Here is a 72,089-nt window from a genome sequence, read left to right as displayed (position 1 = left end):
GTGGGTTTGAAAAGAGAGGAATGGATGTATTAGAAAACATCTTTTTATCCTGAGTCTTAAGTTTATCGGAATATTAAATGTTTCCTAATGTTTATACTTATTTATTGTAGTTCCCAAATAACTCTGCATGGTATTCAGATATGTGGCATGAGTGTGTTACTTGCACTTTAAATTAAAATTATGAAAACAATCACACACTTTACAGTCTGTTGTGACAGGAGGGGACATGGGACAGAGGTACCGTCCTGAATGGAGAGCATTGTTGTTAACAGAAGGAACTATAAAGTTGGATGGATTAGAGGACACAGCCATCCATGATACTATAGTCCCATGTGCCACTAGGTGGCAGAGCTCCTGGGCCAGTGCACTCCTGCATACACCCGCTGGGTGTGTTGTGAGTTGTAGTCCCATTGGACAGTCCAGCTGGGCTCCATGGGTGCCACCAGGGGGAGCTGTAGGGGAGAGCTATCCTTATGTTGAGGTCGCTTCCACCTGCCCTGCAAGTACTACCAACATGCACTTCTGTTATAGTGGGGTTTTGCCACATAAAATTTATTAATGCAGGTCCCTGCCAAGCAGATGGCCCAAAAATTGTGCTGACTACACTGGTTGTGACCACTAGGGGGCATAACAGCACCCCAGACACAACTACTGCAGTACAATCACAGATTGAAATAAAATGATTTTTATGTTATAGGAGTACCTACAACAGGCTCCTTCACACTTCACGCCTTCCTTTGTTTCTCCACATCTCCCAGCGAGTGTTGTACTCCGACTCCCTGACTGAAGTGAAGCGGCCCTTTTCAAACCAAACCCGGGAGCACTAATGGTGGCACAGCACTACACGATGGTAGTACTTCTTGGGTCCAATGTGACTACAATTCCCAACACACCCTGCGGATGTATGCATAGGTTAACTGGCCCAGCAGCCCTTCTACTTAGTGTATCAGGGGACCATAGTATCATGGATGGCTTACTTCTCTAATCCATCCAGTTTATACTGTTTATGGAATACCGCTCATCTCGACTAGAAGCTCAGTTCGATGCTCCCTCTTGTTACACAAGTTATTAAGAATTGCTAAAGTGAGTGAGTGAGGTTAGGAGCGGGCGTTGATACAGCGCATTGCTGCACCCACCACATGACAAACCAACTTAGGATCCCAGATTAGGACCCGAGTGCAGCCATGCAACAGGTGGCACCTCAGCACCACACGAGTTCAGATGGAATGGAACCAGTGGGAGGTTTTTTATGGTGGCTGGAGTGCCAATTCTGCCACCAACACCCAGGTTATTCCCTGCAGATTGGAGGGCTGACATGCAGGGCTGGATGCTGATTAACATCATACCCAGGACGGAGCGACTGCAGGCTAAGGGCCCAACAAAGCAGAGTCACTTTTGGTGTTTATGGGATTCGAACCGGCAGCCTTCTGATTGCCAAAACATAATGTAAAACAAAAAGTGAAGCATTTTTAGTTATATATTATTTAATAATAATAATACATTTTATTTATTTGTAAGCACCTTTCTAAACACTCAAGGACACCGAACAATAGATAAAACACAGATTATAAACAAAAGTAAAATACAAACGTTAAAATCAGATGGAGCAATTATAATCAAAGAGAAAAAGCCGTCTTAAACAAATGAGTTTGAAGTTTAGATTTGAAAAGTGAAAATGATTCAATATTTCAAAGCTCAGATACTGGTGACTGCAGTAGGTTGGCACCCTGCCCGAGATTGGTTCCTGCCTTGTGCCCTGTGTTGGCTGGGATTGGCTCCAGCAGACCCCCGTGACCCTGTGTTTGGATTCAGCGGGTTGGAAAATGGATGGATGGATGGATAGTGGTGAGTTCCAGAGTAACTGAATGCTCTGCTCCCCATAGTGGTAAGAAGGACGAAGGGGACAGTCAAGTGGATGGAGGAAGAGGATGTAAGGGTACGGGAGGGACTGGCAACATGGAGGAGGTCAGACAGATATGGAGGGGCGAGGTGGTGGAGAGCCTTAAAAGTTAGTAGGAGAATTTTGAATTGAATTCAGAACTGAACTGGAAGCCAATGAAGCTGCTGCAAGACGGGAGTGATGTGGTGAATAGAGGGGGTTCTAGTAAGATAGATAGATAGGTGAAAGACACTATATAATAGATAGATAGATTAAATAGATAGATAGATGAAAGGCACTATAAGAGAGAGAGAGATAGATAGATGAAAGGCACAATAAGATAGATAGATAGATAGATAGATGAAAGGCACAATAAGATAGATAGATAGATAGATGTGAAAGGTGCTATATAATAGATAGATAGATACTTTATTAATCCCAAGGGGAAATTCATGAGAATAACTTGTTGCCAGCTGACAGATAATCGCCCTTGCAGTAATTATCCAATAGGAGGCTCCTACCTATTTGCTTAGTTAAATCCAGGTGTCGACTTTTCTTTTTGGCCAGGCAGTGTACTTCACCAGCTCCCCACAGCCGGACAACGGATTATTTTATTAAAACAGCCACTTTTTTTTTTTTGAGTTGCGGTCCTGCTATACCACAGTATATACAGTATATAGGGTGGTCCAGATCTAATTATGCAATTTTCATTATGCTATAACTTATATTAAGTTTATTACATAGAGATTTCACAGCTGCTGCCCTGCACATAGAGATTTCACTTAAAATTCTTTTTGTTGCTGACAAATGGCAGCACCTGCCCTGCATTCCAAAATGGCGGGCAGACGGTTGTCAGTCGAACAGTTGCATAATGTATAAGTGTAAGGTAAATGAATGTGTAAATCTGTGTGTCTAATTTACTGTTTAAAGCAGTAATCACACTGATATTCCCATTGACCGTGTATCACTGCACACTGCGACTGCCATACTGCATACGGATGACACAGAAAGCTTCAGACTTCAAGATTAGCCATGCCATCTGTAAAGCTCAAGGTTTGTACTGATTAACGTTATAAAGGGTTAAATGGTGTTCACTATATAAATGTTTATCTTCATCCTACCACTGCAACTGCTTACTTCTTAGCTACCAGGGAACGTCTTAGTAATTAAACCAAAATCAAACAGAATAAATGAGCACGTTTACTGAGTATCAGCTTCTCTTTTGGTAGTGGGTGTAATGCTACAGACTTTTGCGTGAAAATCACCGTGTGTGCTAACATGAGCTTTTTTTCCTCTTTCAGCCATATTCCATTAACGGGATAATCACACCGCAAAGCAATGTGGACTTTGATTACAGCCTGCGACAAAGGTAATAATAATAATAATAATAATTCATTACGCTGCTCTCCTTTCCTCCATTTTGCTGCATACCAGAAGCTTGAATTGTTAGTCTGGACTTCAGTGTGGGATTTCTCTTAAAATAAAACAGCCTACCTGCACTGTGCCACAAAAACAAATTCAGTTTAGTTTCTACATACCAGGGCATAATAACACATTAGAACATTTCCTAAAAAGAAAAAAGGAACATCTTGGCAGTTACAGACTGTACAACTCGACATATCAGGATCTTTAATTCCCATTGAGTTTGTGTCCCTGAATAAAATCAGTTTGGGTTGTGCCGGGTCCCAAAGTCCTGCTTTCAGTCTTTTTACTGGACACTTGGTTTCCCATATTTACTATGATCTGTGCTTTTTTCTGTTAAATGTTCTTGCCGAAAAATGAAAATAACAAATTTTTCTAGTTTCCTTATACAGTAGAACCTCTGGTCATGAACGTTTCTGAACACGTACAAATCGGGTTACGATCAAACAGTTTGCCAAAATTTTGCATCTGTTCACAACCACACACTCTGGTGGTGAACAAAAACACTGGTGGCCAGTTTCCCTACGCGCGTGCGTACGCGCCAATGATTTCCCATTCTCTGTTTCCCATTTTCTTTTGTTTGCGTATACTGGGCCTAACAAAGCAGCTGATGTTGCAAAAGGAGTTACAGCGTTAACCAAGCAGAGGCCTCGAGTGCTGGAAGAGGTGGAAAAACTTACTAGTGTGGCTGAACGAGAAGCACCTTGCAGGGGAGAATAGCATAAGTGAGCCGATTGTATGCAAGAAAGACAGGAAGATTCATGGCGATTTGCTGAAAAAAAAATTCTTTGAGTGGTGAAGGTGAGGAATTTAAAGCCAGTAGAGGACGGTGGGAAACGTTTCACAAGAGAAGTTTCATTTTTTTTCCCTGTGCTTAAAACTCATAAAGAAAGTGTTTACAGCGAGCGGTTCGTAAGGGTCTGGCACCAACTCTTACAATGTTAGTTTTCTCTGTTATTCAGTGTTTTTACATTTAGTTTACTATTACACTATGCATTCTATGGTATAATTAACAATTTTTATGCTTAATATATACAGTAATCCCTCGCTACTTCGCGGTTCACTTTTCGCGGATTCACGACTTCGCGGATTTTATATGTAAGCATATCTAAATATATAACGCGGATTTTTCGCTGCTTCGCGGGTTTCTGCGGACAATGCGTCTTTTTACTTCTGGTATTTGCTTCCTCAGTTGGTTTGCCCAGTTGATTTCATACAAGAGATGCTATTGGCGGATGGCTGAGAAGCTACCCAATCAGAGCACACAGTTAAGTTCCTGTGTGCTGCTGATTGGCTCAGCGACGGAGTGCTGCATTAACCAGGAAGTCTCATCTCACTCATTCAACATTAACATGCTCCTGCTACTGCATTCAGGGGATTATCACCTTCAATCGTCATCATTTTTACTGCGCAGCATATTCATCACGTCATATATAGCTACGTGTACTTCGCTATACAGTAAGTGTAAACTTATCTACCGATTTCATATTGCTTAGCAGTTGTCCCTGTTATTAATAGAGTAAAGGGTGGGTTGTAAACAACACAGGGAGGGTTTAAAAACGTCCAAATACACGTTAAATAATTAAATAAATATGGTGTCCCTACTTCGCGGAAATTCAGTTATCGCGGTCGGCCTTGGAACCTATCTCCCGCGATAAGTGAGGGATTACTGTATATATATATTTACATACAGTTCCTACGGTCTGGAACAGATTAATTGTATTTACATACAATCTTATGGGAAATTACGTTCGGGTCGCGTCCAAAGTTTTGGAATGAATTCCGGTCGTGACCAGAGGTACCACTGTAATGTAACTACAGTTAACATAAGCTGTCATTGTCTCATTTGGTTTACACGTATTAATGGCAGCTCCTCAGGTGTCACCTCATTGCTGGCGTAGGTCTGGGAGCGTAATGAGGGCCTTTTTAAAGCTCCTCTGACTTTCTTGTGACGTGCACTTGTCACACAGCCTCTTATCACATCATAACACACACATCTTAAGCAAAACTTGTATTTACTGAGGGAAATAAAATCCAGTATTTTGAATTCAATGTGTCAGTGCATTCCAGACATTACATGTCTCATTTTGTAGTATGTTTTGAAGCCCCAGCATTCTCCATTGTTCACCTCTAACCATTCTTTTGCTTTCTGTTTTAAAATTTTACATTTGCTAACCATAAATTTGCACATAAACTGTCAGCACAGTTCTGAATTTCCTCTGTCCATACGTCTGTTTTCAGAGCCCACTTATCTAGTTAAGAGGTGCCAATCCCTGCAGCACTCGGTATAAACCTGGAGCCAATTCTGGATGGGGTGCCAGTCTATCACGGGGCACACGCACAATTTCACCCCACATTGGGCCAATCTGTAGTCCTCTAAGCATCTTGGGGATGTGAAAAAGAAGACAGACACATAAACACAGACAGAGTGAGAATGTATAAATTCCACAAAGACAATGCTTGGGTCAGAATTTGAACCCAGGGCCCTAGAGTCATCCAGTTTCATTAACTTTGTTTGTCATTGGCATTTTCAAATTCTCTACATTAATAGTTAGGAAGAATGTTATTCAGCTGATCATTTATATTTCAGTCTGTACACGTTGATACAGAGTAGTCCAAGGCTTTGCTACTTACAGTCCAATAATTATCGCCCACTCTTACTTTATCTTCTACTTCCAGCACATCTGTGAAAAAAGGTCAATTTTGACCCACAATGACCCAATTTGTAAGCTGCACAGTTTTAAAAAATGGATGGCTGGATGTTTGTTTTTTCATTTTGCTTATTTCACATACATGATTTCATCCAAACAGTGGTCTGCTGGAGCCAATCCCAGCCAACACAGGGCACAAGGCAGGAACCAATCCCAGGCAGGGTGCCAACCCACCGCAGGACACACACAAACACACCAAGCACACACTAGGACCAATTTTAGAATCACCAATCCACCGAACCTGCATGTCTTTGGACTGTGGGAGAAAACCCACGCAGACACGTGGAGAACATGAAAACTCCACGCAGGGAGGACCCAGGAAGCGAACCCGGGTCTCCTAATTGCCAGGCAGCAGCGCTACCACTGTGTCACCGTGCCGCCCATACATGATTTCATATGCAAGGATGAGTCTGCAGCATATTAGTACTGTTGGAAATGCTAATTGGGTGGCATGGTGGCACAGTGGGTAGCGCTGGGTTCGCTTCCCAGGTCCTCCCTGCGTGGAGTTTGCATGTTCTCCCCGTGTCTGCATGGGTTTCCTCCCACAGTCCAAAAACATGCAGGTTAGGAGCATTGGTGATTCTAAATTGTCCCTAGTGTGTGCTTGGTGTGTGTGTGTGTGTGTGTGTGTGTGTATGTGTGCCCTGCAGTGGGCTGGCGCCTTGCCCAGGGTTTGTTTCCTGCCTTGCACCCTGTGTTGGCTGGGATTGGCTCCAGCAGACCCCTGTAGTTAGGATATAGCGGGTTGGATAATGGATGGATGGATGGAAACGCTAATAAGAAGAAATCACAAAGGATCTCCTGTAGTACAGGGTGTTGAACACATGCCAAACACAAACCATTACTTTGACTGGTGTGATTTTTATAGATTAAAAGAGTGAACAACTCCAGTTACTATTATCATTTGTTTTGATTAAAATCAACTCAAGCCCAGTAGGAGACCCCCAGAGTAGCTGTAATTGGTACCCTCTGAGCCCACTTTGAATCTGATCAAGTCTGCCAGTCTGCATTTAAATCTTTGTACGCTACCGCCATCTAGTGGCCGAATTGGTTTACTACGTTGTTCTCATCAATGGAGTTAAAGGAGAAGTTTGGTAGGTTTGAAGTTTTTTTAGATTTTTCTTTTTGATTTCCAATACTTTATTAATCCCTGAGGGGAAATTGTCTTTTTGTATGACTTTTGGAGGTCGGAGCACAGTGTCAGCCTTTGTGCAGCACCCCTGGAGCAATTTTCCAGTTAAGGGCCTTGTTGGGTATTATTTTTTTGAATCATAAAGTGTTGTTTTTTAAGGCTTTTGCTTCATTTGGACTACTGTTGTCTTTCCACATTTATAAGTCTCTTAGGCAAAAGCAAGTGTTACCCTTTAAGGCACAGGTGTCGAACTCCGGTCCTGGAGGGCCGCAGTGGCTGCAGGTTTTCATTCTATCCTTCTTCTTCATTAGTTTTTGCTGCTAATTAACTTCTTTTGCCTTAGTTTTAATTAACTTGACTCAAACCCCCTCTCTTTTTCCTTAATTAGCAGCCAAACAATAATGAGACACAAAACAAGCCACCACATGACCAGCTCACCGGTGCCCAGCACATAATATCTGAAAATAACGAAAGGTGAAGGTCTCAATAAGGTTGATCTCTCAGGTCACCAAAACATTTTAACAGAAAATCAACAGTTTTAGAAATGTCTGCCGTGGCAGAATGAGAGCAGCAACAACCTGTGGAATTAAATAACGAGTTTAATTAACAGCAAGAATCAGCTTCTCATTAAGAGAGTGGTTGGAGTGAAAATTGGTTGGAGTTTCAAATCCCAATTTAGCTGGTCATCTGTCAGCTTGTTTCAGATCTCATTTCTGTTTGGCTCTCAATTAATGAAGAAAGGAATAAATTGAGAGGACTGAATCCTTAAAAACAGGGCTATTAAAATGAAGGGAAAAGGAGTTAATTAGCAATGAAAACTGGTCAGTGATAAGGAAAAGAGTGAGAATGAAAACCTGCAGCCACTGCGGCCCTCCAGGCCTGGAGTTCGACACCCCTGCTTTAAGGTGTAATGGTGGGCTCTCCTCACTGTTCGTTTTGGAGTGAAATGGCCACCTGCATTAATGTATTCAGACAGAAAGCCAAAAAGTCATTGACAAGTAATAATAATACATTTTATTTCTGTAGCGCCTTTCCCATATTCAAGGCACTTGATATTCTACTTTGAAAGCAAGAGCCACTTTATAATAACGTTTAGGATTTCTGAACCCCTCTGTTCAGACCTAAAACAGCAGGCAGAATAACCGAAAGATGAGGAGAGCCATCCTTGTCATGTGCAGCTTTAAGTTTTTGCAAACAAGCCAACTAAATGCTCTGTGGTGGACCTTGTGATTCGCAATTTCAAGTAAAGGTGACATTATTTCTTCATTGCCGACATGTGTTTCAATTTCTTTATTTTTCAGCTTGCTGGCTGATTAATTTCCCCTTCCCTGTATGGCAGCACGCAGTCAGAGGAGCTCACTGACGTCGTATTAGGACAGGAAAGTCTAAGTGAATTACACGAATATTTTGGAAACTTGCAATTCAAGACATTTTTTCAATGTTTTAGAAGGATAGTTGCTTATGCCTGCACTTGTTACACTGTCCTAGTTTATTTATAATAATTATATTAAAAAGAGGAGATCATTCCGTTCATCATTCAAGCTTGTCCGCTTAGCTGATACCTAAAATGTTACTATAAGTATGTCCTAGGGCAGGGGTGTCAAACTCCGGTCCTGGAGGGCCGCAATGGCTGCAGGTTTTCATTCTAACCACCTTCTTAATTAGTGACCTGTTTTTGCTGCTGATTAACTTCTTTTGCTTTAGTTTTAATTAACTCGACTCAGACCCCTTAGTTCTTTCTATTTCCTTAAATTAGCTGCCAAACAATAATGAGACACAAAACGAGCAAACAGGTGACCAGCTAACCACATTATCTGAACATAAAGAAAGGTGAGGGTCTCGGTGAGGTTGATCTCTCAGGTCTATAATCAGAAATGGAAAATCAACAGTTTGGGAAATGTCTGCTGTAGTAGAGTGAGAGCAGCAGCAAGCCGAGGAATTAAATAACGGGTTTAATTAACAGCAAGAACTGGCTTCTCATTAAGAGACTGGTTGGAGTTTGAAACCCCAGTTTAGCTGGTCATCTGTTGGCTCGGTTCACGTCTCATTTCTGTTTGGCTGCCATTTAATGAAGAAAAGAATCAACTGAGAGGACTGAATCCTTAAAAACAGGGCTATTAAAATGAAGGGAAAGGGAGTTAATTAGCAGTGAAAACTGATTAGTAAAAGGGGTGAGAATGAAAACCTGTACCCACCGCGGCCCTCCAGGCCTGGAATTTCAACACCTGGGTCCTAGGGGGTCACTAACACACTGAATTGCCATCCTACAAGTGTGCATACTTTATATATCTCAGAAATTGGGGGTGCAGTCAAACAAATAAATTTGCTCAATGTCAGAAAAAGTGTGCCAAGATGGGGCCTGAATTTCTGCCAAGGGGTGCTTTTAGCTTCACCGCCTGCCTGCCAGCTGCTTACTGTAATTCGGCATCGGTGACAAGGCAGCATCTCATTTGCTAGGCTCTGAGGTTATCATTTTTAACCCTAACCTCTTGACCTTGAATCCGACTGTCCGCAGAGCCCTCACATCTCCCTTTTAGTCTTCACAATCCACTCTTGATTTTCGTTCTCTTGCTCAGGCCACTAGATTTCAGCTTCAGTCCCATCAAACCGTACTTTTCTTGCTCCGCACTTTGTAATAAACTCCGCACCGTGCATTCACTCTTTTCTACAGGAACTCAGAATGGGGTCTGAGGGACACCTCCTTATTACAGGCGCTGGCAGAGCAGAATGAGATGTTTTTGGAACAGGTGGTAAGTTTTTTCATTTTGGAATTTGAAAGAAATCTTCACTTTTGCTCACCATAATGAAGTATTTTCATTAATACCCCCCCCACCCCCCATTGCTTCCTTCACAGGTTGACATGCCAGCCAATAACAAATGTCTCCTCTTCCGGAAAGAAAACATGCTATAGGTGCCCCCGTATTCTCAATGTGGGCATCAGTGGCGAACTCTTGTAAAGATGCTGCCCTCTGGGATCGGCTTGGTCATCTCCAGCCACACAATGTCATGGAGAGATGTCTCTGGGTCAAGTGTAAGTGTTTTCTGATTGCAGATCAGAGCCTTACCATTAAAGTACAACAAGTCACATTTGATGTCCTCACTGCCCACTGGCTGATTCCACTGAAGGGTCAGATCAGTCGTCCTCTGGTCAGGCCTGCCAGTGGTGTACTGGTACTGTTACCAGCCAGGCCAAGATAGGCAGATCAGTGTTTAAGTGAAAGTCTTGTTTAAGATCTTATTGTGCCACTTCTATTATTAATAATAAATTCACCAGTGAACCTCTAATTGATGTCAGCTCCCTTATTATTGCAGTGCCAGTTATGTCATTGCCTTCACTTTAGCCGGGGGTTTCTTTCCAGTAACCGCAGGGTGAGCTGCACTGGAGCTAGCATGTTCGGTTTGTAGTTAAATATGGGCACTGCATATAAGATCTTGCCAGTCATCTGCTACCAGGTTGCCATTGCAATTTTGGGAGGTTTTCTGAACTGGGCTTCATATCCAGTCATATGAAAAAGTTTGGGACCCCCTGTCAGCCTGCACAATAATTGACTCTCCTTTCAACACAAAGATAACAGTGCTAGGTCCTTCATTTCCTAGGAACATCTGAGTACTGCGGTGTTTTCTGAACAAAGATTTTAAGTGACGCAGTATTTAGTTGTACTTCTAAAACTTTTATTTTTATATTGTATTGAGGATTTGTTCTGTTCTGTGTGTTGTATTGTATTGACCCCCTTCTCTTGACACCCACTGCATGCCCAACCTACCTGGTAAGGGGTCTCTCTTTGAACTGCCTTTCCTGAGGTGTCTTCCATTTTTTTCCCTACTAGGGTTTTTTGGGAGTTTTCCCTTTGTCTTCTTAGAGAGTCAAGGCTGGGGGGCTGTCAAGAGGCAGGGCCTGTTAAAGTCCATTGCGATACTTCTTGTGTGATTTTTGGGCTACACAAAAATAAATGGTATTGTATTTAGTTGTATGACATTAAATCAAATGTGAAAAACTGGCTGTGCACAAATGTGGGTCCCCTTGTCATTGTGCTGATTTGAATGCCTGTCACTGCTCAATGCTGATTGGTTGATGAGCTCGTTAAGCCTTGAACTTCATAGACAGGTGTGTCCATCATGAGATATAAAGGGATTTTAGGCGGTCAATTACAAGTTGGGCTTCCTTCCCTTTGACTCTCCTCTGAAGAGTGACAGCATGGGATCCTCAAAGCAACTCTCCAAAGATCTGAACACAAAGATTGTTGAGTCTCCTGGTTTAGGGGAAGGCTACAAAAAGCTATCTCAGAGGTTTAAACTGTCAGTTTCAACTGTAAGGAATGGAATCAGGAAATGGAAGGCCACAGGCACAGTTGCTGTTAAACCAGCAGGTCTGGCAGGCCAAGAAAAATACAGGAGTGGCATATGAGCAGGATTGTGAGAATGGTGACAGACAACCCACAGATCACCTCCAAAGACCTACAAGAACATCTGGCTGCAGATGGTGTATCTGTACATCGTTCTACAATTCAGCACATCTGTATGGCAGGGTGATGAGAAAGAAGCCCTCTCTGCACTCACGCCACAAACAGAGTCGCTTGTTGTATGCCAATGCTCATTTAGACAAGCCAGATTCATTTTGGAACAAAGTGCTTTGGACTGATGAGTCACAAATGGAGTTATTTGGTCAGAACAAAAAGCACTTTGCATGGTGGAAGAAGAACACTGCATTCCAAGACAAACACCTGCAACCTACTGTCAAATTTGGTGGAGGTTCCATCATGCTGTGGGGCTGTGTGGCCAGTTCAGGGACTGGGGGCCCTTGTTAAAGTCGAGGGTCAGATAAATTCAACCCAATATCAACAAACTCTTCGGGATAATGTTCAAACATCAGTCACAAAGTTGAAGTTACACAGCAGTTGAATATTCCAACAAGACAATGACCCAAAACACAGTTCGAAATCTACAAAGGCATTCATGCTGAGGGAGAAGTACAATGTTCTGGAATGGCCGTCACAGTCCCCTGACTTGAATATCATCGACAATCTATGGGATGATTTGAAGCAGGCTGTCCATCAAATTGAACTGAACTGGAGAGATTTTGTAAGAAGAATGGCCAACAAGACCTCCATCCAGAATCAGACACTCATCAGAGGCTATAGGAGGACAGCGTCTAGAGGACAAAAGGAGGCTCAACTAAATATTGATGTCATATCTCTGTTGGGGGGGCCCACATTTATGCCCCTGTCTAATTTTGTTATGACACATATTGTATATTTTCTGTTAATCCAATAAACTTCATGTCACTGCTGAAATCCTACTGTGTCCATAAGGCAGGTCAGATATTAGAAGGAAGTTGCTACTTTGAAAGCTCAGCCAATGAGAAACAAAAATCCAAAGAATTACGAGGGGTTCCCAGACTTTTTCATGCGACTGTAGAAGTTCAGGGTTTTGCCACCGTATGCACACTTTAAAGAGATGGTTCAATGAGTGACTAAGTCGATAGTATAACGCTACATAATAATATCTGTATTTAAAAACAAATTTTATTTCTCAGCCTAAGTACATTTGCCACATTTTGTCTGTCGGCAGTAAAGTCATTGGAGTTTCTGGATGGCACAAACTGTAAAGTGACTTTATTAACTACAAAGGCTAGAGAGGTGAGACTGTCTGGGGAAGTCAGTCACGATAGATGTGCCACCTCAGTGCCACTCACACGCTGCCCAAACGACAGTCCATGGGCCGCCTTCACCTTGTAAGTAGATCAAGCGCCGCCAGTTCTGATGAAGTCGTTGGCTTAGCGTTGACATAAAAGAGGACTCGGCTTTTCAAAGGGCCTGTCCTGTTAGGACCTGAATGACCACAAACGCCACGCTGGTATAACTAAAGGCTAAGGGGCCTATGCAGAAACTGGAGATCAAATGTCCAGCAGTCCGCGTCGTCACAGCACACACTCGCGCCCTCCGTCTTGTTAATCCTGAAATCTCTGCAGTAACTCGCACGTCTTCTTTTCCAGAACCTCGTGAATCTTCTTCAGCCGTTTGTCATTGACCGGTCGCACATAGCTGTCCGGCTGAAGTATGGCCATGCCATCCTGGACATCGCCCATCACAATTAAGGGGCTTTCCTCCACTGTTACATTGGGACACGGGCATCTCCAGTCCACTTTGGCCAGAGTTACCTCCAAGTGGCGAGTGTTAAAGAAGGCCAGGCCCATCTTCTCATCACGTAGAATCTCTTCTAGCCGGAAGCGGGCAATGCCCGTGTCCTGATCCTCGATGACTTCTGTCACTCGACCGACAATGGCAAAGTCACTGCGACACAAGCTTGGCACCATCTTGGCCTTTGGCCGGCAGGGCTTGCAGGGCCGACCTTTGGGCAGAGGGCAGTTATCTTCACACTCCTCTTGGCTGCGAAAGTTGTTGCCATTTCCCTGACAGCCCCCATAAACAAAGGCTTGGCACTGCTTCATGAGGGAGTTGTATGCCCAGCGGGCCTCCCAGGATTTGCAGGGTCCCTGAACAGCTGGCAGATTACAGATGTTCATGCCATTGCGATGGCAGGTGGCGTGGCATTCCTCATAGGTCTCAAAGTGATTTCTACTTCCATTGCAGCCCCCAAAAGTAAAAGTCAAACAGCCGGCTCTCTTGGAGTCGTAGTACCAGTCGACATGCTGCTCTCCACAGACGCGTCTGTCCACCTCGGCCATGCAGTCTCCAGGACTGAAAGGGCGCCTCATGTCTCCTGCCAGGCTGTCCTCAAAGCTCTCCTCCTCTTCTGTGCGGCGAATAACAGACAAGGGGAAGTCGGCACGGAGAATGCCAACCACATTGCGCGCCGTGCAGGTGTAGATGCCCGAGTCCCCCGGCTGGGCATTGTAAATGACAAGTTGGCCGATGTTGGTGACCACCTGGTTGCCATACATTTGGTCAGGCCTCATAATCAGGCTCTCTCGGCGGTCCGTTTGCTTCTCCCAGGTAATGTCTGGTTTGGGACTGCCCACCACATCACAGTGGAAGCTGACTGTGCCCCCCAGGTAGACAGACTGGTGGGTGGGATTGTGGTAAAGGGCAGGAGGGAAAGGATCCTCGTGGAAGGTGGTGGGAGTAGGGTTGGTGGTGGTGTCCAAGGGCAGGGGACTGGTGTGGGGCCAGGAGAGGTGATAGCGACAGGTGACCACCGTTAGCGTAACCCCGCGGATGCAGGCCTCGGCGTCCATGTAGCAGCGGTTGAAGTACGTGAGACCATCTGAGGCGCAGGTGAAGCTGGGCTCTTTCTCGCAACGGTCCCGGCACTTGCAGATGGGCTGACCTTCCCAGATGTCACAAGTGGAGCCCTGCTGACTGCACATAAAACTGTGGCAACTTATGGACCCCCAAGAGGCTCCCGTGTTGCCGAGGCTTCCTCCAGCTTTCTGATGATCTGGCTTACCAGGAGGGCTTTCTGAGAAGCGGGCAGCCACACAGCTCTTCAGTCCACACACATTTGTGCAGCACTTCTCCATCCCGGCACAGTCCTGGAGGGGCAGAATGTTAAACTGGTCAGCTTGTTAGAATAAACTCCGCAGCCCACCCCGAGGTTCTTCACCCACAGAGTACGTCTGTCTCTCCCTGTGTTCCCAGAATGTGAGCACCGCAGGGTTAGGGTTAGTGTGGTCAGGGGAGGCAACAGGGGCCTGTCATATGAAAAGTCAAAAAACTAATAATGACAACATGAAATATAAAGGTGTCCGCTGCTCTGTGCTATAAATGTGTTTACTGTATGATGCCAAGAATTCGGATCATTTTTTAGTCCACTTCGCTGACTTCAAATACTGCGGAGAAACGCGAAGTGCGGCAGCGAGGAGTCTCAGCACCTCGGACTGCGCGCTCCCGCACACACTGACGGGGTGATGCGCGTGCCTGTCGCTGTCTCTCTGTATGTCGCCAATAGAAGGTCTGCAGACACGTTTATTACACACCCTGACTTTCCACAGCCTGCCTAATAGCTTTAATGACTGTGTGTGACGTATTTAGTCTCGCGCCGTGAAAAGGCACAGGGTGAGTAAGGCCGTCCTGAAGGGGGCGCTCGTGTCTCCTGTTCTTCTCCGCAGAGGCGCCGATCAGTTAGCGACGTCAGAAAGTCACGTGCGCTGCAGCGGGCCGTTTAGTTTGATTTTTGATTCCTATTGACTGCCAAAATGGAAGATTAAGATTTTTAAAACTAAAGGAAAATAAGGAGGACTTTTACAAGAAAGTGACGGAGATTTTCATGAAGAAGGACAGGCGCATGGACTTCATTTACAAATAAAGGTAAGTACATCAACGGTTTTCAATTTTATAAAAAATTGGATCAGAGTAAGAAAAAATGCAATCCAATATTTAAAAACTAAATGTTGACCTCTGTTCTGGGTTGGCACCCTGCCCACGATTGGTTCCTGCCTTGTGCTCTGCGTTGGCTGTGATTGGCTCCAGCAGACCCCCGTGACCCTGTGTTCGGATTCATCCATCCATTTTCCAACCCGCTGAATCCGAACACAGGGTCACGGGGGTCTGCTGGAGCCAATCACAGCCAACGCAGAGCACAAGGCAGGAACCAATCCCGGGCAGGGTGCCAACCCACCGCAGTGGATGGATGGATGTTGACCTTAAATAAAATATTCTTTTGTTTTTCGTGTTATCCTTTTGTTGAACAGTCTGTATTAAAATTGATTAAAATATCAGAATTAAAAGCTTTTAAAAACAACAAAATATTTCATTTAGGGTCGAAATTGAAATCCCTTTTTTTTTTGTACACCACTCGATACTTTCATTTGCTTTGAATGAGTTTGAATTGTGGAATCGTAACGGCAGACTGAGGGTATCAGTAGGAGTGCCAGGGAAGGTCTACAGGACGGTCGTGAGACCAGCTCTGTTATGGTGACGATGACACAGGGGACAGAGATGGAGGTGGCAGAGTTAAAGATGTGTGACGAAGATTAGAAATGAGGACATTAGAGGGTCAGCTCGGGTGGGACTTTTGGGTAACAAAGCTAGAGAGGTGAGATGGCGTTGGTTTGGACATGTGCAGAGCAGAGATGCTGGGTATACCGGGAGAAGGGTACTAAGGATAGAGCTGACAGGTAAGAGGAGAAGAGGAAGGTCTAAGAGGAGGTTTATGGATGTGCTGAGAGAGGACATGCAGGTGTAACAGAGCAAGATGACGAGGACAGGCAGACATGGAAGAAGATGATCCGCTGTGGCGACCCCTGACCGGAGCAGAAGGAGGAGGGCGCAGCTCAAATCCGCTCTCTCGCCGTTCTTTCTTACCCAGACATGCGCCTCACCTGTGTGTGTAAAGAATGAGATGAGATGTGAAACCTAACCAGCAGTCAGTGTGCCAACTGAATGGTAAATCGGCGACTCCTTGGGGTTCATAGATTTGTAAATGTCACTCTGAAGGAGTCGCCAGCCATGAACCTCACCGCCCGTCACCGGAGCACCGGCTTTCTTACAGTCACATAGGGAGTCAGTGCTGGGGGGGGGGGCACAAACCTGCAGGTGTGTGGGTTACCGTCCAGTGGTGCCGCACAGTCAGATGGAAATGTGAGACTGAAAGGACAATTTTAACTGAACTGCATGTTCATTCGACTAAAACAGAATGAGACTAAAATGTTTCTTTTGAAAAGCGTGTGCGAGCGAGCATCTGGCATAAGGCGGGACCAACACCTGGACTGGGCGCCAGCCACACACACACATCAGGCCCAGTTTAGCCCACCAAACAGGCGGGTCTTTGGGAGCACACGGGGGGAACATGCAAGCTGCAGGTGGGCAGCACCCGGGACTTGAAGCCCATGTGGGATGCCATCTGTTCGAATGACGCTCGCTTGTTGCTTTCATATTGGCAGATCAGCCTTTAACGGGGCCTTCAGATATTACAAGTAACAGAACGCTACTCATATAGCTAAGCCTGGTGGGCAGAGATTTGGGCACACCTGGCCAAACCGCATTTGTTGTTGATATTTGAAGTAAAAATACAGCAAACTAAAACGGTGGCATTTTTGTGAAAATGCTAACGCACAATCTCGATTTATCTGAGGGACTGGGAAACAATGTAAAAATAAATAAATAAACGTTAAGGTGGCACTTGGAAAAATCTGATTATTGCTTTACACCAAAGTTACTGGGATAATCGCTGGCCTTCCCGGGACCCCAAACTGGGCGCCAGTAGGACTGAGCATATAAGGCACAGCCATGGCGTCGGTTCGCTTCTTGTCACTCGATGGCAAACCTCATTTGACGGCCAAAGCCCACGAGTGTGCGCAACTTGACGAAATAACGCGATGCATTTTAAGGGGCGGGGGTGGCACGGTGGCGCAGTGGGTAGCGCTGCTGTCTCGCAGTTAGGAGACTTCGGTTCGCTTCCCGGGTCCTCCCTGCGTGGAGTTTGCATGTTCTCCCCGTGTCTGCGTGGGTTTCCTCCCACAGTCCAAAGACATGCAGGTTACGTACATTGGCGATTCTAAATTGGCCCTAGTGTGTGCTTGGCGTGTGGGTGTGTTTGTGTGTGTCCTGCGGTGGGTTGGCACCCTGCCCGGGATTGGTTCCTGCCTTGTGTCCTGTGTTGGCTGGGATTGGCTCCAGCAGACCCCCGTGACCCTGTGTTCGGATTCAGCGGGTTGGAAAATGGATGGATTTTAAGGGGCGAGAACGGCCGTCTGTAGCAATAAGTAATAATTCACTTTTTTTTTAATCCTGTCACTTTCGTTTTGCATCCAAATATTTTTCTTTGCTTCTGTTTTGGGTCTAGTTTGATTGTAATTATTAGTAAAAGATATATATATAAATTGTTATTATTTTGTTTTAATGGGGAGAAAAAGGTTCAGCGTTGGTTGTCCTGCGCACCCCTGTAGCTGTAGTGTAGTGGAGTCCCGGAGTGATTGTAATGACAGTCCTGTGCCAGCAGGGGGCCGAAGCTGCGCATGTGCAGTGTGTGAAGACGGGCTGGCGTAACACTGCCGTTCACTGCGAGCGCTAAACCGGGGGTTCTCCACCTTTAATCCTCCGGGGGTCTACCAGTGGACCTTGGGAATACGTGAGCCCCCCTAAACCGGCCGTGATATCAACCCTCCTGCACTTTTTGTACTGCAGGACTGACTTGGGTGCTTGTTTTTGAAATTCCTGTTATTATAAAAGCAGATGTTTGCCAGTGCTGTTACACTTTTTAAAGCATAACGCAGTTTATGGTCCTTTTAAAAATCAGCTTGTGTGTTTTTATTAAGTTCGTTATTTTTCACTAGTGTCTGAATTTCTTAACCATAACATACGAGTAGGAATTTCTAACCGAAATTTAAAATCTGTCCCTGCAGATATTTTGATTGCAGCGAAAGCTGCTTGTTCCACTCTCATTACTTTTTAAATTAAGCACAAAATGGTTAAATACAGTATTTCTTAAAATAAAAAAGTCATTTTTAAAATGCAGATTTAGCTCATTACAGAAGCTACTTGATTACCTCAGCATTGAGCGCTGGAGCGTTTCCATCAGCGACAGCCACGGTTAACACGAGTGGAGATGCTGAGGGGCCTTCCACCCACAAACAGCGACCCGCGTGGTGGTGTGTGGTGGCCGCACTCGGACTGTGTCACCTTTCTCGATCTCTCCAGCGATTTTCAGTCCCATAACCTTAGCGAGTCGGCGGCCCGTCCTGTGAACGGCAGTCGTGTAATGTGACGCACCCAGCGACTCATCTCATCGCATCCTAGACATTTCAGCCATGACGGGGACAGCATAAGACATTCGTTCGTTGGTTCACTGCACCTAAAGACAAAGGTGCCGAAGTGCTCCTCCTGAGCTGTGTCGTAGGGGAACCGTGTTTAGTTCCCAAAAGAAACTTTTATTTGCTCAGACCCATATCAGGTTCTGTAAACAAGCACAAATAGATGACAACAGCTGGCAGAGTTTAAAATTTGCGTTTTGTCCACAGATTACTCCAATGAGCCCACGTCGACCCCTCCCTGTATAAACGGCTCTTTGTCAAGCACTGGTTTCACAGTAAAGCCCCGGTACCGAGCCGCTGTGCAGTGAAATCAGCCGAGCTGGCCGTCTGCGGCGAGTGATGATGTAGCGCCCTCTATGGAGCGCACTGCGCATTGCAGCCTATGAAGCCCTCGCGGACGGCTGCCGTTTCTGGGGTGTGAAGGTAGAACTGACACCAACCTGGGAAACAGTCAGACTGAGATGACTGACAGGTGAAGACACCAATAAGAAAAGAGGGAATGACCGACGAGGCCGCGAGGAGGAGAAACTTTGAAACGTCCGACCGAAAAGACCTGCGGAGGCGCAATGAGGGGTGAGCGGGCATGGCGGGGGCACACAGAGCGCCCTGGCAGTATTGGCTGCTGAGTGCAGCTTTAGTGGTCTTGTAACTGGTCGTCGTTACGACGCACATTGACTCGAGATCTCTAGCAGGGGTGCAAAGAAGACGTGGGGGCCAATGGCTTCTCTTAACGCCATTGGGAGGCGAGACCGATGACTTCCAGTCGCCTGGTGGCGTGAAGGACGCGTTTGGCTGACCGGTCACCGAAAACTGTCAGAAGTGCGAGGGAGGGGGTGTAGCGCGGCGCCGCTGGTTAAAGCCCCTCAGACTGGAGCCCCTCGAGGGTCGTCTGTCACCGTCATGCGGCTTGAGGTGGCCGTCCGTTCTGTCCTCTTGCTGTGGAGACTCGTTTACTTGTGTCACTTAATGAGAGGCCAGTGATGTGTTTGTTTGTCTTTTATTAACAATAGTAGTTTAGTTCTGTTTTAGGAATATAATAAATGTTTGAAATGCGCTTGAGTGAAGTAAACGTTTACTGTTTATGACTGCATTACAAATGTCGCCTGTCTGTGCCAATGGCTGTGCTCATCATCTTCTACATTCACGTTCTTATTGGGGTCCGACGATTAAAACGTTTCAGCGCCGACACGGGCTCGTATTGTGGGGGGTGTCCAGTGCCGGTGGTCCCCTCTTTATGTCCTGTGGCTCAAGTGACAGATAAAGAAGGAGCTCTGAATCGTTAAAAGTAAAAGTCAAACCCAATTTGTTTTTCATTTTCAAAGCCGCGTCACGCTGCACCCACCGGCGGGGTCCGATTTCGATTTTTATTAAACGCGGTGCCCCAGCGGTTAGACCTTCTCATTTAAAAACACACTTCTAGAAAACTCATCCTAGCGAGCGACAATCAGACATTGTGCAAATCCAAAGAATCGCAGAGCCCCCCGAGGCCGCCCGCCCCCCAGCACTCACCTGGTCCACCAGGCACTCCCTCTCACAGGTGCTCTGCGCGTCTACCCACAAATTGGAGTTCAGCTGGTTGGGGCAAACCCCCGGGTGCCCGGCCTTGGCACCTGTGAGACTGGCACCCCACGCCACAGGCCCCCGCCTGGGGCAGCAGAGCAGGAGCAGCAGCAGCGCGGGGGCGCCAGCGTGACGCACCAAAGCCCGCCGTGTCATGGCGTGGGGACTCGGACCTTCCGGCACGGTGCTCCGTCAGCGGCGGCTCTTCTCATTCCTCCTGCGGCCGGAGGACAGGGGGCTACGTGGGGGCTTGGGAAGACATGAAGGGAATCGGGAAGGGGGGCGACGAGCGGAATCGCCGAACGCTAAATCGATTAGGGCGAAAAGTGCCGGCAGATTAGAAGGAGCTGACATAGGAGTGGAGAAGGCGAGCTGAGCCGTCGAATGTCAGTCAGCAGAGAAGGAAAGGAAGAGAAAAACGAAAAGAAAACCACGAAAAGGCCGAAATAACAACAAGCCGTCATCTAGAGATCGACAGAGAAATGGAAATACGAAGAGCGATAAAGGAACAGAAAGACATCGAAATAAAAGACAAGCGTCACGATTAGGAAAGTCCGACACGGAGCCAAGTGAGGGGACTTAACAGAAGTGACACAAAGGTGGCCGGAATGTCACAGGAGGGGGCAGAACGGACTTGACGTTAGGGGCGCCAAGTCCGACAGAAGACCCCGCGGCTGAAGAGCACCCTGTGCGGGGGTCCTTAGCGCATGTTGGGTGAGGAACGCATCAATAATTAAAAAAAAAGAATCACAAATAAGAGTCCGAGAAGTTAACGAGGAAAGGAAGAAAACAAGCCGTGCAGTGTGGTGATCGGACGACCACCCTTACTCGTGAAACGGCAGCTGGAGATGTCGGCGCAAATTCAAATAATAAAAATAATAATAATAATAACGGACAGCAAAAACGCGCAGCTCTACCTGAATGTCCGCCGTAAATCAGCAGGCGCTCAAGTCCTCGACAGTCTGAATAAGCAGCAGGAGGACCCCAAACTTCCCCTTTTCTAACGAAATATCCCGAATGTGACGGTGGGTTTCGGACCCCCGCTGTCATACGTGTAGTGACCGCGCGCGTTCGCGGTGGGCCTCCGCACATGAAGCATTCATCCGCCAGCAGACATTCGGGTTTCTTAAATTATAGCGGGCCCGAAACTGCAACGGCGTTGAACAAGAGGGGGGGGGGTCCCACGAACTAAGACCCGAATGGTGCCCGTTTTTTTTCTTCTTCTTCTTCTTAATCCAGCGCTCGCGGTGCCAACAAGCCCCTCGTGCAGGTCCGAGTATCCCACTCCAAGGCGACGCGTCCGGCTCTGGGGCTGAATTTGTATTTATTGGGAGCTGAGCCTGGCGGGCAGAGGCCAAGCCCCCCCCCCCCCCCCCCCCCCCCCCCCCCCCCCCCCCCCCCTTTGACCGCCCCTATTAAACTGCAAAAGCGTCTGAAGATCCGATGGAGAGAGAGAGAGAGAGAGAGAGGCGCACAACTGGACAAACACGAAGAGAGGATCAAAGGGACGAGGCGCCCCCGACAGCAAACGGCCGTGCGCCCCTGGGAACCGCAGCGCTGGGAGGCGGCCAGCCCACCAGCCCACCCGGAGGACGGGTAATTGGGAGCCGCTTTCATCCTGGACGTGGCCGGCATTCCTGTGTGCATCAGCGCCGTTCAGAAATGCATCGAGAGCAGCGCGCCGTGCGCCCGTCCCAGCAGGCGACTTTAAAAGGGGGTCACGGCGGTCCCAAAGTGTTCACAGGAAATGGGGGGGGGGGAGTTAGGAGGGCCAGGGCGGCACAACAAAGGGGAAAACACACACAAGAGAAAGGCGGGCGCAGCATTCCTGTGGTGGTCTCCCACCGGCCCCCCAGCCCTTTCTCCTAGGCCTTCAAGGCCAGCTGGTGGATTTCACTTTGATCGCCTGCTCTCTTCTGAAAGGGAATCGCAGAGAGGCCGGTGTGCCCCCCAAGGACCCCATCATTCCTTGTCACTGATCACTGAAAGACACCTGCAAGGCTTGTGGTCACTTGATGGCCAGGTCAGAGTGTCCCACCATCGCTAGTCATCAGCAACAGGTGCTGACCACCTCTGTCTCTGTCCACGGTCCCCTCTGGGCTGCCACACATGTCCCTGTCAGCGTCACTTTCATCCTGACATATCCATCATCCAACCCGCTATATCCTAACTACAGGGTCACGGGGGTCTGCTGGAGCCAATGCCAGCCAACACAGGGCACAAGGCAGGAAACAAACCCTGGGCAGGGTGCCAGCCCACCACAGGGCACACACATGGGACAACTTGGGATTGCCAATGCACCTAACCTGCATGTCTTTGGACTGTGGGAGGAAACCCAGGCAGACACGGGGAGAACATGCAAACTCCACGCAGGGAGGACCCGGGAAGTGAACCCATGTCTCCTAACTGCGAGGCGGCAGCGCCACCCACTGCGCCACTGTCCTGACACATTGTCCGGGGTAAATGGCTTCTGCTACCTGAGCTGTTCAGTTCTGCCAGCACCTCTCACCCGCTCCCATCCCAACTGACCACCAGGTGTGGTGGCCCTGCCAGCGTCACGGACTTGTCTGTTTAATCCCCTTCTTCGTGTCTTATGAGATGCGTCATCAGGCCTGTCCCTCTTCATCCTTACACGACTGTCTTTGTTGTTACGTTCAGTCCCAGGTGCGGCCCCCCGAGGGCTCTCATGTCCTCCTGTTGAATCTTCAGCTCGGTAAGCGGTACCCGCCAGCGCTCCTCTTGTTTAAAGGTCCACTGGTCTGCGTCTCTCAAGGCCTTCGCTCAGGACTCGTCCACAGCCCCCTCGTTACCCTCCTCTGGTCACCAGCGATCATCTCCTTCTGTCCGTCTTACAAGATTCATCATCAGGTCATCGCTTCTCGTCGTCTGTACTGGAAGGCCGACTGTCACTTGTGGCCTCGTTGGGGTCTCGTGCCCCTTTGGCCCAGTGTTAATTACCAGGTATGTCCCCATTGGTCCTTCACTGCCAGTGCTGTTCCATTAATCAGGCGTCACGTCCCGGACCAGGCCTCAGTGTGCCACAGCTCCGTCATCAGTTCACCCACGTAAAGAGCACAGGGTCTCAGTGGTCTCCTGTTTTATCGATTGCTCTTCACGTTCCTGGCCCTTCTATGACTCGTGGTGTCTTACCATCTTTGTCACTGCATCCCAGAGTGCAGCCCCCTCACATCGTACTGCTGGGTCTTTACGTCACCAAGTGATGCCTGCCATCGGTGTATACGTCCTCGCCATCGTCTCACTGCCAGTGCCAGTCTGCTCACGGCCTCTTGTATCAAATGCCAGGCATGTCCCTGTCACCATGGAGGGCCCTCTGCCCCTTTGGTCTCATATCGTACTTGTTACTGTCACCTCTGCTGTTAATCTAGTTGACCATTGCGTTCATCTCCAGGTCCGTGTCTCCATGTTGGATGGCTGATAACCTGTCCACAGTCCCCCAGTGGTCATTGTCTCTTCTAATGGGCAGATTTTGAGATCCCAGTCATCTGCGTTCATCTCAGGCCCCGTCACTATTTAAGCTCAGGTGAAAGGGCAAGGGCCCCCTTGCTGGCACAGTGACCAAGAGCCAAGCCCATGGCAGACAGACTGACATCACCCGCCGCCCACCACCCACACTCCTAGCGGAGGAGTCTAACAACGGCCATCATTGGACTAAATAAAAACAAAATGGGCGGCTCACACAAAGCCTTCAGATTTGTCAATTAGGTGCCAAGACGTTAAGAGGGGGCCTCCCATGCCCCCCCCATCCCACCCACATACGGCTTTGTTCCCCGAGGGGCCGAGAGATCCTGAGAATCGGCTTTGTCCCCTTTGATCCACGCTGACCTCGTGACCTTTCACTGACACATGACCTCTGCATTCGTATGCAGCGAAGAGGCCGAGGGGCACCCAAACGCCAGGGTGATGTTAATCGATTCGGTTTCCTTTGACGGCGGTGAGAAGCCACTCAGACGGGGCACAACACAAACAAAAAGAAAAATGAAACCCACAGCGCCATCGGGCAGGAAACGTCCCGAGTCATAAAGTTTTACGAGCGCAACGCCCACGTCAGGCAGCGGGGCCAGCGTGGAGGGCGGGGCCTGTAGGGAGGGCTGTCAATCACGTGCACGGCGGGCCAGTCAGCGAGCCTCCCCGAGTTTGTGAAGGGAACTGCAGCCTCACCATTGTGTCCAGAAGCCTCTGCGCCAAATGAAGCCCAGCAGGAGAGCAGACGGGCGAGGATGAGCTGTGCGCCGTGCAGAGCTGGAAAAAAAAAAATGGATGGAGGAGACGGGCGCAACGACGTGTTGGTCCTTTGTGCCCACAGGGTGGCGCCATTTCACTTTTATACCTGACCATATTTGTGCCAAGAGCACGTGCTGATGGTCGCAACCTGCTGAAACAGTCGCTGTGTCCCACCGCTGACTCGGGAGGCCCATCTGTGCGAGGCTACGAGCCCACCGGTGACACAGCAGCCGTCTAGTGCCGAAGAGTCCCCCTCCGTGATTTTAGTGCGATCATCTGGACGGGGGGATTGGGGAGGTGGTCCAGGATCGGTGATGCTGCCGCTGTGAATCGAGCACAATAGTCGGGGGGGGGGGGGTCCATTTCGTCCAGGACTGGCTGGCGGCCCATAGGTTGGGAAGTGCTGGTCTACTGCACAGTTTTAGGAGGTCGTGTAGACGGACTTGAGATAACGGTGACGGTGTAAGAGACACTTCTAACGGGATACAAACGGACGATCAAAGAAAAGACCCCTCTGACTACACAGACATGACACACAGAAAGAAAAGGAGGGGTCTCAGCGGCCACTGCCATCCTGTCAATGTTTATATTATATATACTGTATATATAAAGGGTTCCAGAACTGAGGTGAGAGCCCCCTAGAGTCTAAAGTCACTTCAGGTGTGATGGTACCTGAAAAGGAAGAATTCATGCTGCAGAGAAGAGGAAGAAGGAAAAATGGAGTTCGAAGAGGAATATTAAAAGATGGGATTGCAGGAAGAAGCAACAGGAGGGCAAGCCCCAGATTGTGGACAGGATGACAAAGGCCACACAACAGGTGGCAGCGCGGTTACGGGCAGCGAGATGGTGGTTGGGATTTTCGGAGACCACAGGGATATTCTTCAGAGTTTTATTGCTGGGGAATGGAGGAGTGGGAACAGCGGTGGTGACACAATGACCGTCACATGGAGCAGAGTGACAAACATCTGTGTGTCCTGACACAACGGGCAGGCCGGTAAAAACGACAGGATGTGGCAGCCTCAACCTTCTGTTAAACGGTTTTATTGTGAAAAAAATGCTGCATTTCACAGTCTGGAATAACATTAAAACTGTACAATCAGGAATAAAAAAAGGAATTAAAAAAACAAAAGAGAGACAAAAGCGTTCTTCATTAGAGTTCACCCAGCAGCGTAAACCACGCGGAGATAGTGTTTCGATAATCGCAGTCAAACCGTTCACACGTCCTCACGTCGCTCCATCACACAACACAAACGGCAATCTGACGACAAACATCCACTTCGGGCCGCCAACCAGCAGCAGAGCGAGGACCCCCTGCTCAGACACAAACTAGTCCAAATTTGTCCTGGGATCAGCACACATCGCTGCCCCAGAGTGCCCGGCCCACCATCCTTTACATCAGCAGTCAGCTTCATTCACAAGGACAGCCAGGAAACAAAATCAGCCGACCTCTGGGTCTCAAGTCGAGGTGGGGGGGGGGGGGGGGGGGGGGAGATCCTCAAAAAAAATTCCACTAACAATGGCCAGGTAGGCATCCATTCCCATCTTTATTTTTCTTCAACACTTTGGCACTCAGGGAACCTGGCAAATGCCATCAAATGGCCCTTAAATGTGAGTGAGGTTGGCACACGGGCAGGTGGGAGAAACAGAATAAGGGGAGAGGTAGCCTGCCCTCTAGCTGTGGGGATTGGGATTGCACCTCGGTTTCATTCGGGGGTTGGCCCAGGGATTCAGGCAAAGTAAATGAAAATAAAGCTGGCATTTGGGTTAAGGCGTGCCAGGCTTGTTCACAAGATGGTGGAGGTCAGCAGGCTTCAAAGTGAGGGACAAACAATCAAGGGGTTTAAGGTGCCACAGGTGCGGGTGCAAACAATGAAAGCAAATCCTTCAGCCAAGTTTTGGAAAGGTGGCACCAGAGGGGTAACTGAACTCAGTTGGGCAAATGAGCCGAAATCAAGTTGAATGGATGCCCAACCCGCCCCGTGGCGTGTTTGGGAGTTGGTGGCCAGCAGTTTTGTTGCATCATTGAGGGGTGCCACGTCACACTCTGCTCCTCAATTTCCTGCAGTCTGTTGAAGTTCAGCCCTCAGTGAGTGCTTCTGCTTTGCGATGTACAATTTTGTTTCACAAAAGTTAAATATCATAATTTATACATATATATATATATAAAAAAAGGAGCAATATATTAACCGATTTGAGTGGCGACATAATTTACATGATTCAGTCTCTTACGAGTCAAGTGGAGGTAAACCAAACAGCGCGGCCGCACTGCATCTGCCCCGCCACCCCAGAAGGCCGAAGCCTGCCGTTCTGTGGGGAGCCTCTCTGTAAAATTACTGGGCAGGCAGAGCAGAGGTCCTTCAGGGAGGACCTGCAGAACTCTGGACGGGAGTCCTCCATCACTCCGCCGCACGCTAAGAGATCTTGCAGTTGTTCCTGGTGCAGTTCTGAGGGGGGCTCTGAGGCGGCCGGATGGATTTGGAGCGCTTCAGGCTGTTCCCCTTGCTGCCACTGCCGCCTGCATTGGCCAGCGAGTAAGAGCGGCCGTGCATCATCACCGCGTTCATCCCGTTGGCCATGGAGAAGGACTTGAGGTGGCTCTTGATGGCCACGGGCAGAGGCAGTTTGTCAATGAGGTGCACAGGCGTGCAGGACACAATCGCCCGACAGCAGAGGTCCTGTAAGCTGAACACTGCAAAGAGGGGAACAGAAAAAAATAAAAATAAATAATGAATCCATTTATTACTGGCTGGATTAAGCAATTCAGACCCTTGGACAGCATAGAACCCCACCAAGCACTCAACCCGCTCAGAGGAGCAGGCCGGTGAAACACCGTGACCAGCCGGCGGTCTTCCAACTCGGCCCATCTAAGACAAATCAGGGGCAACACCAGTGGTACATTAGACTTTGACAAATAAATGAATTAGCAAATCTGCCCACCAAAGGGGAAAAAAATGAAGACTGAAATGATTATCGACAGTGTCAGCAATAGAAATCTGTCGACGTATTCCCGATGTCGATTATTTATTTGCATTTCCAAACAAGCGTTCGGTGTGGGACAGAGCACATTAAAGAACTGGCGAGATGTCAGAGAGGCAAAGCCAATGGGGGCCGAGGGAAGTCAGATGGCGGCCGATGGTGTGGCACACTGGGCGCTGGCAATGCTTGTGGGTGAGCTGCAGGTGTATTCAGAGACGGACAATAAGGAGTCACGCATGTTAGGCTATCCAAGTCTGCAGCACACACGTCGGCGTATGATAACTAAACGGACACAGCAGTGAGACGTTCTGGAATGTGAACGGTTTAACTCTGCACAAGCACTCAGTAAAGACAAAAGGCGGCAGCGGCGACAGTGCCCACGTTATGAACCCGTTTATTTTTTTTATTGCCTCTACTTGGGATTTTTCAGCCCTTTAAACTGCTATTATGGGGTTTCTGATTAGGAGGATTCACCTTTTCACATTTTTTTCGATATCAGATGTAACAGTTCTGTTTTTTTCTATAGAAGCTCCCATTTTGGGATCTGGTCAGGGAAACACGGGTCCTGGGCAAAAGGGTCACGACATCCAATGTCAATTATGCAGGTCTGTGGATAAAACTCTAAAAGATTCTCTTTCTGTGCGATTTCTGTGTTTAAACTTTTTAGCAATGGTTTTTTGACTTTGGTTCCTGTGTTTAGTTTTGGTTGCTGGTTGTGATCCTTGTGCATCTTACTTACACGTCTTGTTTCTCTTCAAGAGACGACTGCCTGGGCTTTACTGTTCAGGTATGAAATGCCCTGGCGGACAACACTGCACGCTAAGCAGTAGGTAGAGAACCTGGTGGAAGATATCACCCTCAGTGAATCTGTTTAATAGTTCTAATAGTCACCAAAATGATTATCAATATATTTGTTTGCTGCAGCCTTAAAACAAAAAAAAAAAAAAAAAAAAAAAAAAAAAATCTGCTCCAACCCAAACTTCTCTGAGCCTCGGCTCTTTTACAGCACTAACTGCAGATGCTCCTCTCTCCACTAGATGGCAGTGCACACCACCACATCCTGCCAATTCAACACAAAGCGCTAGCAAGAAGCAACAAAAGCTCTCGTTATTCTGTAAATCTCCCACCTCCATGAACCCAAACCATCACCACCCCAATCCACACTTTTTTTGGATGCTGCTTCAGTCGGCACATTCACTTGCACACATGCAGGCCTGTCACCTTTACCCCGAGCCTGATGGGACGGCCTTGTGTGTGACCAGCCTGTGCTCTCACTGTAAGAAATAAATATCAAGAATTGGAAGGCCAAGGGGCAGAGGAATCTGCTAAAGAAATCGTAACAACAAAGAGGCTCATCCAGAGGGCAGAGACGATGGCGGTCTTAATGTTAAACTGTAGGCCCTAAAGCCGGTCAGCACTCCCTACATACACACGAGAGAGAGATGGGAAAGACACGATAGATAAGACACTAGATGACACACACACACATATTATATATCTATCTTTCTCTCATATATATTATATAAATATATATATAAGAGAGAGAGAGAGAGATATGATAGATAGATAGATATATATATGGTTGAAATAGTTTACTGTCAAATAATGCAAAGAGTACGCGACACATGTTTCGCGCTAATTCTGGGCTCATCAGGCGTACACACTCACTGCACTCCCTTACGGGAATCTATAATCTGCTTCTCACAACTGAGGACACCGTGGCGGATGTTCGCTGACTTGCTGACCAACCACAAGCGTTACCTGGTAGGTAACCACCCATACAATCAGATTGTGATTCAGACTACGAAAGCCATGAATATATATATATATATATATATATATATATATAGATATATAGATAGATAGATAGATAGATAGACAGACAGTCATATGAAAAGGCTTGTGACCCCCTCTCAGCCTGCATAATAACTGACTCTCCTTTCAACAGTAAAGATACCAGTGGTCTGTCTCTCATTTCCTAGGAACATCTGAGTACTGTACTGCGGTGTTTTCCTAACAAAGATTTTTAGTGAAGCAGTATTTAGTTGTATGAAATTACATCAAAAATGAAAAACTAACTGTGCAAAAATGTGGGTCCCCTTGTCATTGTGCTGATTTGAATGCCTGTCACTGCTCAATGCTGATTGGTGTGATGAGCTCGTTAAGCCTTGAACTTCATAGACAGGTGTGTCCAATCATGAGATATAAAGGGATTTAAGGTGGTCAATTGTAAGTTGTGCTTCCTTCCATTTGACTCTCCTCTGAAGAGTGACAACATGGGATCCACAAAGCAACTCTCCAAAGATCTGAAAATAAAGATTGTTGAGTCTCCTGGTTTAGGAGAAGGCTACAAAAAGCCATCTCAGAGGTTTAAACTGTCAGTTTCAACTGTAAGGAATGGAATCAGGAAATGGAAGGCCACAGGCACAGTTGCTGTTAAACCAGCAGGTCTGGCAGGCAAAGGACAAATACAAGAGCAGCATATGAGCAGGATTGTGAGAATGGTGACAGACAACCACAGATCACCTCCAAAGACCTGCAAGAACATCTGGCCGCAGATGGTGCATCTGTACATCATTCTGCAATTCAGCGCAATTCGCACAAAGAACATCTGTATGGCAGTGTGATGAGAAAGAAGCCCTTTCTGCACTCACGCCACAAACAGAGTCACTTGTTGTATGCCAATGCTCATTTAGACAAGCCAGATTCATTTTGGAACAAAGTGCTTTGGACTGATGAGACACAAATTGAGTTATTTGGTCAGAACAAAAAGCACTTTGTATGGTGGAAGAAGAACACTGCATTCCAAGAAAAACACCTGCAACCTACTGTCAAATTTGGTAGAGGTTCCATCATGCTGTGGGGCTGTGTGGCTAGTTCAGGGACTGGGGCCCTTGTTAAAGTCAAGGGTCGGATGAATTCAACCTGATATCGACAAATTCTTCAGGATAATGTTCAAGCATCAGTCACAAAGTTGAAGTTACGCAGGGGTTGGATATTCCAACAAGACAATGACCCAAAATATAGTTGGAACTCTACTGAATTGGAGAGATTTTGTATGGAAGAATAGTCAATACCACCTCCATCCAGAATCCAGACACTCATCAAAGACTATAGGAGGACAGTGTCTAGAGGCGGTTAGATTTGCAAAAGGAGGCTCAACTAAGTATTGAGGTCATCTCTCTGTTGGATGCCCACAGTTATGCCCCTGTCTAATTTTGTTATGACACATATTGCATATTTTCTGTTAATCCAATAAACTTAATGTCACTGCTGAAATACTACTGTTTTCATAAGGCATGTCAGATATTAAAAGGAAGTTGCTACTTTGAAAGCTCAGCCAATGAGAAACAAAAATCCAAAGAATTAAGAGGGGTTCCCAAACTTTTTCATACGACTGTATATATATATCTGTGTATACAAAGACCAAGTGCGCCCCCAGTGGATACTGCTAGAATGTTAAGTAATTATAAATTGTGTCCATTTCATGCACTTATTTGTTTTTAGCCAAAGACCAATTAACTTGAAAAACACAAATGCTATTAAATGAATCGTTGGACTAAAAGCCCAGTCAGTCCCTCTTGTCATTTAGTGTCTTTATTATGACGATCACCAGTCTTGGATTCCAGAGGGTTTTGGTAGCTGCAGCCAACCCGGCCCACCACAGAACTACAGCAGCACACGTCACCACAGGTCAAGACCAGCAGTTTCTGGACAGACCTTTGCAGGTGGGCCCACATCAGAGGTTTTTTATTCACTACAAACGTGTTTCTGTTGGTTGTGAACTTTTGAATTTCTACTGTGGAGTTTTTTTGTTTTTTTTTGGGGTGAGCAAGCCGTTTGTGACAGTGGCTAACTTGCCAGTTAAAGTTGGCTCATGAAAACCAAGGCGATCGATTGTTGAATGGAAAAAACAGTAAAACGTTCTGAGCGAGTATCGCAACTTTCTGCTGTACAGAGGAGTCTGTTGTCACATAAATAATGTTAATTACACGGTGTATTTTATTGTGTATTAAGGCCCCATTGATTACAGTTTTGAATATTTTATCTTCTACAGAACAACCACTCACATCTCAATGTGATACCCATTGTTTGGTTTCATTTACTTGCTTTCTTCCCTTTTTATCACTTAATTTGAGAATTTCAGTATTTGCTACAACTCCATTAGGTTTTCAGGAATCATTCAACATAAAATGTAAAACTCAAAATACTAAAAGTGACAACCAACAATACAAAGTATGGCGCTACCCACAGGAACACCAGGCAGCACACAATCGTCACGAACATCTGAACGACCTCTGGTGACATTTGGTGCCTTAATGTTTGTGATGCTACATCTACTGGAATGTCCACCTTAATGTACAGTGCATTATTCATTCCAGCAGATGGCACACTGCTGACACTAGCACTGGTGCCGAGAATCCTCAAACTGACACTAACGTAATAAAGAAAAAATATCAATAGAAAAAGATATAGCAAATAAAACAGAATGACAGAGGTACTGCTAATCTCATTCGGGTTCATTAACCAATCATCCTGGTGATCTGAAATGAGAGCAGAAATAAATCCTGCAAAGTAACAAATTCCATGAACAGCTATAGATCGGCCCCACGTCTGAGACCCCCTCAGTCAGAGGGCTCAAATGGGATCAATATTTCCTCTATCAGCCTTTTCATTTTTGATGTTTATTTCTATTTAAATTTCCTTTAGTGGGATATAATGTCAGTTTATTGTGCCATCTGTTGGAATGAAACACACATTGCAATTTATTAGTGCAACATCTTGGAAAGACAAAAAGGCACAAGAACAACTTGCAGCAGGCCAGAGTAATTGTGGGCGGAGATCAAAGGGAGAGATTACTGTCAATCAATATCAACTTCAACCAATCATGTCAAGGACACCCTTGATGGAGCAAATTGGATGTCATGTCACAGGTATGGCACGATGCAGTCCGACTCTGTTGAATTCACTTCCATTGGCTATCGCTTCAGCACAACACTAGACCAATAGGCCACGATTTATCATGGACTGGGCCAGCTAGTTTTACACATTTCCAGATGTCTTGAAGCAATTTAATAAGCGAATGCTGATGTCAAATGTGTGTATTTGCTTAGCTGAGAGCCACCACTGGTCTCAGGACAAATTAAATTGCTTGTCATCCCCCCTTTACTGGAATCTGAAAGCTGCCTTAAGTGCAGCTGTGCACAACATGGTCTGAACCAATCAACTGGGCCCATTAGAGCCTTAGAGTGGAAAAAGGCCTTTGGAGGAATGAAGCCAAACAGCACTGGCATTGGCCCCTTGAGCTCCTTATGCCAGCACATCATTTCAGATCAGAAACCTCCATGCTCGGGTAACGGATTCACAACAGTAGAAACTTGCGTGGGAAGATCTGATTAGGAGGTAAAGAGAAGCCGGAGTCTCCAGCTGGCGCTGTCAGCAGAGGTCTGTGGTCTCTGAACAGCAAAGCACTTTTTCCATGGGATACCCAAGACAGCCTCCTTACTGCCTTTAGTGTGGTAAAGAGAAACCCATGCCAAGATCAGTGAAAGTTGTGGCTGCTGCATTTCATTGATGCCTTCTGCTTTACCTACATCAGATGCAATGTCTCCAAGTCTCAATTAATTATTATTAAAAAAGGCCTCAGCTGACAAAGCAAACGTACTTCGGGACAAAGCCATAGCTCACTTTCAGGGTCTCACCTCTATTGGGTCTCCAGAACTTCTCCATGCCGTGCCTCATGAGGACGATTCGGGAGAGCTCCGTGAACGACTCGATGACGTTGAAGTTGCACAGCGGGCTCACCTCGAAGAAGGTCATGCCGTTCTTCTCCGCGTAAGCGCGTGCTTGCTCCGTGGGTACTTGTCTTTTGAATGCCAAGTGGAGTCGGTTTCCAACCAAGATTCGTGGCACACCTGGGGCATGCTGGGTACACAACAAATATGCATTAGTTAATGGTAGCCGAAATGAACAAAGCCTGACAAAAAGACATGGGAGAAAAAAAATGGAAGCAAATAATTTCTCTTGGTGTTCCTGCTCAGGAATTCACTCTTCAATAATCCAGCAATACATCCCCCCTAAGATGGCGGCAGTGGCACCAGGAAACTGAGCTCAGGCCACTCGACTACCCAGTCACCTTTTCTGCCTCTCTGCTAAGCACAAGCCCCAGGCCGAGTCTCTTCATTTGTTACTGCAGGCTTTTCTTTAACTTTTAATCTTTTGTTTTACATATGAAGCCCAATTTTAGCCAATCAATAAGCAGATGAATGAGGGGAGGAAACAGGTCTTCAATCCAGCGACCAATGACCGTATTATGTTAATGAAAATAAAAATCATTTTTATAGTTTGTTGGTTTAAAGTTGAAGTCCTTTTCAAACACATAAACTGTGATGTTAACTCATTTTACAGAGCAGTGCCTTGCGATGTGGAAGCCGCTTTCTGCCTGTCACTGTGTGAATCGGGGAAACCTCCGCTTGCAGATGAGTCGTACACAGCCAGCCATAGACCAGTGACAACACAGATCTGCTCTTCTCTTGTGATTCCTAGAAAAATGGCCACATTGCTTGATGGCACCATATTTTTTTTTCAAAGCTTCTAAAAAAAATCACTTTTTGCTATTAAAAGATGGAAAATTCTGACAGCCCCCCTTTTAAGGAACACTCAAAGCTGTCAAAATGGGCTTCAATAATGACCCCATAAATGTGGGGTATACCGCCCCAGTCGTCTTGGGTCACATTTGAACAGACCATGTGACACACAATGATTGGGGTGCACACAACTGGCCATCAGATTCGGAGCGCCTGAGAAAAAAAAAAAAAAAGGCAACTGTGTCCAGACAGCAGAAATGCAATCGGTGTCACTCAGAAAACAGAAAGGAAAACAAGAAACGAGAGTTAAAAACTTAAAACTAGGTAGGAAAAAAAAAAATTGCAAAAATGTGAATCTCGAATGACTGCAGAAGAACACAAACAAAGAGCTGTGAGATGAGTAACGCGAGATTTTATCTTCCAAGGACATTTCAATACCATTTACTGTTGCTTAAATGTGGGCCCCTGTTGAAGCCCATCATATCAGGAATTCGTGATCTCTGTCCTCCATGAAAACACGAGATTAAAGGTTTGTCTTGGCCATCAATCTAATCAATGTGGGCAGGGTCACAGATAGAAAATGTCATTTTGGAGTTGGGAATCCCCTTGACTCTAACTGAGGGCACCACTTCTGCCTCACAGGACTCCCAAGTATTGAGGCCACGGTCTACACCTTTCCATGTCACAGAACACACCTCACTTCAGGCTGGTCACGTGAAGGTGATAGTGACAACACTCTACTCCAATGGCCGCACAGTCCCCGGAATGTAATCCACCTTTAGGAAGGGGCGGAACGGGAGGAAAAAAAAAAATCTGCGGGAACAGCGTGATGCTGTGGAGTCCACACAGACCAAAAATCTCTAACGACTGTTTCCAGGATCTTTCTGAACCCAAGAACTTTGACAGATTTGGATGGAAAGGGGGTACCCTACTAAAGGGGCCACCAAGTGTACAATTTTAAACAGCAGTGACAACGCGCGGGTGGGTGGACTGGCGGCTCCGCCAGCAAAGGGACATGTTAGTGAGATATGGCACAGAATGGCAGGTCTGCTCCAGCTTTGGCGTGACCAAAAGGTTCCACAAATCAGAGCACAGAACAAAGCGAGCTCTGCCAACTGCAGATTTCTCTGGGAATGCAGACAACAGCGAAGTGTCCAATCTGAAGAGCAGATCTCGTTGGAATCTTTCCTTTAGCACGGCTGTGTAAAAACAGGATGAACTCGAGCGTCGCAGGAAATGTTTCCTCCACCCACAGAGGCTTCTTTCCAAAAAAGCCAGGAAACGAGGATGATTGAGCAGGCCGATCCACATAAATAATAAACATTAAAACACAAAACATTAAAAGAAAGCTGGATGTATCAGATACGTAGTACAAGCAGTCGGGCAGCACATCACAACTCAGCCATCAGCAGCAGAGCAAATTGTGAGAAAGTGTCCTCAGGGGCAAAGTAGCCAAGCAAGGCTCACAGCAACAAGGTAGGAAAACCACATCTGGGCTGCTGGGATAAATGAAAATGCCAAAGGCCCCCAAAATGGGTCACTGTGTCACCGACGCCAGCATGATTTTAAAATAAAGAACACAAAAAGTGAAATCCAATCACGGGCCTGTTTTAAGGGCTGAGCTGTGAAGACGGGCGGAGTGGTGGCTCTGAGGCTAGGGATCTGCACTGGCAATCGGAAGGTTGGCGGTTCGAATCCCGTAAATGCCATTAGGGACTCTGCTCTGTTGGGTCCTTGAGCAAGACCCTTAACCTGCAATTGTGGAGTGCTTTGAGTAGTGAGAAAAGTGCTATATAAATGCAAAGAATTATTATTATAAGAAGCACACTCGGCAGTAATAAAAACCATCAATAGAGACTGACCTCATCTATTTCACGGATCCACCGGTCAATGCCGTCAAAGGACCATCGGTTGGTGATGTCATAAACCAGCAGAATTCCCTGAAAAAGAGAAAATGGAGGAAAAAAAACAAAAAAAAAAAACAGTTAATAGACACAAGTTCTGGCCTGCCCTTGGAGGAGCAATGACCTCAGCACTCAAATGGCAGTTGTGCTGAGGAAGACCACCAGTCAGAGTGAATGGCACTCACAACCCCCAAACATAGACTATGTACACTGTCACACATGCATACCTGGGAGTCTCCTCAACCAATACCACTCTGGAACAAGTGGGTGTGTCATCACTAACGGTATCCACGGGCCAGAGAAGACAGCCACTGACGGCACACATAACCAGCTGTGACGTCACTTAACAAGTCCCGTCCCTCGCTCCCTTATGAAAAGTGACGAGCCACAAAGGTGGCAGCTTTGTCCCAATCAGGAGCAGAGCACAGTGTGACTGACACAGCGAGTGACAATAAATAAAAGCTGCAGTAGACAGATGTGGTTTCAGCGACATTTGAGTGTGACCTTGTTCACATTACTTCCCGATTATTTGTTTTTGTTGGACTTTTATTTCGATTAAACGGGGTTATTGGAGACGGACCCCACCTTTTTCCAGGCTCCCAAATGCCTCCTTGCCACTGGTCACAATATACTTCATTAAGCCCCGCCTCCAACCTCACTCATTGGCTACAAGACCAGTCTATTAAACTGGGCAAGCAACCAAGAATATGCAAATAGTAACTGGGAGAAAAAGGCAGAGGCAAATAAGTGGAAAAAAAAAAAATTAGTCAAAAATTAAGAAGTCTGCAGAACTATAACCGAGGTCAAATCGGGAGGCAAAAATATAAGCTTCAAGTGAAAAACAAGCAAAAGTAGTAAGATTTTAATAGCACATAAACCTGGGTAAAGAAATGCTTCCAAGGATGACCTTTTAACCTGCTGCATCATGACCTCTGATGGCACGCCCCTTAACAACACAAGAGGCTGCCCTAACGACAGGAAAATAAAATGGTGGCAATCATGAATAAGCAAAAACGGTGGTAAAAGTAAAAAAACAAACAAAAGTAAGCTTTAATTCAAACAAACTAATGTCTGATTCAGTTTTTAGGACTCCAGAAACTCCCAAAATGAGGACCCGATCTTCCAAAAAGATGGTAAAAAAATGTAAATGATGAGCCCATTCATAGCCCTGTCTTCAATTCAAACGTTTGAGTTTGCTTCACTTTATGCAACACTCTCTCATTTTCCGGAAATATCTAACCACATAAAAATAAATAAATAAAAACACAGGTGTGTGGAAGGTTGTAAATATACAGCAGGATGACCTGACGTGTGTTGTGCGACACACGAGTTATGCGACCTTTTAAATATGACATTGTTTGTTGCTGCCCAGCACTGGTCACCTATTCTACCAGAAAGTTTATTTTCTCAGGCGTCACTACAAACACGTGGCTATGAAAACTGTTCATGGTAGAGTATTCTTTAAGCTGCATAAGCCAACCGAAAAAACTCCCAGTGTGAGCGCCTGTAGTAGATGGGTTGCTATTTATTTATTTATTTTGGACACTTTAAAATTACAGTCTCTTGGTGCCTTTCATTCCTCCCATATTGCTGGGCTTGAATGTGTTCACTGGTATATATGAAAATCTCTTAATTATTCTAAGTTAGTTTTAATATTTAAGCTTAAAGAACAAAAACCCGATAGCAGGAGGTCTCTAGTGCCAGCAGACCCTCCAGAGCCAACGAAACACACTGACAAATGTACAACTGCACGCAGTACATGGTCAGCCATAGCTCACTCGCCTCGTATGAAATCATGAGGTCGTCTGTTTAGGTACTATGATGGCTCAGAGCTCTAATTTTGTGTCATGGTGTCAGCAGTCAATTGCATTTCTGTTTAAAACCCTCATCCAAGTTTTGTTTGCCTTGACCACGGCCCGATTACAATCCCAGGATTTCTATTTAAAGCCGATTACTTGTGATGCCCCCCACCCACCCTGCCCTCAAGGTCTTTTGACCTGGTGGATGCTTTTCTCACCTGAGCTCCTCTGGAGTAGGACCTGAAGATGGTGCAGAAGCGGCCCTGCCCTGATGTGTCCCTGAGGAAAAAGAAGAGAGTCAAGGTCAATACCCCAAAGCAAAGCAAATACAACACGGAGATGGGCGACACCCTGAGCACACAGTAAACCGAAGGAGATCCTTACCAATGGCCAACAAACCAGACATCTTCCAAAGTGACACAACTTACTTGCTCATTTTCTGCTGCCCCCAGAATCCCCAAAAATCTCACTCAGGGTTACTGCATAACGAGCAAATGAGCCCACTGAGCCGACAGAGCTGATCTCCGAGTAGGCCATCACATCATTAACCTCCTTTGATTCTTACTTTCCATTTCCAAATTGCATTTCGCTGATCCCATCTGGAACTCTTTAGTGAGTTTTCCGGGTGGGAGTCTCCACACTCCATTACTGCTGACCTAGTTTGTCTGCACCCCGGCTCTGCAGATGTGCCCAGTGGAATAGCTGAGTCAGTGCATCAGTCAAAAGACAAAACCTCACATCTGGGTGAGCAGCAGGCAAAAAATGTAAAAATCCAACCAGAAATGAAAAGAGAGCCACTAATACACCGTGAGCTTGAGCAGCATAAAGGCACACGGTCATCTGCAGTGACCCAGCAGGGTCCACCCCGATGTTCCTCTTTGTTGTTCTCCACATTTCTGCTATGGCTCCTAATAGACCACCATGCAAGGTCAAAGCCCACAAGCAGATGAGGGTTGTTTGCTCCACTCAAGTCTCCCAGGAGTTGACCTGCACAACCTGGCCAGATGTAAGCCGCTGCTAGGAGACCAACATGAAGTTGGCTCGGACAGGGAGCCATGTCTTCTTTCATCTCAAAACAGGGAAAGGGCCGTGTTGATGTGTGTGGGTGTTTGTATGAGCTTGCAGTGCAATGGACTGGTTCCTACAGTGCACCTCATGCTGCCAAGATAGGCTCCAGCAATCCAGTGCAACAGAGCCAACAAAATACGACACATGGCAGGCCTGCACTTTAGGATGCAACAGAATCTGAAAATCAAGCTGAAGGGAAATCTTTAAAATACCCAAGACGACAAACAGAAAGCGTCACATGTTCAAAATGAACCCCACTGGGGAAAAAAAAAATGTAAATATGCAATAAAAAGTGCCACTGGCATAAAACTACACACTGGCACCACAATATAACACAACACTACATGAGGCCTGGCACTCTTAGCAGCTTATGAGGGCCGCACTTCAGATATTACACAAGCGGCTCATACAGTGGATTGAGAAAGTCTTCAGACCCCCACACTTTCTGCACACTTCATTCTGTTGTAGATTTAATTTTAAATGGATACATTTGTCCATCAATCTACACTCAATTACCCATCATGACAAAGTGACACCCTGTCTTCAGAAAGGCACGCAAATTTATTAAAAACCAAAAACTTGAATCCCCTAATTTATAGAAATATTCAGACCCTTTTCTGTGCCACTCCACATTGTGCTCAGGTGCCATCTACTTGCTTCCATTCTCCTTGAGGTGTTTCGATTGATTGGACATCATTTAGACAAACACACATGGACCTGCATATAGAAGGTCCAACAACTGAGACTGCACATCAGGACAAAAAAAAAAAAAAAAACAAAACCATGAAGGCCAAGGAACTCCTGTAGACCTCCACGATCAAACTGTGGTGAGGCACAGATCAGGACAAGGGGATCAAACCACTGACAACCTTTGAGAGAGGAATTGAAATATGGAAGAAGACTGATAGCACTAAGACTCTTCCTAGAGTTTGCCGGGAGGGCCTTGGTCAGTGAGGTGACCAAGAATACAACAGAGCTTCAGAAGTCCTCTGCTGAGATGGGAGAACCTGTTGGAAGGACCACCATCTCAGCAGCCCTCCATCAATCAGGTGTTTATGGTAGGTGGACACCACTCTTGAGTAAAAGGCATATGACAGACTGGCTGAAATCTGAGAATGTGATGAAAAAGATTCTGTGGTCTGATGAGACAAAAACTGCACTCTATGGGCAGACCTCTAAGCAGAATGCCTGGCTCACCACCTGCCTAATGCACCCGTCCCCTGTGGTGAAGCACGATGGTGGCAGCATCATGCTATGGGGACAGGAAGACTAGTCAGAATTGAGGAGAGGATGGCAGTGAAATACACAGAGGTCCAGTCCACCTTTCAGTAGTATAAAGATCCAACGCATACGGCCAACACAATGCTGGAGGGGCTTCAGAACAAGTGTCTTCAGTGTCCCAGAGTGGCCCAGCCAAAGCCCAGACTTACACCCATAGAAGATGTGTGGAGAGACCTAAGAAGGCGGTTCAAAGACATTTTCCACCAAATCAAGTGGTGCTTGAGGGGGATCTGCAAAGAAGAATGGATTAAGCAGCCCAAATCTATGTGTGCCAAGCTTGTAGACACTCAGCCAAGAAGACTCAAAGCTGGAACTGCTGCCAAAGGGGATTCTACAAAACACTGAATTAAGGGTGTGAATCCTTCTAGGAATGAGAAATTTCAGTCCCTGATTTTTAATAAATTGTCAAACCTTTTTGAAAACACATCTTCACTTAGTCTTTATGAATTATTGAGGCTGATGGGCAAAAAGGGTACATTTACCAATTTAGAATTAAGGATATAGCGGGTTGGACAATGACTGACGGACAATAAAGTGTGCAGGAAGTAAAGATTTCTGAATCCACTGTAGGCGGACTCAGTGCTGTGCCTTCTGGGTCTTTTCTGACCCGATTCCGACACCCCTTTTTAGGTGCCCTGGATGCCAGATGTTTCACCCCAAACTGGTTTATTACTGCTGACCATGTTAACCTGTAGTGCTGATGACCTGTAGATTTAGAGCCGGTGACACTTACAGTGCTTTTACTGGCTGCAAACAGACCAAACACTCTAAATGGAGAGTAAAATCCAATCTAGGATATGGAGACTCCAAACTGACCTGAACGATGTGCAGAGTTTAACATGTAGAGGAGCGTTGCTGAAGTGTGCCATTTGGAAACCTCTGCGTTTGGTCAGCTTTATTAAAAAGCTTCTCAGCTCAGTGGAGGTTACTTATTTATTTATTTATTTATTTTTTTTAAGGTTGGAAACAAACAAACTACACACAACGTAGTGGAAAAGTCAAGGACAAGTTAACCTACAAATTATGGGATGTTTAACATCTTACTGTTCATTAATTTGGGGAAATGCCTAAAAAGTCACAAAGTTTCATCATCCTGAATAGGTTGGCTTTAGGGGGCTGTTGCTGATTTCAAACACAAACTGATGACTCAAGGATACTGTCAGGGTTAATAAGCAGGCACCCCAAGGTCTTCAACCACCATGGAATTTCAATGTTAGAACCCCCCCCGCCCCGCCATTTTACTTGACATGTGTATTCAGTGGGCCTCACCACAGCTCCAACTTGACTCGTCTCCCGTCTAGGAGGATTGTAGTCGTCTTGTAGTCAATTCCTGAAAAGAAATGTGGGAGGACAAAAAAAAAAAAAAAAAAACAGTCAATTTACACAGCAAACTTAAAATACAAAGAATCCTTCACTTGAGGTCCATTAAGAGAGATAAAGCCACAGCTGCTTTAAACTTAAACCTCAGTAAACAGGCCATCTTGGTGCTGCCACACGTGCCTACAGCGTGTTAAACTGACGGCCACCTCTATGTATTTGAGACCAAAACAAACACCACAAAAGCACATGGACAAGCACAAAAGCAAGTCATGACGTGTAACAATGTCATCTGAAGTTTGTGTTTCTCTCTGTCCCACCTTTGCTCTACCAGCCATCTAATGTTAATGTTTAACTAAAGACGTGTGAAACTCCCAAGCGCTGCACATTTAATGTGCTGAGTTGGTTCATCTTTATTTTTGGCATCTCCTCTCACCCGGTGCCTCATTTCAAAACACCAAACACTAAGAGGACTAGAAATTGGACAAAATCCCCAACTGCCATTTCTGTTCCTACAAACAGGTGAGGTTTTTTATTTTTAATTTTGTTTGTTTCTTTGTTTGTTTTCCTGCTTCTCTGCCACCGGTGACTTTAAATTGACCCGGGCAGCACAGGCTTTTCCAATAAAGGAACCAACCCTGGTAGGGCATTTAGCAAATGTAGGATCCATCTTAGCACCCTGCTAAACACACAAAGCAGCACGGGATTGTAGGCCTGGTCAGCAGCTTGAGACTCCAGATGGTGCTGATGGGAAGGCAGGCGCTGCTTTTTAGGAACAAAGTCCAGTAACAGGCCAGCTCTGCTGCACGTTGTGTAAGACCCGTGGACACGACTTCGCTCCTCGACTTGTGATTTGGTTCTGACCACACTCTAGTCCTTTTTGACCCGTGTTTTGTTTTTCGACTCCATTCTTTATTCTGTTCTGTACTTTAGCTTTTTGTTGTCTGCTTGGTTCAGTCTTTACACTTGAAACCCAAACACCCAAAGCTTTTACTCTGTTGATGCCTTCCAAATATTTTTAGGGTTTCTCCGCAGATTTGGAAATTGGTCACTAAATACTTCCAATTTTATTGACCTTCATAATCAGGCCATTGATCCAGGATGACTGCCACTAAACTGCTATGCAAAAAAGTGAAACAACTACAAACATAAATTAAAAATAAAAAAAAAAAAGCGTCAGGGCTGCCGTGGTTCTGCAAGTTTTCCAATAATTCAGTGGCCAACATAAGATCAGCAAGTATAATTGTTGTCGCTTTTCTTTCTTTCCCTTTGTGAGGAGATGTTAAAATGATGCCTTAGGTATCCCTGAGAAGAGAGTGCAGGCAGGGAAGACTGAGTGGAGAAGAGTGGCAGGAGTGATTCATGACAGATGGGTACCTGCAGGAGTGAAAGGGAAGGTCTAAAAAACAGTGGCAAGATCAGCTATGTTATGTGGTGTGACGACGGTGGCACTGACAAAAAGACAGGAGGCAGGGCTGGAAGTGGCAGAGTTGAAGATGCAACGATTTTCGCTCAGAGTAATGAGGGCAGAAAGCGTACATCAGAGGTCCAGCACAGGTATGACAGTATGGTGACTAAGTAATGGACGGGAGAGATTTTGATATTTGGACACGTGCAGAGAAGAGATGAGGGGTACATCAGGAAAAGAATGTGGAAGATGAAAAACACCAGGCAACAGGAAAAGAGGAAGGCCAGAGAGAAGGTTTATGGATGTAGTGAGGGAGGACATGAAGGCAGTCAGTGTGGCACAAAGTGATGTAAATGACAGGGATAGATGGAGACGGATGATCTGCTGTGGCAACCCTTAAATGGGAGCAGCAGAATGAACAAGGACGGTATCCCTGAATGTGATGTGATGATTTTCTGAGGTTGACCTCCACAGATTAGGATGCAATTCTGTGGACAACGTAACTCAACAACCAACCACTCTGTCAGAATGAAACCTGGCAGCCATCAGCAAGGAAGGCAACTGATTTGGAGCGAAATGTCTCCAGTAGATTTAATGTTACATGTTTTATGTACGTTTGTACCCAATAAAGGGTGAAGAATGAGTAGAACATGTCAGCAAGCTGGGACTCTCCTGTTTCTTTTCAGATAATGAAACATTGGCCTGCATAGTCAAGTGCTGAAATCACAGCCACTCTCGTGCTGGACACATCAGGTTTATTTTTATTCATAATGGACAAATTTAACAGCAGAATGGAAGGTGACCAGCCGCCAGCCCCGATCATAATAATGTGTATGGAAATGAGAGGTAAAGGTTAAATACAGCCGTTATCATAATTTAATGAGAAAAAAAATCAGACTCCAATCTATTCTGTCACTTTCCAGCCAGCTGCTTCCCCCCAGGGGACACTTGCCTCCTACAAAGCAGCACGGTTATCTGCTCATATTATGCCTCCATGCAAGTGGCTTGAGATGAGGTGGTGTCGGCACAAAGGGGAATGACGGGACAGAACAAGCAATTGAGGCAGACACGGCCCGGGCCAAAATGGGGGGGCGGGGGGGTTGGGGGTGGGTAAAGAACAAAAACAAAGCAGAGTTGAGGTCAAGAGCTCAGACACCTTCGGAAATCCTCCAACAGGTGACCTCCAGCCAGAGTCTTTCATTTTGCACAAACTGAACATGATGCCACACTGCAGCAAATGAATTATAGATGCAGTATGAAATATTTATCATCTCCTCCAGTGCCTGTGATGCACTGACAAAAAAACAGAACCCCGCCTTAAGTCGGGGGGCTGACCCACACCTCGGACAGTTAGCCATCCATCAGCAACTGTTAGATCAGGGACCACCGGCTCCTACACTAAATAATACACTAAATTAAAGATAATTATCTAACATCTTAAACTTATTGTTGACTATACACTTGTGGTGGGTCATTTTATTGATACATGTTTCTTAGTCTTGAGGGGCCATTTTGTTTTTCTTTTTTTAATCCACTTCTCTGTGTGTTGTAAAGCTTTCATCCCACCTGCTTAAGATTTTTGTCCCATTCACAACACACAATGATGAAGTCCTGCTCCTTACGTGATTGTTTACCCCCAGAAGTTAAAAACGTAGAATTTAACTAGTAGAAAAGTTATTTTGTGTAACAGAAACGTGGAAATACTAAATCATCAAAAAGAATCCAGTGGGAAAGTCACATCAAGTGTCCTTCATTGTTTCTGTTCCTTTATTATATTTATTTATTCTGCTTCTTGCACATGGCAACCCCCCCCCCATCCCCCATCAGTGTTATTGCAGACTAGCACAGCACAAGGCTTAGTGACCTCCTTGTTTACCCCAACATGAACATTGAAAGTTGCCTCATTGTGAACAGTACCTAGGGGAGCTAACACCTTACTTGTCCTTGGACTCTGTGGCTATTATTTTGCCTTTTTGGCTTGCAGCTGTTGATCCACGCTGAAGCTTCATGTGACTGAATTCAAATAGGCATATTATGGCGGTTCGGTCAAACGGCTCTGTATCATACATTAGTTCCACTCTCCTTAACAATAGCTGATGACCAATTCATATCATCAGTGTTATCACTCGACTCGAGTAACGGTTCACCTTCAGTTTGTTCCAAAACTATCTTTATCCCCTTCTGTTTGGCAGGCTCCACCCCCACTCATGAATATTGATGAATTACCTTAGAAAGGCAAAACACATAGAAACATTCAGAATTTCTTGCAGGATATTTTTTTTAGCCACTAAGCGAATACTGGAATGTCCCGAGATTTATTCAGATTGTCACATGTCACCAAGCGTCTGCCTCAGCCTTAACCGTACTTACGTTCACTTCCAAGCCCAAGCCAAGGAGGTTAAGACAGGTTGGGTGAATTTCAGGAAGACATATGCAGAGTAAATTTAGTCACATGCTTTGCCAGAAAGCTATAACAGGGTCAAACATCCTCCTGAATGACACTTACAATTGAGGCCACTTTATATCGGCTACCTGTGGTCACTTCTCACGATTAGAAGCCAATGCAGCTCCATGTTGTCAGTAACTGCATGAAGTACAACCACAGGTGTGACTCACTCCACACATTCCCGTCATGCTCTATAGCCCATGTATAGCCTCAATGGCATGACACAACATGGCTGGTTTGGTGCTACTTGAAGACACAGCAAATAGTCACCTATGAAGGGAATGAGCTTTTAGGGACTGGCAGGATTTATTCATTTATTTTTTTGCTCATGATGATGACTGGTATATGAGCCAGTTTAGACCTTAGAGAGCTATTCTCTTAGAACTGTTTGCTGAATTGGGCATGGCATTAGAAAGACAGACTACCGAAAATGGGCTACACCTGATCATATCCAGGTTTTAGCAACAGTTGGCCATCAACGGACTGACGAGGCACTACACTCAGCTTCTCTATGGCGTAAAAAGGCAGCTTATAGTAGTGTTCAATTTTCTTAATTAATTTGGGGCAACTGACATGTACTCATATTGCAATATGGGCATCTAACAAGAATAACGCTGCTTTTGTTAACAATAATCAGTGACATTCCAAGTCAAAAAGGAGTCTGACAAAAATTGTCACTTGGTGGTCTGGGTCAATCTACAATTCAAGTATTTTGAGGCAAAGTAGCATTGGCAGACAACTTGTTGATGGTGCTGCACGTGATGGAGGACTTGTTGGTAAGGTAACTGGCCGAGCTCCCAGTGGTCCGTATATGGCCTGTACTATTCATTGTAACAGCAATTATGTCATTACATGATCCACGTTTTAGTGGCTACCCTCTTAGATGGTAGTACCTTGCCACTACAGGACCCCTCAAATGCAGGTGGTGGAGTCTGGATGTTCGGGTCGGAAGCTGCCCTACCAGCCAGTGAAGGGTCTGTGGCATATGTAGGAAGTGGATTAGCATAGTCCATATATGGATGTTTCGGGGTGTCAACTGGGTGGGGCTCATGGCACATTGAAGTTCTCACATTTACAAGACAATTGTGAGGTATAAAGGAGAAACTGCATAGAGCTGCATGTAGGAAAGAGTTTATAAATTCAATGTTTTTGTGTACGGTGTTTCCTATTTTTTTGGTGTATGCAAACTTTCATGGTCAACTCCATGCAAAGTTTTATAAATAAGACCCCAGATCTCAAGTAAAAGGACGTTCACTCACGAGCTCCAGGACACCTGACAGAGACCTGAGCACACAAACTCAAGGCCGTCGTGTCTGCCATACAGTAAACGTAGAGAAGGGTAAAGGGTCAATTATATGGCAATTTCTATTTGTAATTCACTTAGTTCACTTTGCCGAGCTCGGTTTTCACTTTGACATTAAAGAGTCTTTTTCCATCGCCAGAGTCAAAAAAGCCAAATGAAACCCATGGAGATTCAATGTGGTGTAACAAGAAAATGTGAAAACCTCCAATAAAGTGCCTATAAAAAGAGTATGCATGAAGTGGCACCAAGTAAATGAGTCTTCAATGAAAAATGTTATATTGAAAAGAAAAAAATATATAAATTATAAACCAAAAAACAACAGCTGATTTGACTTTGCACTGGGTTATGCACTAATGCAGTAGCTATATTATGGAAACATAAAATAAGCCAAGAATAATAAATAAAGATTCACATTTTCAGGATGACAAACATTGGCTCACAAGCCACAACAAGCTTATCAGCTGCCTTTGCCAACATGTCCGTTACGCAACATCTTGAGCTGATCCTTATAAGCCCACACAAGTTACTGCCTCATGTTTTCACAGGAGCTAACACTGGAGAGTAAAGTAGAAGTCGTCAAGGTCGCCCAGCGAAAAACATCCAACAGACCACAAAAGGATCTGCGGAAGTCCTGCCAGAACACCCGGCGATACACAATGGCTGCCAGCCCATTTCCCAATTACCTTCAAGACCCTACCAAGGACATACAAAGCTAAGACTGCACAATTAAATCATACAGGATATTAAATCGCTATTACAGTTGCACCTGCCTCGATATGCTAAACATAGAATGTAACAATTACTGAATTCCAATAAAGTTCTCCCCGAGATCAAGCTTTCCCCAGTTACAAACTGCTCTAGACTGTAAATGAGTGTTGTAATCGAGCACCGACATGGAGATTCAGAGACTCTCACATCAAAGGACCAACAATATGCTAAATACGTTTTTAAAGAACATCTTTTAAAAAGCATGCATATGCTGCTTTTCTGTTTACAGCCATCCCCAGAAATACTGAGAAGTAAGGTTGAACCTAAAATTGCCTGACATTTTTTAAACGTTTAAGTGCCAAAATAAAGAGAATCGTAAAAGTGTACTGTGCACACAGTTAAACCACTTCACGCCAACATTTATACAGCCATTTAAAATTCAACCACATCATCTGGTGGGAGACATGCATGAAAGCTAAGCAAGCAGTGTGAAAGTACAGTAACATTGGGGCGGTGACACGAATAACCACAAACAGTTTACACCAACACATGCCTGAATCCAGCAGGGTAACAAAATAAAATTAAATAAAACCATGAAAGGAAAGGCTCCAAATAAAACTATGCTCAGACAAAGCTTAAACGATCATCAGTCAGGGGGAAGAGAAGTAATCGCCTCTGCAACTGTTCTTCCAATGTTACGCTGCCGTTACTTTATTATAAATTTTGGACAAAAATCCAAATAAATCTGAAACAAGTAGCACTTCATGCAACTGTGATGGAGAGGTTTGAGGTTGAGCAGAACTACAGAAGCAAACAATGGTTCAAAATACTGAAGTGGAACCCTGCTGCGTCTTTAAAGGAGTGCGCCTTCCTGCAACACCCTCCTCAAGAGCGGCGACAACACGGCTTGAGGACCGGGTCTGAGTTCTTCTGTATGGAGTGCAGTTGACAGGACAATGTGCGTATTTCATTATACTGTTAAAAGAAATTAATAATTACAATTATAAAATTAAAGGCTATAATCATCAGTTATTAAATTGTCTTATTCTTGAATCCCAATACAAACCAACCAACTTATCCTCTCCTTATCCAAAATTTGTAATGTAGTTCAAGAACATTATAATCAAGCCCCAAAATAAATCAAATCTTCAAAGCCAAAAACGACGGACACAAAACAGACTCAAAGAACAAAAATGAAGTTGAGACCAGAGCTCTAACAACACTCAGAAGAACGTTTAAAATTTCTGGTTGAATCCGCAGACGTGGTCACCCAGAAAGTGCATGATGATGACCTTTAGATCCTTGACCTGATGGCATCACACACTGCAAACTTCTGGTTGACCTCACCCAACAACTGCTAACAAAAAAGTCCCAAATTGGAGGGGCCAAAAAAATCAAATTGATCGATCAATCAAAGGTTTCATGTTGAATATCAGTAAACACAAGTTTAACCAAAGGATTCAGTGGCCTCTAATACCCTAGTGTGGCATTTTAAATAATTACAGACACCAAGGAACTGCTGTAAAAAATGTAAAAAGCTGCATCATGCTCTTCATTTTTCTTTCCATGAGGTTCTCACTTATCTTGGCAGCCGAAATCTTTCAAATATTTAAGTGCCTAAACATTTGAATGTTTGAATTCCATGCATAGCTTTAAACACACACCAGTCCTGCAGCGCAGGCCACCCAACCTGAAAACAAGACGCCCAACTTCAAAGTTCATTGTTCATGTTCACTTTCAGTATATAATAAAGACGACCCAAACCAACTCACATGAACCAAACCACACCTTATTTACTTATTTCTTAAATAAAGCCAGCTGTTTAAGGGACATTCAGTTATTTGTATGTGCAAAGTAAAAAAAAAAAGAGAACCTTTGAATCAAACAAACGGCAGTAAACGCACAGTGTAAAATGGAAAAAGCACATCCAAAAGAAATCCAGCTTAGAAAACTGTAATACAACATGGCGAAGACAGAGGACAGATGTTGTTACCACCAAAGTCCTAAGGTCAGTGGAGCACCCCATGGGAATACAGAGTATGGTGGGAGACACATCTCTGCCATCAGTAGGTTGCACGCACAGTCATTTGCATTCCCATGTGCTGTCCAGTACTCTGATGTGTTCTTCATGTCTGGTAGTCATCACTGTGCTCCACTTGTGCAAGTAATGGAATTAGAGCAGGGTTGTATGGTGAGCCTGTGCAGAGCATGAAGCAGTGCAATGGTGTTGGAAACAATGGGGAGAAGGTGGTACCAACATTCAGAGATGTGGTTTTTGGACAGTGCAGACGTATGCAAGCATGTCAAGAGCAGCACATCAGAAGTGAGGCTGCAGCAGACAAAGCAGCTACATTAGCAAACATCAAAGCCAGTGTCACACCAGAAGTATAAACTTGGATCACATGCAATTGTTTTCTTGAGGCAGGGCTGCAGTCACACGCTCCCCTAGCACAACGGTCACTCATTCCACATTACTGCCACTTAAACCACCAGCAGTGCCTTGAACAAACTGAATGGAGGGTGAAATGGCCACCTGTCCATTCTAGTGATGAATATAGATTCTGCCTGGGAATAAGTGATGGTCATACACGTGTCCAATAGACACCTGGGGCGTGGATACATCCATCATGTCTACAACTGTGACATGCAGGGCCCACTCTGGGCATCATGAAATAGGGTGTGATCAGCTACAGAGCTTGTTCTTGTTTTTGCAGAGGACATAAACTGGTACTCCCTACATCAGGGCCATGATCCAGCCTCATATGATCTTATTTTTTATGTTAAATGAGAGACATGTTCTTCTAGAAGGAGAACACCAGTCCACATTCTACCTGTGGAGCCAGTTTGTCAACTCCCCAGGGCCTGATCAGGTATATATAGGACCCAACTGGACAGTGAGGCTGATGTGCTCAGCGGCTGGCAAGAAACCTCAGCCAGCTTGGCCTACAAATCGAAGAAGCATAAGCTGACATTTATCATCAGGCACACAGAAATCAGAACAGTACTGTATAACAGACACATAAAGTAATAGCCATCCATCCATCTATTTGCTCCAAGGGTGAAATGTAGCTGTTTACAGAAGTTAAAGAAATATAACCACAACAATCTCCCTCAAGTGCACACAAGAATATCAAAAATAGAATAAAAATCGTTAGCCAAGTCACAAGTCAAGTGAGCAGCCCCAGTGAGGCACTATAAAGGAGTGCTGCCATTGGCAGGGTGGAGCCCCAGTGGAGATTCTTAACACACTTCTGTTGACAAAACTCGCCTAAGTTAGTGTATCACAAAGACAATGCGCAGCATCGCTCATGATGGCCATCAGTTTTGTCTTCATTCTTGCCTTCACCACAACATCCAGCAGGTCCAGAGGGGCTCCCATAATGGTGCCTACCTTTTTACTCAGCTTTTAGTGGACTTCTCTTGAAAGGCCATTACCAGATTATTCATAATATTTAGCAGATGGGTGTCACTGGGCTATATAATTCAACTGCAAACTTAGGATTTTCCCCCTAACTGTGGCATTTTTTTGTCATATTACATGTGACTTTTTGGGGTTCTTTGACAATGGAGAATGCAAACATATCATTAGTTAGCTTGTAAAGTACTTCTAGAATTCTGTTACTTTTTTTTAGATTTACTACACTGCCATTTTGTTTCTTGTATGGATTGTGTTTTGTGGCTGCGTTGCAATGATATGATGGGCTGTTGAAGGTGGTTTGCAGAAGTTGCTCATTTGAAGTATCACTTACACTCCTCTTTATGTTGGAGCTGCATGACAAATGGCGTTCAAAATTGTGGACAAATTCTAAAATTTTGGTGCGTTAGTGACTTTCTTTGGCAATTCCATTGACAGTGCTTTCTGATTAGCATTTGGATTTCATGAACAGATATAATGGCCAACTAGTTTTGATTTTCACTAATGTTTATCTTCTGGTCCCTTTTCCTTGGCCTCGTCACCCACCACAATTTAATTTCTTGGCAGAGCATCATCTTTAGTATCTCTTGATGTAAGCGAATACAAGATCACAAACCCTGAAGACAGGGTTACCTGAAACTATGGAGGAGAACACAAGTGGCGTAGCATCGCACAACAGATTTTTAAGTTGTGTGTGACCGTGCTTACCATTAACTACAGAGCAACAAGCAGCCACAGACAACAACAATGGCCACTAGATAAGACGACGTGGAGATGCCAATGGAGTGCAGAGAGTTAGCTTCACTACTTACATTACTACAATATGAGTAGAATTCATGCTCAGAGAATGAACATTTTGTTATGAAATGGTTCATTGCTAATTTTTGCAAGGCTTTCTGTTATGTTTTTACGTGCATTTTTCACTATTAGATTTTTTCAACTCTAAGGAATTCAAAGATGGTGTCAGTTTTGTACTTCAATAAGAGTTAATAATTATGAAAATTATTTTGCACTGATTTCATCACCATTTGTTGTAGCTATGGATGTTGCACTTTTAGGATTCAGCCAGGGTTGCATTCTCAGAGGTTGTGAGATCCAAAATCATTGACGTGACAACTTAAAAGTTCGGCTGGGACAACCCTTCCTTAGCAGAGATTGTAGATAAATCTCGAAAACTTTTGCTTAGCAATTTCTTCTTTAAAAACACTTAACTGGTTACAACTCTTTTGCTCCACTCCTTCAGCTTTGATTTTTTAATTCAGGTTGTGTGTTAATGCGGTTATGATTCTGCCTTTATTAACAATCTCTCTTTTTCAAGTCCCTTTCATTATTTCACACTGTTTACCATCCTTTAGCAGAACACATGCAACATTTTAAGAACAATGTTGAAAAGACTAAAATAAAAAAAACAAAACACACACATCAGAGGCACATCAAACTACACATGTTCCCTGGATCTGTCACTGCCAGCTTTAAAATGCCTTCTTTGCTTGACACACATCTGATCAAAAGTTTGACCAAACCAATCATCTTGGGAGCCCACATGAAATGCCTTGTATGTCAGCATCAAGCAGCAGGCAGATTGGGAAGAAGAAAAGAAACCTACAGCTTCAGTGGTTCTTCCCTTTCCCAGAATTCAATGAAATACCCCGGGGAGCCCATGCTGACAAAAGACAGGCATGATGCCGTGATCTGAAGTGACAATGTTACTTTCCGAAAGATGAGGATTCATGTTCATCTTAAAATGACCTTTTATTTGAATCTCCAAGGGAGCACGCTCTTTAAAACCTAAAGTGATGTTCTTACAACCAACCCCTTTTAATCTTAAAACCCATAGGGAGACAAGAAGAATCACCAACATGTTGTTAAATGAAAGAGGGATGTGTCACATGAACTGGTTAAGTGGGTCATTTTGGCCAAAAGAAAACAAAGAGAAATAGCTCTGGACTACAGCAGTTTGACCAAAAATTAAAAAAAATAAACTGCAGCCCTTCAGTTCACTCAAGGGGCTGTCAGAAATCAGAGGACTTGTAAACATCTGATGTTTTAGCCAAAATTTACCACCGATTAGATTCAACACACAGGGATGAACCATCACACATGTTCTGATGACTGCAAATTCTACCCCTTTGCTACAAAAAGGAAAAAAAATAAAAAGTGTGTCCAGAAACAATTAACTGATCTAATGTGAATCGCTGCCTTCAGACTGTTCAGTCAATGGGGAAAAACTGGGAGGTTTAAATCACACCAAAGAGAAGACGACCAGGAGATAAAATAAAAAAAAAACACAAGGCAAACAGTCAAGACCTAAAAGTGCACCAAAGCCTTACTGCAGTTTCAATCTCCGAGCCCTAATAGTTCAAAGCCAGAAGTCACATACTAAACACTTTACAACCCACACTTAGATTGCTTGATATTGTCAACAGAGAACTGCATGCACAGCTGGCTTTTGTATTGGGTCAGTGACGACAACATGCAATGGGATTTCTGGGACACACACCCTTGCAGTGGGTCATCACATTATAGTAATGGCTAGTCAGAATGCAGGAGTGATGAGACTGAAATCTGAAAGGTAAGCCGAGTCTTTAAGAAAGCTGTGGATGGCACACAGAAGGTGTGTGGATTCTCAGCCAGCAGAGATGCATCTGCATGCCTAGCAGAAAACCAAATCACACCAGCTGAGCTTTGCCAGATGCTTGTCAATTTAGTTTGCAGAAACAAGAGATGGAAACGGCTGATATCAACAAATTGGGGACAGTTAGTGTTAAGCAGAGCAGTCGATGTGAGACATCGCAATACTTTGCTTAAAAGTCACTGACTGGTCACACCTTTAGCCCTACGTTACATGAAAACACTGCAGTGTGCATGCAGCCTTGTTCCGCCTAGCTTAGGAGTCGAGTTTTAGTAGACGTGGGGCCATGTTTCATCGTGACAAAGACTTGATGCCTGGAATTTGTGGAAATTCTATGCATACTACAAAATCAGGTTTGAGGTTTTCTATGGGCTAGCAGGAGAGTCACAAGTAAAATGAGACATCAAAGCTGAATAGTGCAAATGGGAGAGTCTGGACATGAGCAAAAATGATGGAACACAATTCTTTACAGGACAGAAATTGTGCTTTTTGAATACTGCATTTTGAAAGGCAGCAAAACAAAATTGTGGAGCAGTTGAAAGGCAGCACTGTGCCAGGTTAAAAGGAGACCTGCAGCTGGTGCTTAAGCCCTAGTTGGTAGAGGTGGGCTTTGAAGGCAAATTTTGCTTTCTTTGCACCTCAGTTCTGCTGAAACTGGCTGTCTTGTACATTAGCTAACCAAATGAGTTTGATGAACTTAATGGATACATCTTATTTGTACATTCTTATCATTGGTTTACACAGGGTTAAAACTCACCATGTTCAGCCTTTGCTGAGCTCTCAATTTTATTTATTTATTTATTTTTTAAGTGCCCTGATTCTCTATTCCTTTTCAGGATGTCTTCCGTTTCACCTTTAGCTATAGATGTCTTGTTAATTCTCACCCATGCAGTTTAATGTGAAGGCCAGGTGTGCCAAAGTTGTGCGTCCTTCAGTGTTCACCACCTGCTTAACCTTCTTCATGCGTAGGCTGAAGGTGACCAATCAGGGAGTGAAACGTTGTAAAGAGGAAGGGCCAAGCAGGGAAGGGCCACATAATATAAACAAATCAAAACTCTTTGTTTCCAGCTATCCACATTGTAACACTGCACTGCTGTTTTTTTGAAATACACATCTCTGGAGAACATTTTCAAAAGTCTCTGCCAACTGCCAACACAGTATTCCTTATGTAGTAAAATGTCTTTTTGAGTTGTAAATGGACATTATTGCTAAATAATGTATTTTTCTTTACTCTAGTCTTTAGTTGTTTGTATTCCATAACTCAAAATGCCAAAGACCACATTCTCAATAAACATTTTCTCTAATGCCACGAACTCTTCTGACTGGCAGCATTTTCATTTTTGTGATGCAGTGGCCATGTGTGTGATCTGAAAGCAGTGCTTGGTGATGAGCAAAGATAAAGTGGTTTTGAGGCCACCGTTTTACTTTACCAGATCAGTCAGAGGTTTTGTTAATGTAGTGCGAAGATTACATTTTGCGTTTATAGACTTTTGAGAAAAGAGTGACAAGATTCAGGAAATGTACCTAAGCAAGTGTGAAATACTGTAAGATAGACAGATAAAGCAAAGACGAAGGTGCGGCATTTCACCAATACCAGCACTTGAAATGAGCCAGCAATTTTGAATTATGGGAAGAGATTTCATGTTTTTTGGGTGTTTTTTTAAAGATTGTTTTCTACCCAAAACTGAAAACACTTTGTGGATATTGGAGTAGAAAACAGGTGCAGCTGACATGACTCAAGTCTTTGTGCCATACTGCCAAAGTGTGTGGGATTTGCAATTACAGCCTGTTTAGTGAGGGCGACCCCCCTGTTCTTGTAGTAGGCAACACTACGCTGTCAAATGGCTGCATTAAGTGCTACCTGAAAATTTTTTTTAAAAATTGCATTGAAGCACTTTGAGCTACATCATTTGTATGAAAGTGTGCTATATAAATAAATGTTGGTGTTGATTTGTCATCTTGTAAAAACAGAAATGGAGATGAACAAATAAATTGGCACAAACACATAAACCAAAGGGGTATGCAGAGGGAAGATTTTTCAGAATTAGGAGATAACAGTGATGGTCCCCCAGGGTTCAGTGCTGGGACCCTAAATAGACTGACAAAAATATAAAAATTAGGCTGGTTAAGTTTGCAAATTATAAGCAAATAGGAATAAGAGCAGAGAAAGGAGAATCAGGTAAACGGTTACAGAAGACAAGCTTGGACAGATTTTGTGGCAGATGAAATTCAAGTAAGTAAATGTAAAGGAGTACATTGAGGAAGTAAAAATGTTGGAATCAAACACACAATGGTGTGTGGCGGGGGGTATCTTATAAGAAAGATCAGGAGTTATAATGACCCTCCATGTACATCAAGACAGTAGACAGAGATGATCAAAAGCTAATAGGATGTTAGGTTATACATCACAATGTGTCAAATACAAACCATTGGAGGTCAGGATTAGGTAATGAAACACACTAGTGGGGCTTTACATGGTGTGCTGCATGGAGTTTTGGTCTCCATATTACAAAAAAGAAAAAGTCAAAAGAAGAGTGACCAGGCTGATTCAGGACTAAGAGATACGAGCTATGAGGAGAGACTGGAGAAGTTGAGACAGTTCAGTTTAAACAAGTATAGAATGAGAAATGACATTGGCTGAAATGCTGAAAATTATGAAAGGAAAGAGTGCAGTGGATTCCAGCTGTTGCTTTAAAATAAATTCTTTAATAAGAACAAAAGGACAAGGCTGGAAATTTGTAAGGACAGACTTTACATACATGTTACAAACAGATGGAATAAGTGACCAAGCAATGTGGTGGGGTGTGGGATTTCAGGTACCTTCAAACCTCGATTTAGGAGAACAGAATGTATGAGCTAGTTGGGCAGAATGGCCTGTTTTCATCCCAATTGTTCCAATGTCTTTGTCTTTTTTGGATATGTTACTTTCACATGAACATACAACAGATAGATTGATACAACTCATTCAATATTTTGTTTGGTTTGAGGGGTTCATTAGCATATTTACTTTTATTTCTGTTATTTTACAATTCTTTTTTCCAAAATCTGTTACATTATATCTGGTATTGGTAACTAGTGCAGTAAACTGTGTTTCAGGTTTTTTCAGGTTTAAAAAAAAAAAAAACCCAAACAAAGATTATGAACTAAGATTGTAACACAAACTGATCACGGCACCAGCGAGTGGTGACAGGGGGCATGTTGATTAGCACATACAAGTAAGAATTTCTCTATACTCTGTACATGTGACAGTAATCACAATCCATTGCTGCAATGTCACGTAGCAGTGGCAACTCAGCCAGAGCCAAAGAGTCTCGCAGGGCCAGTCATACAACATATACATCTGGAGACAAACATCAGTGAATTTGCAGGGCGGGAACAGTTAGTGAGCCTTCTAAGTGTCACATTTCTAAAACAATCCAACGCCTCCTGAAGGTGGCGCTCAATGCAGGGGCAGTGATTGATTTTAAACTGCACAGCAATGGGGCTCCCATTAACCTGATCTGACAAGCTTGTGTTTGCAATAAACTTTCAACAGCCGAAAAGACTCCTAGGGAGACACCTATTAAAGATATAAATGTGTGTTACATGTGCAATGAGCACACTGCACATCTAAAAAATAAATATGACCTGTCGCAAGTGAAAATTCTTTTTGTAAAATAAGATTATACAGTACATTGGCATTGAGAGACAGACAGTCTAGTGGTAAAAGTGCACAATATGTTACCGCAGGTCGCTGTGTGCTCTGTGTTGTTCACAGTTATGATGACAGTGTAGGAGTCAATGTAAGGTTGAAAGAAATCGAAAATATTAACTACAAAATATGCACTTGAAGTAAATGATACATCACACCCCATCAAAAAGACAGCCATGAAGAGAGCTGATAACAAAGAGCCATCAGAAATACAGATTTCAGTACTCAAAACAGCAAAAATCAACAAATCTGTGTAAAGACATCAGTAGAAGCATGGCGAGGCTACACAACATCACACCTTCTGACTGCTCACCTAAACAAATAACTAAATGAAGTTAACATTACAGTCTAATTGGAAAAGCAACATGAGATGTCACAATATGGCCACAGCGTTTTAACACATAGTATATACACAGACCATAATGCTTATCTAAACTCGACTTGCTGTTGTTAGGCCATATGACGATACAATTGACAGAAGTGACAGAAAGACACTGTAGCGGACAAGGCCAAGTGGCTGCAGTGGTCTACGTGTGTGTCTACTCTGTCGCTGTGCACACTGTAATGTATAAATTGCATCATTAAGGTTCGGTTATCTTCTGTTACTGAGCTCCTGCATTGATAACAGCATATTTTCTCTCAGTGCCGAGTCTATTTTCTGTTTTTTTGCTCTCTCCCTGGTGGTTTTAAGTGCACAGACTGGAGGAATCGAGAGAGGTTGTTTTAGGAAGAAGCCCTGTGGCAGCAGGCTTTGCAGTGGCAGATTTCGCCACTATTCACTACAAATGTTTTAATGACTTGTCTTCAGACATCTGAGAAGTACACCGATTTCGCCTACTTAGGCTAAGTCAACCCTACCACGTTTTTGTTTAAAAACATGGAATTAGTCTCCATGTTGGCCTTTCATAAACACTACTCCAGCATTTAAACCCCCGAAACAACAGACCATTGAAAGTGCCAGCTTCACAGTGAGGATGGGTGAAAATGAGAGTTTTGAAAACTTTTACTGTGCACAGCTTGATTCATGCTTCTTACATGGCTCTTCCCTGATTGGATCCTGCTCATTACATCTCATTCCCAGATTGGTCTCACTTCAGGGAAGAAAACCAAAATAGCATGGCGCGTGTTGTGCTGCTTCTTAATTGTATTTTATATATTTTTTATGCTATATACCTGCGCAAATTGCAAATAAATTTTAGTAGTCGCCACAGTTATGCAATAAATCCAGTGGTTGGTGGCATCACCATCTCTTCACGGAGTAATCTGCCTACTGGGCATGTCCAGTGTGGGTGAATGGCTAGATCATACACATTTTCGGTCATTTTAGTGTGGGCAGAGATACTTTCAGAAACAATGTAAAAACCTTAGCGTTGATTGAAATCATTTAACAGGTTAACAGCAAACAGATGCAGGTTAAGGTGCTAATGTGAAATCCATACAACAGCATTGCTACACAGAGTGGCAGAAGGAAAAAAAGAAAAACAAATTAGGAGTGGTCTCCCCTCGACTTTCTCATATACTCAGATATGGGAATGGATATTTGAGGAGTAAACCACAAGACAATGATTTTTATATTATGTACATTAAAGAACCATTGACAACAAATCAAATCAATAATATATTGAACAATTATGAAAGTAAAGATGAATAAATCGGACTCTGCAGCTGCATGAATAAAAAGTACCACTTACAGTCAACAGAAATAGCCCAAAAGTTGACAGAAATCTATGTTTTGTACCTAATACTAACATGCAAAATTTGATTGACCTAAGTGAAAGTGTACTCCGGTTATCGTGTTATATATAAAATATACACACACACAATTCCAAAAACAGTATTTTTGGACTCGGGAAGGTCTAAAACTTCAAGATTCATCAAAAATTTGAAATTCAATCTTTGGACGATTCCAATAACTTGCCTATACTTCACATACGAGAAAGTAAAAAACAAACAGCATTAAAATTAAAAGCCATCACTACTAAGGCAGCAGCCCTTTCTCTCCATGACTGTCCTGGGGCTCCTTTAGTCATTGGTTTATTTGCTGTGCAAAGATGAGCTACGGGGTCTCTTAGTCGACTGCCACCATCAGGGAGTCCAGCCCACTGACACCCTACACTCCAGTACCTAAGGCCTTGTGGTGCCTATTCAACTGAAAATTTATCACACCATATAAATCATCAATCACTTAATCCAGCAGATTAAGCCATAAAAAGGGACAAAACTACTGTTATCAATAAATGACAACCAGAAGTAAACAAACAAAAAACACACCAAAGGATCTCTTCTGTGCTGCTGATGTGTCCAAATTTATTAAGGTGCTAACTTCTGCAAATCCGTTTTAAGTTCTCCAAGGTTTTTATCAATAGTTTTATTTTTGTACTTCATTCCAAGAATTGTTAATTAACATCTTGAAGCTTACACTCCTACTGTTTATTTATGGAGGGACACACTTCCCACCTGACTAGTTTGGCAACACCAAGCGGCTGGCTGATGCCGGATGGATAAGGTGGAGCAGAGCAGGAGAATGAAGAGGAAAGAAAAAGAAAAGGGCCTCACCCAGATCACTCTCAAACAAAGTTATTTATACTGCTGAAGACCCTGCTAACAAAGGGAGAAATCAGAAAACACACCAGTGGGAGCAATGCCCAGCACAAGCCACCATTGATTTGTGTCGTCTTCCCCGTACTTTTACTCTTTAACACAAATGTGTACAGATACTTCTGGAATTCTGTACGGTCAACAGGAAAACAAAAGGCTTCCACTGGCATGGCATACATAACTAATTGCTCTTTTAAAAATAACTAACATATTCACACAAACAAGGCACCACCAAGTGACAAGAAATACTATACCAACAAAAAAAAAAACAAAAAAACAATAAAAATAAACTAAAATGACAAAGAGAGGGGACATGGCATAGTCACAAAGACAAATGCACAATTATTTACATCCTACAATTAAAACAGGAGAAAAGCAGCTTATTGAGCCACCCACTGCAGCTCTTTGCTTTTTGGATGGAGTGTTGTAAAACACAGGTAATTAAAGCTAACAAACCGGCTCTACAAGAAAAACTGGGTGAAAAGCGACCTGATCCGTTGAGTTTTCCTCAAATTTTAATGTAATAGGATAGACAATAAGGCAGAAGGGTGCAATGTCTGCGTTTAACTCCAAGGTCTAATCTAATTACATTTTTTTTTTTTTCCCTATGGCTCGGATCAACACAATAAGTTAAAGATTATTTATTTATGGAGGAAACTGGAAATCTTCCCAATACTTAGGGTCAGCCCCTTTCTTCTACACAAAGCTGTGCTGCAGCTGTGATATAAACACACTTCAGGTCACAATTTATTGTGCAAAGTGTAATGCTGCAGTTGCACGCTGCGGCACATTTAAAATAACTTATGATGCAGTAAAAGAGAATGCCCTAATGCGTTAAAAAAAAAAACAAAACATTGCAATTACAGACAATTTTTCTGACTTTTGATTCCCTACTGCAACACATGAATAACAAATGTGCTGTTTAATAAAGACTGGAATAGATTAAAAGAAAAAAATTAAACACTTCCAACGCCGCACAACAACTCTCACATGTTCCCCTACTAGTTCAGATTTTTCAATGGCTTAAAGTGTCACACAAATAATAAAATCCAACAAACTATAAATCAGAGTCTAGTCTACTACCATGTCAAAACAGTCAAATGACAAATCAAAATTAAGCAGTAATTAATTTGTGCTTATCATGAAAGCAAAGAAATGAGAACAACTCACCACTGCTGTAGGCATAAGGAGACTCAGCAGATCCATCCTGCAAACTGTCCAAAATTTCTCCCTTCCCAACATCACTGTCTCCCACCAGTAGGAACTTGAGGAGATAGTCGTAGCTTTTAACAGGACTGCCCTGGGTGCCCATCTTGACTCGCATCTGTACAATCTGTTCCAACAGGGCAAACCTGGCAATGGCCAAAGAAAGTCTCTCTCTCTTTTGTGTTTTTTGTTTTTTTTGGTGTGAAGTACCCCAAAATCAACTTTGAGGGTTGTCCCACTCTACCAAAGCAGCACTGTCTTTTATGCACAAATTGGATTGATGCAAGTCAGCAGCAACTGGTGGCCTTCAATAGGTTGACATGAACAGGCTGTACCAGAAAGACAAGCACACAAAACGTAGGTGTCCAGTTCTTCTGATCATGTGTGGATCTGTCAAGGCAACATGCGGAGGTTCAGGAACAAAGAGGAATGCGTTTGTGTCAGACCTGGCAGCTGTCTTTCCACCAAATTCATATTTCCATATTACAAAAGAGCAAAGAAGCACCCCAGCAAACCTGGCATGAATATAACATTAATAAAATATGCTGCTGCTTATACCAGGGTTTTGTTTTCAGTGTCATTTATCTATTAAGAAAATGGTCTCAATGAAGAACAAATGTGCTCCCACTCCTCGAAGCCAAGCATCTGTTCAAAATAGTCAGACCTGGAAAGAATTGCTATTTAAAAAAAAAACACACACACACACAACTGTCTGGCACAAAACCTGCTCATTAAATACTGAAGGCCACGACCAAAGGGCTGTTTTCTCATCCGCGTGGCCAAAGGAAAATGCATCTTTTGTGCTTCTGCTCTCTTTTAGTTATTTCCGAGGATGCTTCATTGTCTTCAAAAAATGTCAACAAAAGAAATCCTCTGGTTGCGGGGATCCTAGTCGTAAGGCTACAAACAGCCTTGAAACTGAGAATGAAGACCAATTAAAAAAACAGGAGCGAGAAGCAGAGTCAAGTCTTTAAAGAAAATCTGAAAATATTAATGAAGAAAAACATTTCATTGTGTCCGGCAAAAAAAAAGAATCACGCCCTCCTAGTGGGGCTGAGGTTGCTCCTGGCGAGGACCCCTTTATCTTTCTAAATTCAACTGAGATTTTTGACCTATTAAGCCGCTCATAAAATAGACAAGAGAATGAGAGAATGGGGTTTTAACTCCTACAGAGCTGTAAAACAATATCAAATGCTGTGACTGACGACTATTTCATTGACGCCAGTTTAATATGCGCGTCTTCGATTACAGTCACATTTCTCACCTTAAAATAACAGAAAAATTGTCAGTCCATGAAGAAAAACCTGAGCATAGTACACGATTGAAGTTCCTGGTCTCCAGATGATTTTCCGGAGTGCAGCTGACGTTGTCATCCGCTCTCTCCTTACTCTAAAGTCGGCTTCCCTTCATACTGCCACTCCGAGGCCTCACAATTGGCCCTCGACATCAAAGTTGAGTAAACTTAGCCATTCAGCATTCACCCTGCAGTATGCAGTAATCGTTTTTCCGTTAGCTTCACTCCCCTTACCTACGGATTTTTTTTTTGGTCTTCGATAAGTCCACAATTCCGTATATGTCATAAGCAATCATCAGCGTTCTATCGATGCCCGCGCCAACACGACTGAAAGAGCGTAGCAGTGGCTGCCTTAACAAGCGGAGTCCGCGTTCCTCAACAGGCACCGCCCTCCGGAGCAGCCTAATGGCTGACGTGACTCACGAACTCCTAGCCCATTGGTTCTGTGTCGCGACTGTCACGCAAAGGTCCCTTGGGTTGTTATTGTGGCTTTTGCAACGCCTCGCTCTGGTCAGGTTAAGATTAAAAGAACGCGGTCCTTGGGATGAGGCGGCTCGACCGCAAAGGCGACAGTTTCAGGGATCGGTCAAGGAGGGAGCGAGAGTAGGGGGAGATTCAGGCAGACAATACGGGTTAACTTTTAACAATGACCCTCGCGTGACTGATCAATGGCCAGACATCTGGAACAAATAACAATCGAAATAAACACCAAGAAAACAATGCGGGAGATAACCGTCTACAGTGGGACTTGGCCAATACAAAGCAAATCAACATGTTAACGTAGTCTAGCTCAGGATTGAGGGGAGCTGGAGCCTATACCGACAGCATCGGACGCAAAGTAGGAATCTGCAGTGGACGGGACGCCCGCGCACATTATGCTCCGACTTAACAAAGGTACAATAAAACATACAATCCCCAACCTGCAGGGGATTTGGAAAGTCTTCAGGTCCTGTCACCTTGTGCACAATTTATTGTGTTGTAGATTTCATTTTAAACGGATGAACTTGTCATTTTGCTTATCAATATACACTCAATAACCTATAATGACAAAGTGCAAACATGTTTCTTTTTTAATTATCCCCTCTATAAATTAAAAAAGACTAATCACTGGAACTTATAACAAAACTAAAATAATAAAATTTTAAATATTAGTGTTGGCACTTGTAAAATAAAAAAAGTCAAACCAATAATTCTACCAAATTCAAAATTACAGCCTAAGTGATAATACTTACTCATGTCATTCCTTCAACAATCAGAGCCGAGGACTACTACAAGTCCAACCATCCATTCATGTGTTCAGCTTGTGGCATGCTGGAGCCCACCCAGACAGCTTTGGACACAAAACAGCAAGTAACCAACGACAGGAAGGCTCATGCCAGCCTAAATGCATGTTTTTGGATGGTGACAGGAACCTCAAGTGAGTACAAGGAGAACATTCAAATACCAAAAAGGTAATCCTGCAGCTTGTAAGAAGATCAGGAAACACATGTGGGTAGTGAGGGGGTCCAGGACTGAATTCATCTGTCAGTTCTAGGCAACCATCCTCTACTTGGACATCATTGTAAGCCTCGATATGAGAGGTAACTGCACAAAGCTGCCACCAAATGTTGGCCAATACCCATCATGGTAAACATCACAGGACCAGAAGGTGCACTGAAAAAAATAGACCATCCATGCAGAATAAGTAGAGTGCTCTCCAGATTTGACTGAGAGGTACCTGCAAGTCATGAAGGAGGCCACTGTGGTAGAGACCCCATCACTGGCTTATTTGCAGAAAAAAAAGCTCAGGCAGACTTGAAGATTGAATAAAGGAAATAAATCAGGGCCATCGCCCAGGCAAAGGTGTGCAGATGTTTAACTTGAGTGAAAATTTCACAAAGACTTGGAAGAGAATGCTTGAAGGAACTCTGAAACCTGGAATGCAGTGCCAGAGCCATTAGATTGGAACGGACACATCGCTGACGCTTTGCTTGACCAGCTTTCCACCTGGTTTACATCACTGGGAAGAACTTCATTGGATCAGCTTGATTTTGCTGTGGGTTGGTAAGTAGTAGTAGTGGGACTGTCTCATCTACTGTAATGACAGACGTACTTGTTTGTTTGACCAACATGCAACACATTACCACCTTTCAGTGCCAGGATAAAATATTTCTACATTTTTAAGATACTAACACATTGAAGGCATTATATTACAGATGGATAGATATAAAATGTAATGTTTAATAATTAAACTGATTATCGATATACATGAAAGACACTATATAACTGATAGATGTGAAATGCACTACACGATAGACTGAGGAAGTAGATAGACAGATAAATAAGGAAGGCACGATATAATACAATAGATGTGAAATAGACTACTGTATACTAGACAGACAGCTCAATTGAAAAGCACTGGTATTGTCACATCCACAGACTACAGCAACATTCTTACTTATCTAAAGAACATGCAACCTGTTGCTACTCTCCAGCACCATGAGAAACTATTTTTACATTTTATAAGATAGTTAGATGTGAAGGGCACTATATAACTGATAGATAGACTGAAAGTTAAACATGAAATTCACCATAAAGAGAGATATATTTCAAAAGCAGTCTATGACAGACCGATATATAGAAAGGTGCTATATAATAGACTGTTAGATAGATATGAAAGGCACCATATAAGAGGCAGATAGATAAACAGATGAGAAAGGCATTATATATTATAGATGTGCTATAAAATACCCGTGACACCATATAACAGATAGATAAATAGATGGAAAGACAAACAAATAGACAGACATGAAAGGCACAATATACTCGTATATGTATATGGGCATTTATATGCAGCTGCCCCACAAACTCCTCCTCTCTTCTTTCCACAAGATTTTGGAGTATGTCTGTGGGAATTTGCGTGGTCAGGTACTGATGGTGGACAAGAAGACCTGGCTTTCAATCTGCATTTACATTCACCTCCAAAGTGTTCAACGGAGATGATGTCAGGGCTCTGTGCAGACCACTCGAGTTCCTGCATGTCCATATGTACCACAGGGCCACAGTCATGCTGGAACAGAACCTTCTCCAGGATGGAAGCGCACAATCATCTAAAATGTCTTTGTCACAGGACCCTTTACTGGAACCAAAGGGCCAAGCCCAATCCCTGCTATTATCCATCCTCCACCAAACTTTACAGTAGGCACTATGCTGGCCAGAATGTAACGTCTACCTGGCATCCACCAAACCTGCTGGAACAGAACCTTCTCCAGGATGGAAGCGCACAATCGTCTAAAATGTCTTTGTCACAGGACCCTTTACTGGAACCAAAGGGCCAAGCCCAATCCCTGCTATTATCCATCCTCCACCAAACTTTACAGTAGGCACTATGCTGGCCAGAATGTAACGTCTACCTGGCATCCACCAAACCCAGATTGGTTTATCAGACTGGCAAATAATGAAGCATGATTCATCACTCCAGAGAACACTTTGCACTGATCCAGAGTCAAATGGCAGTGAGCTTTGCACCACTCCAGCTGACACTTGGCATTGTACATAGTGATGGAAACCCATTTCATGAAACTCCTGATGCACAGTTCTTGTGTTGATGTTGTTTCCAGAGGCACTTTGGAACTCTATTGTGAGTGATGGACCAGAACACAGGACATTTTCATGTGCTTTAGCATTTGACAACCCTGTTTTGTTAGTTTGTGTGGTCTGTCATTTCATGGCTGAGCTGTTGCTGCTTCTCAACACTTTATACCAATAGCAATACACCTGTATAGTGCCTCACTGGGACTTGGACTGCTTTTTGTACTTTTGGACAAGTCTGAATTTTTTCTCTTTTTTTTTTTCGATATTTTGGTGTGTATTTGAGAGAGGACGTGTTGTTTGAAGTGTTGTTACTGCTGTTTGCTATCATGACATGCTGTGCTACCCACCTAAGATTGGTTGAAATCTACTGTAAGTAATCAATATAGATTTGTAAAAGCAGAGGTAATGTTTGGGATGTGCCATCTGTTGGAATGGCAAATGCAATACATTTTATTACTAAAAATATTTGTGATGTGCCATTTTTTAGAATGATAGAGACATAGCGGCAGGAAGGACACAGAGATGCAGTACTTATCCATTTATTAAAGTGGATTTCAAAGCCACATTTCCCCCTCGGGACAAATAAAGTAGCATCTATCTATTATATAATGCTTTACTTATGTATCTATTATATAGCACCTTTCATACCTATATTTTAAGTAGTACACCACATATCTATTATATAGTGCCTTTCATATTTATTATAGTGTCTTTCAAATCTGTCTCTCTTTTGATCTTTCTATTTATTCCAAAGTGCCTTTCACATCTATCTGTCTGCCTGCCTGCCTACGCACTGCACTACCAGACCCTCTTCTATCACCGCTTTTGGACGTGTTGTTCCATTGGATGTTGAGCCAGGACCTGTTTGTTTAATTGTCTCCCTAACCACATTCATCATTACCTAATTACATGAACGATGGATTCAAAGGGATATATAAGCAGATGTGCACCTGTGCTATCTTTCACGTTGCCTAGCATGTTTTTCTGTTCAGTCAGCTTTTTACACTACTCCTCCTAATATTAAGAGTTTTTCTTGTTTTTTTTTTTTTAATTATTTTAGAAATAGTATATTTTCAAAAAAAAGGTTCACTAAGAACACAACTTCTCCTCACATTTTTATTTATATAGCACGTTTTCATACAAATAATGTAGCTCAACACTACAATCTACACAATACCATGACTTTGAAAACTATTAAACGTATCCTTTACGAGCGGATCCACACTTGAGATGATGCTCCAGAGTAAATATCCTAAATTCTTCGTTGACTCAGTTGAAGTTGTCTCGGTTGTGGTTGTTTGTCCATTACATCGACTCGGCCCTTTCTAGTTTATGTTTGTGGTCTCGGTGGTCTGAGCCCAATACCCTTCTCTGACTACTTTACCCAGTTATCCTTCCTTTCAAAATCATCCAAATTCATTAAATTCAATCACGGGATATCATTTAATTTTTTTAGTGAAAAGATAACAGTAATAGTGGTCCGGAATGCGGAATGGGAATACAAAAAAAAAAAAAATTGGGAGTGGTCTCCCCTCGGCTTTCTCGTATACTCAGATATAGGGATGGATATTTCAGGAGTAATCCGCAAGACAATGATTATATTTTTATATTATGTACATTAAAGAACCACCAACAACAAATCAAAATAAATAATACATTGAACAGTTAGTTATTATATAAGTAAAAGTTGAATAAATCAGACTCTGCAGATGCATGAATAAAAGGTAAAGTACCACTTCCAGTTAACGGAAATAGCCCAAAAGTTGATAGAAATCTACGTTTTGTACCTAATACTTGTATGCAAAATTTGGTTGACCTACGTGAAAGCGTACTCAAGTCATCATGTTTACACAAAGACACACAAACATAATTCCAAAAATGGTATTTTCGGACTCAGGGAGATCTAAAATGTAGAGATTCACCAAAATCTCAAAATGGAATTTTTTGACAATTACAATACTTTCTACATATTTCGTATATGAGAATGTCATAAAGTGAAGGGATGGATTTGAGTTGTAACGCCACCTCGTAATAGTACCTACCGCTACCTCAAATATGACCTGAATGTGGCACCTGCTGGGATTGGCAGCACCGCTCCAAAGGTCAAGTCGGTCATTGACACCCACCACAAATGGCATTTCCGAAAACTCAGAGAGCAAACTGTGCCCAGACAGCACAGGTTCACTTAGGAAAATCAGACTGCCTCTGGACCCTGAGGAGTCAGCTCAGGTTTCCATTATTTATGCCCAGCAGGACGAATAGATTAAATCGTACATTTTCACAATTAATAATTCATGTGCTGAAGTTTCCCTGACAGCGTGTATCATTATGCGCTCGTCTGTAACAAGATGAGTCCGCATTATATCTCGCTGGGTGAGTTCTTTCTAATTTTCATGGCAAGTCCATGGAACCCCTGGTGTGCTTGAATCCAGGTCTAATTAAAGCGCTTTGAAGCCCAGCGGGATTGCAACAGCTTGGAATGAAAACCCCAAAATCGTGTGTGTGTGTGTGGTGTGTCTGTGCCAAAACCAGCAGACCGTGCTGCATCAGCCTGCCGAGGCTGAAGGAACCCAAATTGACACATTGGGACTGCAGCGCTGGCCTACTGAGTAACTGAGAGGGCTGTTGCCTCATTCCCACCTTTTTCTGTAGGTTGCTCCAAATGTTCCAAAAGATTTGGGATGATTGGTGGTGCCCAGGCAGCCTTAGAATGGCACACCGCTGAGATCAGATTTATAGACTTGAAAATTCTGCAAAGGAAGACAATAATCAGGATGCCAGTGTCAGGAAATCCCTAGCTCAGGTCTGCCTTTTGTTGTCTTTTGTAAATGTTATGGATGTTGCCTTCGTTTCCTTTTCTAGGTGAGTTTGCATATAATAAGAAAAGCACCTACTGCAATAGCCACGTCTGCCTGTCCACATGAAACGTCTTGACTCTTGGGAGACCAACTTTACTTTTCATGGAAATTTGTTCAATTTGTATTGAGATGTCTCAACTACAGCACATATTTTCGAAATTTTAAAATCTTCCACTGAGAAGTATTGTTGAATGTGTCCGACTTAAAGCAGAGAAACATTTTGTGAAACTTTAATTACGAATTAGTTCACCGTTTCAGTCTTACCTTGAGAGCGGTTACTTCAACTTGTATATTTTTAAAACATTTTTCTTTTATTTATTCTACAGCCGCTCTTGACGCCTAAGCAGTGAAAAATCTGCAGTCATGTGTTCTGAAGCAGGACACAAGATAGGGTGGAGTCAGGTGTGGGCGGGGCTGGATGGCCTGAGTGTTACTACATGTCATGATTTGATATGATTTTGGATCTTCAGAGGGCACCATTGTTTAACTCCATTGTTAAGTTCATTTGTAGAATTGCTAGGGGCGTGGCCTATGAGGTCGTAACCTCTGCATAATCAATGTGACCGGATAAAAGTTTGGCTACGAGTTCAAATCCTTATCTGATTTACAGATACCAAAACTCTAAAGAACTCAGTTTATCATTATGCTCTTTTCTTCCAAGCACATTCTTGTTCTCTCGACCAGAATTATTGTCTCTCATATTGGACTTCGGTTTCATTTTGTTTTTTTTGTTTTACACATGCATCTCCTAGTTTTGCTCTAAACGTTTATCTACCAGTTCACTGGCAGAACACCATATAAGTAAGGTGTAATATTGGTAGAAGATGGCAGTAATGCACCACAGCATGTAAAAGTGCCAGTGAAAGACAAAGAAGATGATGATGTGTTTTTGTTTATTCAATTTAATAGTAACATTATTTATTCAATATGGTATTAATGACATTGTTCATTTCTTTATCACTGTCCTTTACTGTCCTAGAATGCCTCAGTAGTGCTCATTACCTGCTAACTGTCTGCTTCTGCATCCACGCCATCCCGCGCTCGTCTCTTGGGCCACACAGCATCTCACATGACCCTCAGTCACTGCTGCTAAGTTGTCATTTCTCCTTGAAACTGAATTGGGTAAGTGGTATGAAGTTCATGTCTTTATCAGCAACAAAAAAAAAGGCAACTTGACTTATGTAGAAATGTATGAAAATTGGCTTGGTGACACTTTATGCTACAGTGACTAAACGCGCATTCAGTATTTCCCTTAGACTAAAAGCGACCTCACAGGTGTATTGCCTGCAAATAAAAAAGATTTAATAATTCTCTGATGCTGTGATTTACTGCTAAATAGCCACAATTTGTGCATTTCCATGTGCTTCAATAACCCAGGTATTCACAGAAAACCGATTTCTAATAGGCCACGTATCAACTATTTCGATTAGAGTAATCTGTCAGTCTGCACATATTTGCTTCACACTCACGTTCAGCATCCACAAAATATATTTCCAGAGGCAAATATTCAGGTGATCGCATTACTCCTTTTCCTGGCTGAAATAATTTGCCTCAATATTTCAGAAATTGCTAAATTTGTGTTGAAGAGATGAATGTACAGTATTAGAATCATCAACACAGTCTCAAGAGCAGTACAGTAACCTGTTCAAAGTAAAGAGCATTACGTAGTCCAATTACTTTTTAAAGTAACAAGTAACCTAACGCATATTTTATTGAATTAAAAAATATCTGCCTTATTCTACCCTAGCAGTATTGGGTGTACAGGTGTATGCCAAGAAGCATACATATCAGTATGCCAATATTTTGCAGGGCTCAATCACACAGTGAAGCAGAAAAGAATGTGCTGCATAAAATCCAGTAACAGAAATCTATAAATAAAGGGTCAGTTTGACTGAATAGATTTATAAAACACAAGAAAACGATCACAGGTATCATGCTTATTTTCAGATTCATGGTGGCCGTTGATGACGTTTGACTCTTTTTTTTGTGCAGTTGAGAGTGTTTTGCCAAAGGAGAACTCCAGAAGGTTACTTGGACATTATTCAGAGACCAGATTTCTGCCTTAACTGGGTCATTCACCTTAACCCGATTACGTGTCTGGGTGTCAATGCTTTGAATGATCCACTTTCTATCATGTTCAGATGCAGCCAAACATTTTAGCTTGAGGCTGACACAAAGATTTTAAATCTCTGTCTTTGAAAAATGTATTTAAGAAATGTGAACTCCAATGAGCCACAGATCTCCACATCAACATCTAATAGACTCTTTGTATCCCTTGATCTGAAATCTGCTGTCTACGAAAGCAACCTCAATCAAAAGATATTTCAAAAAGGTATTAAAAAAAGAACAATTGGAGAAAAAATAGTGACCCCCATATAAAATGGGGTTAGGTATGTTTAACTCCTGGACCTCAGTCTGTAGATATGCCCCTCATCCCCACACACACTCAGGTGAGTGACTGCACTTTCCACATTGTATTTATTTTTGACTCTCTGCTTCTCACCACTCTCCCCTTTTACTTTTTACATCACTCTGAGGTCAGGGTATTGTAACTTGGGATGCTGGTCTATCTGTTGTTCTAGAAATTGCATCCTTTTTGTTATTTGGTACCAAACATCCGAATCCCACCATGAAAAGGTAGAATGATGTCTTTGGGCCCCTTCTAATCATCTTTTCTATGTTGTTAGACCAATGCCTTCAATTTAGTTCTGTAATTTCAATTGCTTGTTGTCTAAAATACTTTCTTATAAATATTTGGTTTTGTTCTTAGGGAGTTGCAAGTTTAGTGATTTTTGTTATAAACTGTTTTTTATTATCTAACTCTTCCATTTAGTATTTGAATGTTTTGTTTTAATATTTTTTTTAATTTTAGCATTATATGGATATATGATTATATGGTAAAAAAAAAAGAAGATTTAAAAACATTTTTTGTACACTAGTCATACCTGAAATTACATTCTATCATTAATGTTGTTTGCGAGTGTGACTGACTGTTACAAAAATAAGCAATAAGCAAAATTGTGATACCAAACTGTGATTAAGTGACTGGAAAATGTTAAAATACTGCAACTTTCAAGCCAGCTAACTAAGTCTCTGAGCGCATCTGAATGCTATCTCTAGGATGACTTCAGTGTACTGACCTTTGGCAAACACTTTTCGACTAAGATTTCGGTTCATTGCTGTGGCTTAGGTACAAGATAGGACTGAAATTCCAGGGACATGTTGCGGATATTGTCTCATCTTCCATTAAAATTTCTACCTTCTTCCACTGGGGCAAAATAGGTGCAGCCTTTCAGACTCCAGTGTCATCTGTGCTGATGTCTGCTCAAGTGTCATAAGTAGGATTCAGAAAACTACACAGAAAAAAGA

At 43.7% G+C, this 72,089-nt stretch overlaps 3 protein-coding genes across 3 annotated transcripts in view; 1 reads left to right on the top strand and 2 right to left on the bottom strand.

The window, feature by feature from the left end:
- The window catches only part of mettl26 (methyltransferase like 26), a 20,787-nt gene extending 10,556 nt beyond the window's left edge, over positions 1-10,231 (top strand). Inside the window, exons 4-6 of the mRNA XM_028814064.2 lie at positions 3,181-3,248; positions 9,816-9,894; positions 9,999-10,231. Coding sequence (XP_028669897.2) covers positions 3,181-3,248; positions 9,816-9,894; positions 9,999-10,055 — 204 coding nt within the window. The 3' untranslated portion in view covers positions 10,056-10,231. The remainder of the gene's footprint in view (positions 1-3,180; positions 3,249-9,815; positions 9,895-9,998) is intronic.
- Positions 10,232-13,073: 2,842 nt separating this feature from the next.
- wfikkn1 (WAP, follistatin/kazal, immunoglobulin, kunitz and netrin domain containing 1) lies at positions 13,074-20,817 on the bottom strand. The gene is made up of 2 exons (XM_028814063.2): positions 20,364-20,817; positions 13,074-14,636 (listed from the first exon to the last, which is right to left on the bottom strand). Exons 1-2 carry the CDS (start codon positions 20,568-20,570, stop codon positions 13,092-13,094), a joined length of 1,752 nt encoding a protein of 583 aa, XP_028669896.2. The 5' UTR covers positions 20,571-20,817; the 3' UTR covers positions 13,074-13,091.
- Positions 20,818-25,681: 4,864 nt separating this feature from the next.
- Positions 25,682-62,655, bottom strand: rab40c (RAB40c, member RAS oncogene family). Its single transcript, XM_028814062.2, has 7 exons — positions 62,260-62,655; positions 60,960-61,913; positions 41,541-41,601; positions 38,141-38,201; positions 36,082-36,159; positions 33,335-33,557; positions 25,682-27,345 (listed from the first exon to the last, which is right to left on the bottom strand). The coding sequence occupies exons 2-7, from the start codon at positions 61,111-61,113 to the stop codon at positions 27,068-27,070; spliced, it is 855 nt and encodes a 284-aa protein (XP_028669895.1). The 5' UTR covers positions 61,114-61,913; positions 62,260-62,655; the 3' UTR covers positions 25,682-27,067.
- Positions 62,656-72,089: the final 9,434 nt, after the last annotated feature.

The sequence above is a fragment of the Erpetoichthys calabaricus genome, chromosome 11, assembly GCF_900747795.2.
Source record: "Erpetoichthys calabaricus chromosome 11, fErpCal1.3, whole genome shotgun sequence".
In the NCBI taxonomy this organism is placed as follows: Eukaryota; Metazoa; Chordata; class Cladistia; order Polypteriformes; family Polypteridae; genus Erpetoichthys; species Erpetoichthys calabaricus.
Note: the sequence above shows the minus strand (reverse complement) of the source record. Positions and strands in the feature narration are given on the sequence as shown.

Excerpts from the sequence above, each read along its gene's own strand:
- rab40c (XM_028814062.2), bottom strand. The coding sequence starts at position 61,113 with ATGCGAGTCAAGATGGGCACCCAGGGCAGTCCTGTTAAAAGCTACGAC. Across the intron at positions 33,558-36,081 it reads GGATCCGTGAAATAGATGAG|CATGCCCCAGGTGTGCCACG; the intron begins GTCAGTCTCTAT and ends TTGTGTACCCAG. Across the intron at positions 27,346-33,334 it reads GTTCTGGAGACCCAATAGAG|TGTTCAGCTTACAGGACCTC; the intron begins GTGAGACCCTGA and ends CCCTCTTTGCAG.
- wfikkn1 (XM_028814063.2), bottom strand. The coding sequence starts at position 20,570 with ATGACACGGCGGGCTTTGGTGCGTCACGCTGGCGCCCCCGCGCTGCTG. Across the intron at positions 14,637-20,363 it reads GGGAGTGCCTGGTGGACCAG|GACTGTGCCGGGATGGAGAA; the intron begins GTGAGTGCTGGG and ends CTGCCCCTCCAG.